The 72,089-nt window shown below is 34.4% G+C and overlaps 2 protein-coding genes, 2 long non-coding RNA genes and 1 other non-coding gene across 11 annotated transcripts; 2 read left to right on the forward strand and 3 right to left on the reverse strand.

Annotated features, from left to right (window-relative positions):
* Window positions 1-18,049: 18,049 nt before the first annotated feature.
* Window positions 18,050-21,372, reverse strand: LOC127266059 (uncharacterized). 4 transcript variants are annotated; one of them, XR_007842071.1, is made up of 5 exons: window positions 21,224-21,372; window positions 20,860-20,956; window positions 19,944-19,996; window positions 19,622-19,762; window positions 18,050-18,371 (listed from the first exon to the last, which is right to left on the reverse strand). It is a non-coding gene; the product is annotated as an uncharacterized LOC127266059 (long non-coding RNA). The 4 variants fall into 4 exon arrangements; XR_007842070.1 differs by having other exon boundaries at window positions 18,054-18,323; XR_007842073.1 differs by lacking the exon at window positions 18,050-18,371 and adding an exon at window positions 18,393-18,751.
* Window positions 21,373-23,568: 2,196 nt separating this feature from the next.
* Window positions 23,569-26,976, reverse strand: LOC127266053 (protein CELLULOSE SYNTHASE INTERACTIVE 1-like). Of its 3 annotated transcripts, none has more exons than XR_007842068.1 (3): window positions 25,147-26,976; window positions 24,959-25,023; window positions 23,569-24,148 (listed from the first exon to the last, which is right to left on the reverse strand). XR_007842068.1 is itself a non-coding variant. In XM_051296146.1 (2 exons), the coding sequence occupies exon 1, from the start codon at window positions 26,905-26,907 to the stop codon at window positions 25,174-25,176; it is 1,734 nt and encodes a 577-aa protein (XP_051152103.1). In that variant the 5' UTR covers window positions 26,908-26,975; the 3' UTR covers window positions 23,569-24,148; window positions 25,147-25,173. The 3 variants fall into 3 exon arrangements, 1 of the variants encoding a protein (XP_051152103.1); XR_007842069.1 differs by having other exon boundaries at window positions 24,959-25,031; XM_051296146.1 differs by lacking the exon at window positions 24,959-25,023 and having other exon boundaries at window positions 25,147-26,975.
* A 6,379-nt stretch (window positions 26,977-33,355) lies between these two features.
* Window positions 33,356-33,462, reverse strand: LOC127266203 (small nucleolar RNA R71). Its single transcript, XR_007842097.1, has one exon. It is a non-coding gene; the product is annotated as a small nucleolar RNA R71 (small nucleolar RNA).
* Window positions 33,463-34,120: 658 nt separating this feature from the next.
* Window positions 34,121-41,478, forward strand: LOC127265992 (uncharacterized). The gene is made up of 3 exons (XM_051296055.1): window positions 34,121-34,495; window positions 35,852-36,386; window positions 41,016-41,478. Exons 1-3 carry the CDS (start codon window positions 34,121-34,123, stop codon window positions 41,078-41,080), a joined length of 975 nt encoding a protein of 324 aa, XP_051152012.1. The 3' UTR covers window positions 41,081-41,478.
* A 7,661-nt stretch (window positions 41,479-49,139) lies between these two features.
* LOC127265849 (uncharacterized) lies at window positions 49,140-54,899 on the forward strand. Of its 2 annotated transcripts, XR_007842042.1 has the most exons (6): window positions 49,140-51,897; window positions 51,970-52,100; window positions 52,164-52,306; window positions 52,376-52,585; window positions 52,669-52,796; window positions 52,870-54,899. It is a non-coding gene; the product is annotated as an uncharacterized LOC127265849 (long non-coding RNA). The 2 variants fall into 2 exon arrangements; XR_007842041.1 differs by having other exon boundaries at window positions 49,140-52,100.
* The last annotated feature ends 17,190 nt before the right edge of the window (window positions 54,900-72,089 follow it).

The raw sequence follows: 72,089 nt of genomic DNA on the forward strand, positions 1-72,089 counted from the left end.
AAATCTCTGTAACGGCTTTATCGGTAACAAAAAGTTGATGGTCAACGGCCCTATCATGCACGTGCTAAATTTATTTGTAACGGTTAGATTCATTTTTTGTAATGAAATAATTCGTTACAAAAAAGCCGATATAATTGCCCTTGTCATGATAATAATTTTTTGTTACGAAAATTTCTATAACAAAAGGGAACACTACAAATACTTCAAACTCGCTAGAAAAAATATTTGTTACAACATTTGGCTGTAACAAGAAAACTATTATAATTTACTAGTGAGCGTAACAAAACTTTTTGTAACAACCTAAAAAAAATGACAAAAATAGTAATATTTGTTACGGAACTAACTTCGTCACAAATGGCATAAGACCTATTTTTTATATATAAATAATACAAAAATCATACAGAAATATACAAAATGACATTTTATGACACAGCAAAAACATAAATACATTGTTGTTCTCCCAACAACCATGTTAATACATCTGAAATACCTAACACACAAAATATTTACAATCCATACGATCTAACATCCAGAAGATATAAAAATAAACATAAGTATGAATTAAAACAGACATGATCATTGTTCTTAAAATTTTCCAACAGGCACTCAAGGAAGGCAAAACAACTGCAGTGAAAAACAAACTTGTTAATGCATTTCATTTCTCAATTAATTAAATTAGATGTCAAAAAGAAAATAAGCATTCGTTGAAAAGATTAGAAGGTTACTTGGGACTATAGAAGATGTGACAAATACCTTCATTAGGGCAGGGTTATCTAAATGCAATTAAAATACTTCTTTTGTTTAAAAAAATAATTGACAATATCACACAAAAAAATTAACAAATAAATATTAATAATGAGTTTACTAATCTAATTGACTCATACAAATTTTCACATGTTGGAGGTGTTTCTCAATCTTGCGAATTCAAAGGATAACCTATGTCCAACCCGTGAACAACAACACAAATAAATTTACCACTCCAAACTAAATACACATAACACATAATATGTAATAAATAAACATAGCACTTAAAAATCAAAACATAACATTGTTAAATCAAACAACTGTACTCAACTCTAATGATTATTGCAATGCATCAGATCAAGCTATAAGTGCAAGTTTTTTATATCAAAAAATGATTGTTGCAATGCATAAGATGAAGCAACTAAGATGATTATAAATATAGCCAACACTATTAGAAATATGTGAACACATTTATATCAAAGTTCATTCAGCCGATGATTTGAACTTATAACAAAAAGTATGATGAGATATCTTGATAGAATAAGATTAGAATGGAGAAAGCTCCCACAAACAAACATCAGATAGTAAAGAAAAAAATAGACTCAATATAAAACAGCAAGACCAGTCGAGGCAGAGTTGTATCCACCATCCCTCTTGACAACAATAAATGGTATATTTTTTCCTTAAAAATACAAGTACCTTCACTTTCTTGAATTAACTTTTTTTTTTTCATCCAATAACTTATGAGTCCCAATAATCCTCTAGGGAACACATGATGCAAAAAATATATCAAAACATATCGAATGTTTTTAGTACGTTCCATAAATCTTAAAAATAAAAAATATGTGATACATCAATAAATCAACAATCACTACAAAAAAAATTACAAATTACTACGGAAAAATTCCGTCACAATTGACAAAATTTCTGTCGCAACTTTTAATTACAACGGAATTTGTGACCAAGTGGAAGTTGTAGTAAATATTATTGTAGTAACCCAATGTAACAATTAAAATTTTCCGTTGCAGAGAATTGCAATAGAATTAGTGACAGTCATTTCTATCGCAATTTTTTGTTACGGAATTTTACTATAGTGGCTAATTCTGTTGCAAGTTTTTGCAATGCAAATTGCGAGAGAATATAACTATTGCTAATTCTGTTGCAAGTTTTTGCAAAGCAAATTGCGAGAGAATATAATTATTGCTAATTCCGTCGCAAGTTTTTAATAGAATAGCAAATTGCGAGAGAATATAACTATTGCTAATTCTGTTGCAAGTTTTTGCAACGCATTTTAAAAAAGAATATATATGTTGCAAGATCCGTTGCAAATAGAATAGCAAATTGCGAGATAATATAACTATTGTTAATTCCGTCGCAATTTTTACAATTTCTTTTGCTCATTTCTTGTCAATTTTGTTTTTTCAAATTTAATAAATTTAATGATTCGATTAATATATCTTCTCAAAGATACAAGAACTAGTTGAAATCATATAAAATTTTCAAATTTAAACACTATCAATATACCAAAAACACAATGTATTTAGTATGAGTACCGCAAGTAGCACATATCAGAAAAATGTATAAATCTAATTCAAGTTATCATAATATCATACAAAAACAACTAAGGTCGTAACTAAAACACTTGTAATGATAAAATATCATGATATCGGAGCACTACCACCATCTGAATCGGGTTCGGACCTATGAATGGATGGTGCTCCCATACGTCGTAATTGCTTCATAATGGTCAAGTTCAAATCGTATATGGCTTGTTGTTGGTTCTCCATATTTGTGACACGTTGTTGCATCACTTCCCATTGACTACGTCCCACGGCAAGATCTGTCCTCAACTCAACCAACTCACACTCCATCTTTGTCAATCGTTCCTCAAGAATAAATATGCCTGGATACGACCATCGCTGCAGAAGGATGATGGTCGAGGAGGAACAGTCGCACCTAATGACCCCAACCCATAAATGCAATTTTTCTTGTCACGGGGTACTACGGTGAGGAACACATTATCCGGATCATATAACGTATTTCTTTGTTGAGTTAGGTGTGCTTCAACGGCATCCACCTCCTCCTGAAAATAATTTAGATGAATACAATGTTAGATTTCCAAAAAAAATCATAAATATATTTGATACAAATGAATAATAATAATAATAATAATAATAATAATAATAACAACAACAACAACTAACAACAACAACAATATAGTGGCAATGCATATGATTTCAACACTAAAATTTACATGCCTCAATAAATGCCCGGAATGAAGCAACCAAATCCAATTAAATTCAATATTTCAATAGGTCTATAATTTTTAGTGCTTTATGTTAATCCTTTAATCATGAGCTCAATCAATCAATACAAAACAAAATTCCTGCTCTTGAAGTATATTAAGATCAATAAACAGTTACTTTTTGTCCAACTTAATTTACAACATCAAAGAAAAGTTAACGTAAAATATACGTCCAATTTAACTAATACCAGAAACTAAGACCAATTGCAAATTTAATTTTTATTTTTCTAAAGGTAAGGTATGCATTCTACTTAGAAAGATTGTAAATTTTTAAAAAGTAAATTTCAAATAAAAAAAAATGTTGGGGTAATGCACTAGGATATGACAACCATTCAAATGCAAACACAAAAGTTTGATCGAAGAGCCAAATAACATTGTTCTAATCCAATGTTCTCATAACGAAAGTAGCCTCTAACAATCAATTTAATTATCATGTGGCAATTGGCGTTCCTCTTAATTCCACATAATACAAGCTTAATTGATACTAAAATTGTACATTTGAAACGTATGTCTTGCGAAACAAGTAAAACTGCTTGACAGCTATAATACAGTCTTTCAAATGTATACGTGTGTTAGAAAAACAGATAAAGCATCTGAAATATATTCAGCAAGAAAACATAATTTCACAAGAATATTTACAGTGAAGGAAAAATGAATTGAGAAGTAAAAAGTGCGTACGCAATGAGTTCCCTTGTAGTAACTCTAGTCAAATCCATTCCTTCATGTGTTTTAGGTTCATTTTCATTGTAGTCTTGGACGTAAATGAAAAATTTGCGGGCACGTCTCTTTTCAAAGATTCCCATGAGAGGTGATTTTAGAGCCTCCATGTCAGTTGCAGGTATTTTGCGAATCTATAAGATTGAATTTACCATCAAACATGGACCAAATCAATGATTCGTGTGAACAAAATCATCAACAGCCATATAAAAAAAATGGCACAAAGAACTAGGCCAAATGCCAAAAACAATGAAATACCTTCCCTTTGTTGAAGACAAAGCTTCCATCAACAGCTTTAAAATATAAGTATTTGGTAACATCTGTATGAATGAGGACTCGAACAAAGGTGCCATTTGCCATAATAAACTGAAATCAATAAACGATGCATTTTGAATGCATATAGTTACAAGAAAAGATATCATTTAAAGGGTAACATGAGAACACGCATAATACACACCTTAGGGATCATGTCGACATTGTAATCTCTACTAGAACCCAAATGCGCCGGAGGTTTATCATTCCCTCTGAATCTCTTCCACAGCTGAGGGTATAGCAGATATCCATAAAAAAATAATAAATGACATGCGGAAGACTGCAGTTATAAGTTCTTTAACAGCAATATTTTCGGGCATTCAAGAGCCAAAGGCTATTTCAATTTAATTCAACCAAACACGTACCTGAATGAGATTGAGTGAAGTCGATCCACCACCATAATAGTCATTGCGATCCATGTGCAGAACCTATTTTCAAAGACAGGACAACAGCGTTAAGAAGTAACAAAGTTCATAAATGGATAAATGAAAAATCAACAAAACTCAACATGTAAATATATATGAGGCAACAAATATTCATAGAGGGTTTGTTTGTTTCTGTTTCGATCTTCTTTTTACATTAAGCAATATTCATCGCATCCAACACCCATTTTCCTTTCAAAACATCACAATCAACACATTTTCCACTCAAGTATCTAATCGGAAACATATTTTCCATCCAAAAAATTCAAATTCAAAGACCTACAGATACAACAACAAAGTACAACATAAGATGGCAACAAACACACCAACAAAATTCATCATTAACATTCCTCATAAATCCAAATCTAACCACTAAAAAAGCTAAAGATTTAAATACTCTACTAAATACAAAAACAATTCACTTCCTATCAACTACAGCTGAAATGAAGCAGCGTCTTCACCTAGAATCACACGCAAATGTTTCAAAAAATCGGTCTCTGTTTCAATATGTTCAATCCAGAAAACAGTTGCCACCGAAAACTTCTTCAAAAAAACAACTAATACTGCAGTTACCAACACCATACGCGATCTCAGAAAAACATGACTTATCACTTCAACTTCAAATAACTCAGATTATTCACATAAATAATGCTTAATAACCGAGAGAGATGTATTTTAATTGCTTAATAAATAATGTTGGTGTAGTAAACTAGAGGGAATGGCTCTAGGGTTCATCGAAGCCATTTGGCTAGCTTGACATATGGAATGGAAGAATATACAATATGTGCAGCAACTAGCTAACCAGCTAGCTTCTCTTTAATTTAATTTGCAGAATGGAAGAATTTGAAGGACCTGCACATGCAGAATAATATAGTAATTCCCAGTAATTGCATATCTGTTACTGAAGAATTAATACAAATTTGAGCTCTACTTTAGTGGAGCTATATTTGTGTGTGTAAAATCTGAAACAGGATATAGACTTTGGAAAAAAGGTCTCAACAACCTTGAATAATATAACGAACCTTTAAGCATTTCCCTTTTCTCAACTAAACATAATGGAAAGATATCAATCTAGTGTAATCAATTTCTCTTAGGTTACAACACAGCTGTATGAAAATTACCTGGTTATTTGAACAATATTTATTTACTCAAAGAAAACCGTTAGTTTAAAAAATAGAATCAATCAGCTATATAACTAGCTAATATTATTTTTGAATTACTGGCTATCTAAGTTAGGGTTCCCACAATCAAATACTCTAAGAACTATGATGTTTTCTAAGAACTATGATGTTTCCTAGAGTTCCTCGATTGAGATTAAATTGCAAGAAAGGCAAATCGACTTAACTGCAATGCTTGGCAAATCAGTTTAACTGCGAGTTCCTTTCACAATCCTTACATATTTCTGCAAAATAAACAAAGATATTTTGAATGTAAAACAAACTACATCATCCAAATAAATAAATACAGAGTCATCCATACCTACCAAACAAACGTCAAGTATGCCTCTTTGAACCACACAAAAAAGGATTTCCAGCCTCAAGTCGATTTTTGTGCTACCTGGAAGGGCAACGTCGGAGCAGATGATAAGGCAACATCAGAGCAGATGATCGGCGGCGGCGAGCAGAGTTCGATTATGAGAAATTAAAATGTCTGTGTGTAATTGTTGTTATTTCTTCTTCAATTCCTTTAATTTCATATCTGGAACTTGGAAAATGAGAAGTACCTGCGTTTGTTTGCGTGGATAAGGAGCGTATGCGATTGAGAAGGTTTGGAAAGAGGAAGAAGGTTGGGGAAGAAGATGGGAGGAAGAACGAGTGTGTCTTATGTGGTTGAGGAGGTTTGGAAAGACGAAGAAGGTTGGGGAAGAAGATGGGAGGAAGAATTTTACCATGGCAGGGGCAGGCAGCCGCGCGGCAGAAGAAGAAGAAAAAAGAAGGAAAGGAGGAGAAAGGAAAGAAATGGGAGGAAGAAGGAAGGAAGAGGAAGAACCTGTGTGTGTGAGGGCGGCTGGAGTGTCCGTGGAGTGGAGATGTGGATGACTACCTATTGATTAGATATTCGGGTTAAATTGTATATACGTTATAATAATATTATTATATTTATAATTATAATTTAAAATATAACAATAATAATATTAATAAATATAAATAATTATTAATAATATTAAAAAATAATAATACTATTAGTATTTTTTTATTTATATTTTATATTTTATAATTTTTTATTATATAATTTAAATTATTTTATTATTTATTACAATATTTTTATAATTTAATTATTTATTATTTTAATTATTTTTATATTGTAACAATTTAATTAATTATTTATATATATAATTTTTATATAATAAATAAATAATAAATATATCTAAATAAAATTAAAATGAAATTTAATTATTTTTAAATAAAATTCAAATTTTTAGAAAAATAGAAAATAAAAAAGAAAATTATTAAAAATGAGTATATATAAACCGACGGTTCAAATCGTAATCGGCGGCTTTTAAACCGAAATCGGCGGTTTATAAACCGTAATCGAAACTGTCAAACCGTAACCGAAACCGTCATTCAGAAGGTTGGGTTTCGGTTTGATATTTTGACAAACTGTAACCGGCGGTTTGTAATCGTAATCGACGGTTTGAACCGTTTGGGCAAGTCTAAGCTTGTTTGCGAGTGAGTAGCGTCGAGTGAGTATCGCGAGTGAGAATTATGGCAGATTTGGTAAAAAATCAAAATTAATAAAAATATATAAAAAAAAAAAAATTAAAAATTAAAAATTAAAAATATTTAATAAATAAATAAAATTAATTATTAAAAATTTTAAAAATAATAATTTGAAAAATTAAATTAAAAATTTAAAAATAATAATTATTAAATTATTTATAAATTTAAAAAGTTAATTTTTTTTTTATTTGAACTCTGCAACATTTTTTAATTTGTTGTTATTTCTGTCGCAATTTTGCAACGGAATATTATATTTGTTGCATAATTTTTAGAAAATCTGCAACAGGTTTAATCTATTGCTATTTCCATCATAATTTTGCAACAAATTTAATATGTTGCTATTTCCGTCGCAATTTTCCAACGGAATATTATATTCCTTGTGTAATTTCAAAATATTTGTGACAAATTTATTCTATTGCAATATTCTCTCACAACATATAGCAATTGAGACTATTTCTTTGTTGCTAGCAAGTTCCGTTGCAATTTTGCAATAGATTGTATTCCGTAACAATATTCCATTGCAATTTTCAATTTTTTTTTGTAGTGAATTCTTACCCCAAAACTAAAACCAGATCGAGCCAAGGAAGAAAGTTGTAGCGGTACAATTTCTCGGGATTGTTGCAATATCATAATTAGGCCTCTTCCATTCTTGACATATAATTTTCTTCAAATATACAAACAATAGTAGAGTTAGTTTTAGACATAAAAGTTATAATGTAGGGATAAAGAGCTACTCATCCACGACTTTTTCAATAATCATTGTCCAATCAATCAATAATCTTGTAGGACTCAAGCATGAAAAGATATCCATTGCACGCAACTCAATCCACCAATGTATAGTGGGTTAGTATGATTGAGAACAATGTCTTATAAAACAAAAACTTAAGTGGCCATAGCCAGATATCCAAGATTGTGACATCAAAAACTATACTGAGAACACACATCAGGGTTCGAGTAATCCTGCTAAGCATACAACCTAACTAAACCAAACTAGCAAGCATAAGGGTATCCAACTTTGGAGAATATCTGCATGATAACTAAAATTTGTTGAAACGTAATTTGTACATTTTCATATGGAGTTTTTATTCGAAAATCTATGAGTGAATGTTTATAGAAAGCGGTCAGATATAGTAAAAATTGTGGTTGTAGATCTTGAATAGTTATCACAATTATTTATACTCTTTTTACTGGTGAGTTTCCAGGTCGAACACAGGGATTTTAAATCATGAATTTCAAATCAGGTGTAGATCTTGAGAAAGCAGCGAAAAATGCAGTAAAGGACTTGCTCTGCAACGGATCCAGATTTCTAGTCTAGAGAAAGCGGTAAAAGTGAGCGGAGGTAAGCGGAGTGGCGGCGAGCGGTAAAGTGCCAGTGGTAACTGAGTGAGCGGGACATGAGCGGATGCGATTATCAAGTGAATGAGACATGAGTGGATGGCGATTACCGAGTGAACGAGACGTGAACAGATGGCACAATGTGTATATATGTATATAAGTAAGCGGTGGAGGTGAGAGAGGTGTTGTGTCTGACTTCTGCGTTACTTAATAGCTAAGTTTTCCTGAATGTAATGAGCGAGCGGTGTAAGTGTGTTAATGGAGATATATGTATAACACAAAAGCGGTGGAAGGAGATAATGTAAATATATAAACTGAATTGTAAATAATTCTTAACACTAGAATTTGATCTTTAAGGGATTTACAACAAGACTTCAATGACACTCATAATCGGAATATTATAAAAAAGAAACTCAACTGTCACTAGGAATTTTTGTGACCTAATAGACCACCGTCTGTGTCCGGTGAATTACCCCAATATTTGCCTCATTAGTGGCTTTACCATTCTGTTCTTTTTTTTTAATCAAAATTGAATTCAAAACAACAGTTAAGTAGGTTGACAGGGCTCCCGCGTACTTAACTACATTGTACTACCTTGAAAACGCTTTTGGCAAAAGACAAAGCTTGGATAATCAATTCTTCTCGTGCTCTAAACCAGTGAAATGAAATTATTTATATTCAAAGTTTATATAAGTGTGAAAAAAATGTGAAAGAAGCGTAGATGAAGAACTGAATGATATTGCATTATTTACTAGAAAAGCTGGAATTGCTAAGACTACAAAGCTATAATTGAAAGCAGTAAACTATTATAAGTAAGTGGCAAAGTCTTGGCCAAGGGAGAAGGGAATTCCTGTGGAGAACTCCCATACAGGGTTGGAGCTCTCGAAGGACAGGAAGACAGCTAGATTGCACAGAAATTAATTGCTAAAATACTCCAAAATCGAAGTATATCTACATAGAGATATATGGCCCTATTTATAGTAGGTGGACAATAATGGTTGCAAGCAGTTCCAACCGCTAGGCAGTTAGGCGGTTGATGGCAGTTATTCTGTTGGAGCGGTTGATGGCCATAACTCTAGGGTGCCGTTTCGCTTGCATAAGACAGTAAGGGCTCAGATTTTTCTCGTTTGCCAGAGTGCTGGAGGGCATTAGCGCAGCTAGGCTTGCTTGGGCTTGCTGGAAAAGGAATAGTTGTACCGCTGCAGGTAGAACACTTAGTCAATATTTGCTGTCAGTCTGCAGCGGTGGGCGTCTGGGCAGTGGTCGCTTGCGGGCGCTAGAAGGCTACCGCTTGTGGAGTCTGCCTTAGCTTTTCTGGCACTAGCTTAAAAAAGGCAAAAAATCATTAATAATCTCAAAAACGAACTCTAGATCATTTTAAGCGATATAGATCAATAATGTATGCCATTAACAAGTTATTGTGATGGTTTTTATACAGAAATTCAAGTGATACACTGTAACACCCCGGCCGGCTCAAACCAGAGCGTCACCGCCACGCCACACCGGAAGGCTCGTTCGTCAACCAACGAGCCCTACGTTGTGGCGCTAAAGATAAAATAATAAATACCAACAACTAATAGGAGCTTAGAATTAAAGCGCACCGGCTCATCAATTGAGTAAATAAAGTTCAATTCAAAAGCATAAATTGGAAATAATTCAAAAGACATTAGTCCTTAAACATGATTAATGAATTTCAAAAGCATCTTAGAAGGTAAAGTAGTTCTAATTCCCCCGATGGATCATATGACGTGAATGCATCACTTACGTATAATGGAAGCATGATCACCTACAAAAAGATTGTAAGAAGAGGGTCAACACAACGGTTGAGTAAGCGCAATTAATCGAAGATAAATTAATACGGTATAATGCCACAAAATCATTTGAAAAAGTAATTGAATAAAATGACACGTATCACATAAGGGGAACTCACACACATGAGTCTTTTAGCGCCTCCCTTATGTCTCCTTTTCATTCTCAAATAATACTGATGAACACATCACGAATAAAACTCCACTAGGCCTTAATCAGGGCCGGCTCAACCCGGTTTTCCAACCTTATTACTTCGTATGACACGTCACATAATTTCACATAACAAACATAGGGTCACAACCCTCAAATGAAACTCCACAATGTGTACATAAGGGTTCGAAGCCCAAAGTACACGTAAATCAATTTATTATTAGTTTGCGATGGGCGTCATGCAGCCCACAACCCTCTAGTCTCCAATATAACATACCAAGAGGGGATTGTACGCAATCCAACCCTCTATCACGGATAACGGTCTAAAGACCTTTTCATTGTGAATGACGGGCACCTCGAAATCACCCAAAAAGGGAACCTGCCATCTCGATCCCTCGACCTAGCCCATTCGGGATCTAGTTCAAGGTTAGCTAGTTATCCTAAAATACCGGTATATCCTCACGTGTTTGCAAGGCACAGAGGTGGAAGGCTATGCCTTATCATCCAAACAATCGATGAGTTGATCGGACTCGACGGGTAGTTTCAATTATCAATTTGACCAAATACTCAACATGCTCTTAAGCAAATTTCAAAAAGAGTGTTTCAAACTCAAGATATTCCGATTGTCAACATTTAATCATCCAAAAGTAGGATATTATACCCAATAAGTTCGTTATAATCTCACTTTATTTCGCCAAATAAACATTCGAAAAATATTTCAATCACAATAGACATGGTCTAACTCCAAAAATCATAATATTTAAATATACTCGTAAATATTTTCCCAAAAACCATAACTAAGTTAGGGCAAAACTAGGGTTTCAAACTCATCCTATAAATTCTACGATTTTCAATTTAAAATTCAATAATAATCTTCACATAAGTCTTAGATGACATTATAATCAACTTTCTAGAAGAAATTGGCAAAATTTAACGCTTTTGGGCAAACCCATTTGATAATAATTTTGAAAAATATTAATATAAGGGGTCTAGGGATTAGAATTTGGAGAAGAAGAACTCCAAGAAGAAGAAGGGTTGGCGGCCGCGTGATGGCTGCTGCTGCTGCTCCTTTTTTTTTTTTTAATTTAATTTAATTTTATTCTTTTATTAAACATAAAATATTTAGCCCTTTATTAATTATTTTATCCTATTTTGGCCCAAACTCAATTTTTTAACTTCTACTTTAAACCCAACTCTTTAATTTATTACACTAAAAGACCAAAATAAATTATGCCCAAAATAAAATTTTTCCGACTCCGGCAAACTTCCGGCGATTATTTTACGGGGTATTACATACACAGTTTTGTCAAACTAAAAATATGGTCATATTTGGAGTCATCACTGCACAACAACTATAAATGTCACCTGAATTTAAAGATATTAGATAGGATTCACTATCTAGCTAATGGTGATTGTTTGAAAATATAGGTCAAGCTGCGTGGATAAGGAAGTCTAAGATGTTTCTTCTTTGTGAAGGTTTCACATCCTAAGTTGGATGGATGAAAATTGGCCAGCTGAATCAACATATGATAATCTGTTCACCAAATAAATCAATTCGAGCAGCACAAAAGCATAAACATTTCAGATTGTAATGATAATATTAATCTATACCAACATCTGTCATTGTTTGCAACAAAATTTCGTAATCATGCGCAATTTTTATTTGAATATAGCTGTCATATAGTTGTTGCAACATATGACCACATTACCCGCAGAATTTTTGCCTTCTGGTTTGATTCTCTTTTCCAGAAAATAAAAATATAAATTGAAGAGTCAAGTATCTGTAATGAGGAATGAGGCAGAAAGCCTAGTCAATTTCTTGGCACAACTTGCTCCGTAGAACATTTAGTTCACCAACTCCTACAGGAAAAGAAACCATAAAAAACAAAGGTACTGATGACTTCTATTGAACACAAAATTCTAATACCTTGGTAAATCATTTATGCTAGAATAACTTTAGTAACTAGCAGTGTATCCTAGAGAAGGAGAAAACTATTAATTATGATTGAAGATCCTGCACATCGAAACCAGTAAAGAAATTTTTAGTGGGAATCTTCATGAGAAAAGGAAGGTGCATGCTCAGAAAAGTAGGCATAAAAGAATTGTTACTGGCAACCATCTTGAATATTGGTAAACTCAAACTCATAATTGAGGAATCCCATCATTGTGACAGTTTCTGATATTAATGTGTTTTCGACTATAAATTTCGGCTAATAATAATATAAAAAACTGCAAACCCAACTATTAGAATAAGAACAACCAGCCACACTTCAGTAATCAAATATTTAAAAAATAATGAAGGCAATTTCAAACATATCAATTGGGTTCGCAAGTCCTTGTTTTGATCCATTTCAGTTATATTTTTCTAAAAATATAAAGGAAGCAATTTGTATGCAAAGTAATGCAAACATACATATTATAGCTAAACAAAGTATCCAGCAACTAAGTCACAGTGGCAAGAGCCGGTGATTACACAAATTTGATTACAAACAACTAGCATGGCTAACCTAAAGATAAAGTGAGCTATCTTAAGCTGATTAAATAAACAACAATTGGCTTACTTACCAAAACTAAAGGTAAGCATACTAGAAATGAAATTAACCAACTAAGCGAAACAACAAATCTAATAATTGAAGGCGCATAGAGGCTAATTAGGTGCTCTGTCACTAGGTTACAAACATTAAAACTAAAGATTGTACACATTATACTAACACTCAATAATGTAAGCACCCTTAAAATAGAGAAAAGAAGTTGAATATATACACTATGAAACTAAATTGATCTAATACAATTTATTTGTTAGGAATCAATAAACATGTTAACATAAATAGCAAGCAAGGGAAAACAAGCAAAATTATCTTGGTTTTATGAGATTTTATGAGTTGCAGCCAATCAAATAGATTTTTCGTGTTATATCTTATATCAAATCAAATATATTTACCATACAAAAAAGCAATAGGAGTCATGACACACTACTTGCACACTCAAATTTCTCAAAATGCATCTAAACAAGCAAAAGTTATATTGATTGTATATTAGAGCCATATAAGTAAGAAGAGGAAATTGAAACTGTATACATTTGGTTCTTACGCTCAGCACTAATAGTCCCTAAGATTCCCATTAGGATAAGTTGGTGCAGATACAATTTGAAACAAAAATTCAGATATGTTTCTTCAAAGCCATCTTTTATCTAAACTTGAGAATCATAAGAAAACAAACTAAAAGCCACATTTTTCCCCTAATTAATGAAATCGCGTTTAGTATCTCAATAGGAACGATGAAATCTACACTACAAACACGGTCCAAGTTCCACGTCTCTAATTACGCAATAGAGTATACAAAAATTCTATTCTTCTAACTTGAAAACCAAGTAACATAACTAAACTTTGAATCAAATCGGGGTGGAACCGTGGAGGAGAAGAAGGCCATCAACAAATCCGTAGCTCCTACAAATCAAAACAATGAAAACGCTTCCTATAACTCTAAAAAATTTCATTTCGTCCAAACCCTAAATTGATGGTAAGGCCTCCAAATTTGTTTGCATACTTTGTGATTCTAGTTTCTGCGCCTCGATTCTCCCTATTTCTTCGGACCGCCGAACTGACAAACACACTTCTCACCGGCAATGATTTGGGATGGTGCGCGGCTGAAGGAAAGAAGATCGGGAAGAAGGGTGAAATCGATTCCGAAATTTTGATAAGTACTGCGATGGTGAAATGATGTTTATGGCTTGGGAGAATTCGTGCCTGGATAAAATGTGATTTATCCTTTTAAATTTTATTTAACTTTTCTTTTTACAAATATTTGTATTATAAAAAAAGTAATTTAAAATAATTATTTTTTTTTTTTGTTACCGACAAGACAAGCTTAACAAATATACTTATGACAATATATCATAATATTTGTATTTATTACGGAAAAATCATCGAAACAAAAAAAAAACATAATATTAACCCTAGTAAAATTTTATTTGTTACTGACAAATTTCGTTACGAGAACTACCAATTGTTCCGGACCTATTGTTACGGATAAAATATCTGTTATAAATAAACCTTTTTTTAGTAGTGACACATTCTACTAAATTTGATATAACAAATAGGTGTAAGTATTCTATCAAATAATCTCATTATTATATGATCAAACAAGCATGTAGTTGTGATAATTTAAAATTTATTTTTTAAAATTATAAAAGTTATTTGCGTTCAAAGAAAATAAAAATTATTACTGTGTTTACATAACTAATTTTTCATTTGTCGACACTATCTACTTTGAATTTTTATTCAACATCCGTCATTCTACTAAAATATTTTCTCATTTGCTGTCGATCATGTGATCAACCATGTACTTCCATCCAAAAATCATATCAAGTTATAATAATATATATAATATAATTATATTTTTATTTTGCTTTGTTCTTTTTAATTTTTTTTACACACAATTTTTTCAAAAATATTTATACATTACATACATTTACTATTTTTATACTTTCTATACAATTTTTTATAATTCACATAAAAAAAATTTTTTCCAACAATCTTATAAAACAAGCACACCTATTTTTGTATGAATTTGTATTAAAGTTAAATTAATATTTTATTTTTATAATTTTTTTTATTATGTAAAATTTTATTTTCTATAAAATAATATTTATATTTATTAAAATTTTATTACCATATTTATATAATTTAATTTAATTTTTATCTAAAATATTAAATCAATATTTAATTTTTATATAACCTATCAACATCAATTATAAATTAGTCATTAAAATTCAAAAATCATCCAAAATTTCTCTCTAAACATATTTCAACATATTTTCAAAATAATAATAAATTTAAATAAAAAATCTTTCAAAACTCCAAAATTGTCTATTTAAACAAAGACATGAAAAGTGGAGATTTACAAGAGATCAGGTAAAAGATCCATTTTTCTTTTTGCACCCAAAATAACTCATTTAGCACAATTTAAATTAATTTTTTGATCGGTCAAATATTTAAAAAACTTTTAGAAAAAATATTTTCTAAACACCCTTGAAGTCTTTTTTCTTAAAAAACCTTTTATTTTAGTGTTTATTCTGGTAACCTTTATTCATGGTTCTTTACATCTTATAGATGATTCTTCTTATTTTCTCATTTGATTTCTTTAGGTTTGAATTCTCGTAAAAAAATATTCATACTTTGCAATTTTTAATTAACCACTTCAATTATTTCCTTGAAGTGTACTTATTCTCTAAATTGCAATATCAGCACATTTTAATTTATAAATTATCTAGAGCACAATAAATATGAGATTCAACCAAAGCTCTAATCATGAAACAGTTCAATTATTTAATAATGACAAAGACAACAATCACATAGACTCACTTTTAAGATTTTTTTAACAAAAATAGAAATTGAATTCTAAGACAAACTATATAAACTTCAAAATTCTAAAACTTCAAACACTTTCCTACATCGTAAAAGAGATACCGATTTTATACGAATTCCACAAGAAATATAACAATTTTTTATCAAATAAAAATGATTATACGGAATTAATAAGTTGTCCAAAATCAATTCTAAAAGTTAGGGAATAAGTAATGAGACCTACAATAGGGTGCAAGGGTTTAGGGTAGACACAAATATGAGCAAACAAAAGAATTCATATCATAATTACAACCAAACATTAGTTTTGAACGAATCTAATTATGCAAGTTTTGTTCACTCATGTTTTAAAAAATTTTAATGAAAATGAATAATAAAAAAAGTTTCAAAAAATTCTCCAAACCAATCAAAACCTACTTTTTCCAAACTTTCCATTTGCATGGCCTTATTTTATTTCACAACTTTAGTCTTTTTGTTGATAGAGTCAAATTAATATTATATTGATTTAATTAAGTGAACACAAACATATAAAGTAGATAATACATGACAGTATACGATGTATATATATATAATATAACACAATATACTATTAATTTTCAACACAATGAGTATATGTATACAATATAGTACAATATATAAACTTAAAGTTCACAGCCCAAACATTTATTTAAAACAACATTATATTGTCAGTCTTATAATTGAATATTGATTGCTTGAAAATGATGTGTTTAATTGATCAAATTATCACATTAACTTGATCAAATTAGTATTGTGTTAACTTGACCAAGTCAGCATCCTAACTAATGTCTTCTTTCTCTTCCAATCCTTAGCCGATAAGACAAGTCATTGTACTATCCTTTATTTACCTTTCTTAATTTCTTTTTCCTTTCTTGTATAGATTTAGTTAGAGATTGATGGATGATATGGTTGTAGTAGTAATTAATTATTTGGAAAAATTTTACAAAAAAATCACATGTGATTTAACAAAATTGTGCAAATTTCTCATATTTCCAAAACTATGTTAGATTTTCTTACGGTTTCATAAATTATGCTTCTAACTTCATCGATTGTCCTTATTTAATGGTGTTTGACTTACACGCGTCCAACTGCGAATGAGTTTCAAAATCTTTATTTCTAAACCCTTGAAATTATAAATATACTCATTCTTCTTATATTTAGCCTCGAAGAACAATAATTTTCTTCAGTTTAAATATAAGAGGAATATATATATTTATAATTTCAGGAATTTAGAAATAAAGATTCTGAAACACATTTACAATTTGGGTGCGTGTAGGGGTATAGAAATAAAGATTTTGAAACACATTCACAATTTGGGTGTATGTAAGTCAAACATCGTAAAATAAGGACGGTCAGGAGATTAAACGCTAGGTTTATGAAACTATGACGAAATTTAACACAATTTTGAAAGTGAACGATTTGAAATAATTTCGTAAAACTAAACTAAGTTTTGTTTGGAAATATAAGTATCACTACCAAAAAACTGACCTTTTGTAGCGGTTAAAAATTTGTAACGAAAACTCAATTTTCGTGCAAAGTAGCCTTTTGTGTCGACTTTGTTACGGATTTTGACAACTTCTAAAAGTCGCGGTACAAAAAGTCGTTGTCGCAACCAAATTCGTAACAAATAAGTGGCGGTCAACCCTCAAAATAAGCACGTTTTAATTGTATTTGTTACGTTTTTTGTACGTAACAAAAAAATCGATCATATTTTTAGAACGACATATATCTGTAACAAATAATACGGCACAAAAGTTAAAATCTTGTCAGAAAACTATTTGTTACGACATATGTCCGTAATAAAAAACACGGTACAAAAGTGGCATGTTGTCATAAAATATTTTGTGACGAAACTTTGTCCCTAACAAAAATTGTGTTACAAAACTAAAGTTCTGTCAGAGAACTATTTGTTACCGAATTTTTCCATAACAAAAATTTGGTACAAAAGTCATGCGACCGTAAAACACCATTTTTACCGATCATTGTCCATAACTAAAAAAATACTCTTTGTATCAAATAAGGGTTTTGAAGCTACAAATAAAATGCAATTGTCTAAAGTAGTATTTTTTACAGACCCAATTGCGTGACAAATAACTTGAAAGCATAATTTTATCATAACTAATCCAGAATCCTTGTCCATACCTACAAAACGACATCAATCCAACGACATTCATAGTCATGCTCAAAATAGAATATTAGGCATCAACAGTGCTTTAAAGCATCCCAAAATACCACCATATCGTACAACATAACAACCAACTAACAATCTCATAACATACCATCCCCAAATCCAATAAATAATAGCTTATAGATAACTTTGGTATCAAATTGGAATACAATCTTAAGGCGTGTGAATAAAGACAACTACGAACTATCAAGCTCGTCGAGTGCAGAATCATTGAGGAAGCAATGAGGGGCGGCAAACCAACTGCAATGAGTATTGGTCGTCATCTTGAGTATAATCATTGGTCGTAATCTTGAGTATAATCATCGTAAAGTAAGACGAGAAGAAAGAAAAACCATATAACACAATAGATGAATGAAAAAAATATATATATATATAAAAACAATAAACAATCCAGATCACGCTTTGCTATACACTAAAACAATAAGTAGTTCTAAAACACACTGGATTAGGTTTGCAGAACTAATTCTAACTATTCCAACAAAGCCACAAACTTTCTAGTAGTATTTTGATCGTCAGTCAAGCAATTATTACAACACAAATTATAGTTGAATGCAAGCAAACCCATACAACTGCTAAAAAGAGAAATTGTGGTCACCATTTTCTGGGAGTTGTGCTTGCAATAGCCATATGTGAATGGGTAATCACCTTGTACATAGCGATCTCTATCCCTATCATATTGGGATGGATATAACAGGTCATCCAACTAGGAAGTTGGAAAGTTAACTCTCAAATATTTAGGATACCATCAGTCATAGAAAATTCATTATTATTTCAATTGAATAAATGATTGATTATAACCAATTATGATATAATGATAAGCTAGGTGATTTTTAGCTCCTAATTAAAAGGTAAATTATAGTATAAGCTATGCAATTACAATAAATAACTAACAACAAAATAGAAAAATACATGCAAGATTAGAGGCTAAGATTCAAAATTTCTTATTGCATATGTTGCATGTATATAACAAAGGATGGAAGATTCTCATGCAATGATGAAATTACTAATTCTAGGTTACAAATAATAAGAAAGGATAATGGTACAAGGTGGAACAAATCATGCTAGCAATCAATATCTGTAGTAAACGATGTTGAGTGAGCTGCATATACAAACCAAACAATATGATTAACCATGAACATCCAAAAAAAATGCATTCATAAAAACATATACCGGGCATTAGGCAGTGTAGCTTAAAGATATGAAGATAGCAGATGTGGTGTATGAAGGATGTACTTTTCCTTGAATATTCATTGTATCTTCCTACCATTCATTTACTTATTCCCAACATTCATGGTTTTCATTAATAATTAAACTAAAGCAAGAAAAGTAGCAAAGGTTTCTCACCAAAGTAATTAACATGCTATAGATTGTGTGATGCATAACCAAAATACACTAACTATGTTGCATTTATAACTTATTTTTGAATTATTTGGATAGGATTTAAATGAATAAAATTACATAATAGTAGTATTAGCGAAGGTGAAGACAAAAGATTGAACATTTACATAAAGCATAAAAATTTGTAGAGCAGAACCTACGTGATGCTTATTACAAAGGCTGCTGCTCGGATCAAAGGTTACTGATCATCGTCGATCCTAGGAGGAAAACTGACAAGTGGTAAGAGAGCCGAATTTCTCAACCGGACGGTGGGGCGCAGCCTGACAGTGCGCTTCTGGATGCTACAAGTGGAGAATTAGAAAACATAAATCATATGCATTACCTCTAATATAAATCGGACTACATATATATATATATTAAATCAATTTGAATAACTTGGTTCATCCTTTTTCCATTTGAACAATCAAATATACCTATGCAAGCAAAAATCAAATAATAAATAAGTATGTATATATTTAATACCTATAGGTTTTGAGCAATCCAAGTTCTCTATAGAGCTCCACAAATGCTCCCCTCTATACAAAATCTATGCATTAATATATCAATCGTATATGTACACAAGCACCAGGAATTGAGAGATTGATTTCTCAATTTTTTAGGTGCACTCATTCATATTTCACAAACATCACAAAAATTACAGGTAAACTAGAATACATTGTAGAATAAACCATCTGCTAGCAAAAAATAAAGAATTAGAATAAGTTGTTCTACAAGAATAAACCACATGCTGGTCATGCCATACATGTTATTAACCAAATAATCGAGTCTAGAATAAGTTGTTCTACAAGAATAACAAAAATTCACTACCAAAACTTTCTTGAAAACTAGCAGCTACTAAGTTGTTCTACAAGAATCTAACTAGCAGCTACTAAGGTCAGGGAAAAATAGAATATGTTCATAATCTAAGATATAAGCCATTATACACAATTACTAAAACAACATAAGAAACCCAAACAATACAGTAAGTTAGTAATATTAGTAATGAACATCATTTGTATGTGTGGATCTGCTTTACTATGCAGTAACTCAAGTAGCTTACTTCTACTCCACCATTATCACGTTATAGAAATATTACCTTACATTCCACATATGATATAACTTCATTAGTTATGTTTATTGAACCTTTACTTATGAGGATATATATCCTCCCATGCTACTAGAGTTCAGAAAATGTAATAAATATCAATTTACCGTTTTAAGATAATCATGTAGCAATTGAAATGATTTTTAAATAACAAATGTTCATCATTCAAATTCTTCAAGTCAAAAGGCCATCTTATTGTTTCATTACCACTGCTCTCATACAAATTGAAGGAATGGAAAACTAATCACTGTGTTCATTGGACTTAAATAAACCCGTAAATGATGAAAACCATACCTAGTGTCAGATACAATGTTCACCAGGCGCCCGAGAAATGGCATACAAACCATACCGTGAATGGTGCTATGATGTCCTCTAAGCTAGATTAACCCTTCTGAAATTGTTAAATGGAGATAAAAAATCAATTTTTTATTTTTTAAAAGAAAAACTAAACCAAAATCTAAAACTTTAAACAAAAACAAAAATTCAACACATACATAGGAATTGAAGCTTGAGTGGCTTAATATGGAGAAGAAACCCAATCCAAATCTATAGCTCGTACAAATCAACACCATTGAAAACGCCTCTTCTAACACAAAAAAAAAAAACGATTTTCTCTAACCCTAAATTAATCTAGAACCACTCCAAATTGTTAACATACCTTGCGATTAAAAATATAAGTCCAGTTGTTATTTCCCTTCCCCCATAGTTAAGATCTCTATTGGGTTACCTCGAAGCGGCGACGACGGAGCAGTGTTCGACGAAGGAGTACGCGAGAGTGGAAATGAATTACGCGAAATCAATTTTTTCTTTAAGTGTAGATGTGAACATATATGTATCTATGTATACCTCATTTGTGAAAGCGTAACAAGGCTTTTACATTTTTTTTAAAAAAAATTATTTAGGTTTTTTTTTATATTTTTATCTATAATTATCATATTTATCCTATGTATGTGGATATTTACGGTAGAAGCGTTAACATGCTTTTTAATTTTTATTTTACTTTATTTTATTTTTGAATTATTTTAAATATGTATAGTTTTTTTTAATTGCAATATTATAAATATAATATTAATTTTTGTTACTACTTGAATTGCGTAACAAATAAATATACAACCATATTTTGTATTATATGTAAATATTATGGATAGTTTACCGAAACAAATAATTTTTAGATTTTGAATTTTATAAAAATTAAATATAAAATGTTCTTCTTTTTAATAATTATAATATTACTCTTTTTGTTACGGGTTGAATTACGTAACAAATATAGTTAGTACGAAATTTTGTCTCATATGTAGTTGTTATAGATAACTAATCGAAACAAATAAAAAAAAAATGTTGACCAATATTAAAACTTTTTGAACTAACAAATTTTGTAACAAAAACATCTTTTTGTAACAAATTTATTGTTACGGTCAGTTTACCTGCTACAAAAAGTCATTTTTTTTGTAATGATATATAGTGCTGAATTTTAAAGATTCAACATCCTAACTCATCTTACAAAAAATATAAGTTTTTCAAGTTAGTCTTAAACCCGAGAGGTTCTGCCAAGCAAAACGGCAAAGTTGAGCCCGATTGGAGCTAATTCTAAAATCTAAAGGATAGTGATTAATATTGATATAATAGAAGTAAGTGGATCGATCAAATAGCCGAATTCTAAACAAAATTTTATGATAGACAACTTATGAGGACCTACAAAATTTATTCCAAACTCGTCTTATCATCCGTACTCAATATTGTCGCGAACTCATCTTATCACCCCACTCAATGCTATCTAAAGTTCCAGTTGAGCTGACGAACAATAGTATAATTCAAAGTAAATAAAAAACAACTTTTGGGCTATATATAAATTTAAAACTCTTAACACAATGTTTGACAATATTGCATGGAGAATATACAGCAAAAGGATTGTGATATAAAAATAAAATACTTACTTGCTACTTTTTTATTTCTTTTTTTAATGTGAACAAAGTTGTTCGTTTTTTATTCCAAATGTGAATATTCCTTTTTCTTCTTTTGTGCTTTTGGGCAATGTAACCATAAAGAGATAAAAAGCACAATACCAAATATATATATATAGGTAAGATATGAAAAGAAATAATAATACAAAATGACATGTATTTCCCACACCCACAAATGTATGACCATTAAAAATAATTATTTATTTCCCATAAATATTGGTTGCCAATAAAACAACTCATTAAAAAGAGTCAATTAAAGCTGAATGTCTCAGGAACCATATGCTTCACTCTTTACAGCTAGCTATGTATGTATACATACATACATATATACATACCTACAGCTGGTTGGGGGTGGGGTGGGCTTCTTCAGTACCTCTGCTTTTATAGATTCTTATAATTAAATAAAGTGTTCATAGATTTCTTATTAAAATTAAAGTCACAAAAATTAAGGTCCTATTTACATATATATACAGTTGTAATCAACACATGTATATACAGCATATAATTTTAATTAACACACCATATTAATTAAAATTGTGTACTGATTGATGGATGGTCATCTTTGTAGAGTGAGTAAGCTGTATTCAGGGACCGATCCACCTTCCTTTCCAAATTTTAATTTTTTTTATTAGTGTCATCTTTTTTCTAGTAATTAAGATCCCCCACTCTTTATAATTAATACTTATTATTTTAATTTATAAATAGTCGTAAGTAATTTAGTACTAATTTGTTCATTTTTTTTTTCATAACCACCCACACTATAGAAATTGAAAAGGTTAGATGACATCAATTTAGTATAAAAATAAATGAACAAGAAAATTCTTATATTATTTTTTTACCCACACAAACTGCCCAATAATGAATTCAAATAGTAACCCCCCAGCGTCAAAGCTGGTTGGCTGTATTGACACATTGTTTTTTTGCTGAAGAATAATAATATGTACAGACCATTGTCAGTTGTTAAGTATATTAACATAAATTGATTATACAATATCTATCTATCTATCATTCACCACCGATGTGCTTGCAATTTGCACCATGCTAAATTATAAATTACTTTAGGCATACAGCATCATCGGTTTAATCGAATAAAAATACATACAAACATTTACACACTTGTAGTATATATATAGTCATAAACATAGCAGTAGAAACAAACCCAGATTTTCTATACAAACCAAAAGGCATTACAAAGAAAATGAATCACATAGACAAACAACCAAACAAGAAGACATACAATCTCTTTCACTCTCAATACATGAATATGTATATATATATATAATCAGACTGTTGTTATATATGAGACCATCTCTCTCTCTCTCTCTCTATATATATATATATATATATATGAATTCTGAAACAGGGATACTCACTAAAATTGCATCCATGTCATGGTCTAATAAATTAGACACAACCCCCCCTACCCTTCTTGGTTTTTCTTTTGTTCTCAAGTCTGATCACAAACCCATTTTTTTTATTTTTCTTTTTTCGCATAAAATGCACAGAAAAAGTAGTATAATACTATGGAATGTTAAGGTTTAAGGTATTATACCGGCTGTCCTGTTTTGTGTCTTCATTTCACTGTGCAGCAGGGTGACTGTTGGATGTTCTTGATCGGTCTCCTGCATCGGAAAACATAAGATCATAACTTATAAGATATATTCTGATCAATGCAACACAGGGATGAGAAAGTTGTGATGTGAATTGCTTCTGGTCCAGTCTGTTAGGAAACGAAAAACATTAATATTATTATATCGTACCTAACACAAAAGACATGTCAATTATTTTATACCAAAGATGGACCAGAGTTAATCCCAACGGAACAGTAGGATTTTGGATTGAATCAAGACATCACATGGCATACATACATACAGATAAAATACAGATATTGCTTGCAACAAATTGGACATCAGCCAGTCCCCATCTTATATATATCATGTGAACTTGTCTTTTGTCTGTGTACATAAATTAATTGTTAATTAAGACCAACCACTTGCTTTTCCGGGTATGAAATGAATGAAATATGATTTGCATTTCAATATCGTAACTAACTCAACCTATATATATATATATATGTGGTACATAGTATAATAACCCTTTAGAGTAACACACCAGCTGTCATTTCCATGAACTTAGAAGTTTCATCGACCATGGATCATATCATAAACAATGCACAGCCAGCCCCAAAACTAGACTATGTTTGAAATATCATAACAACGGGTGTGAAATGCTTTATCCTCCCTGGTGTGCCTATATATATAAAAGATAACTAATTTATGTGAAAATAAATCACATGAAGGTGTCTGTGCGTATGTAATGCTATTCATAGTCTAAATAATTACTACTCTTTCTTTCACATCAATTTCTCACAAAAACTTAGAGGTTTTGAAGGATCACTTCACCTAATTCACATTTCATAAATAAGCACGCACCTCAATCTGCTCGGCTCAGCTCAGCTCAGCTAGTCAACTATTTAACAATTCAGGAAAGTAAATAGCTGCAATGCTTGCAAATAATAATCATTTTTATACTGTGAGCAATGTGTAACGAATGGCAATGATATATAAATAAATCAACAATTCACAGACAATATCCAACTCCAAAAACACTATTTATTTACCTGGCACGGCAGGAATTTGTTGGTTAACTAATAATCCCTCCAAGACCTTGAGAATATGCTCGTAAGCCTATTCCCAGAGAGCCTCTGCAGAGCCTTTTTCGCTCCAGCCACATCCATGTCTACCAATCTTTGCAAATGCCCGTAAGCACCTGCTTCCACAAGCTTCTTCCTACAACTCTGGCTGCCTCCACCCATTATAGCCGCCACCACAGCAACGGGAAACTTCTTTGATACTGCGTCGTTTTTAGGATCCAGCATCTGCACCAACCTCATCACACTCTTCTCATCCCTCACCAATTCTTTCCTGTTAGCTTTAACAGACAGTAATGAAATCAATGCCTTGGCCCCAACCTCTTGAATCCCATCCGGCTTTACTGTCTCCATTAGCTTCATCAAGCAACTCATGCATCCAGCAATGCCCATTTTAGTACCATCACTAATTGGTAACTTAGCAAGCAAAGATGCAGCCATATGCTGCAGCCTAACTAGGTTTCCATGCTTTACAAGCTCCGAAATTCGTAAGACGAATAAATTAGATCTAGATAAATATCGGTAGCTGGCATCCGAGGCAGATACTGAACTAATTGCACCCAATACAGATTCTAAAGTATCCGCCGTCGAGCATTCATGAAATAATTGTAACAACTTTGGCAGGGCCTTTTCCTGCAACAACAAGCTGCGAAAATGCTCACCTGTTGATGCAAGAATTGATATACAGTTGGCTGCTTTTGCTTGCGCAGAGGAGTTCCCAGAATCAAGCAACTGCATCAAAACGGGAACAATTCCTTCTTCAGCCAACGAAATGCGAATATCTTCCACTGTTGAAACGTTTCTTATCGCCCCAACGGCATGTGATTGTGATGGCATAGAGCCAGATTTACACAATTCCATAAGAATCGGGACACCACCATAAGCGGAAATCGCCCAAGCGTTATCTGGATCGGAAGTAATGTATTCCACAGCCATGGCGGCCTTTTCCTTCATAGGCATCGAACTGCAATCGATCATTTTCAGCAAAGGCCCCAAAGCGCCTTCCTCAAATACGCATTTCCGGGGCACATCTCCCGCGGAAACGAGCAAGGAAACAACGTGAACCGCCAATTCTCGGATTGAATCATTAGAATTCAGATCGAGCAGGGAAACCAGAAAACTTACATTCCCTTCCTTCGCTACAACAGCTGCGGACTTATCATCCTCCGTCAGGAGCTCAATCAGCGAATCCAACGCCTTCCGCTTGAAATCCTGTCCACCGATCTGAAGCCTAGTGAATAGGTCCTTGACGAAAAAAGTAAGTTCCTCCTTCGAAGAACTCGGATTGGGGCGCGACAAAACAATGGCGGTGGACTGATGCAGAACGCCGGAGCGAAGCAGCAGCTCGAGGTCATTCATTTGCCTCGATAGCCAACCAGCGGCCATATCAAGGTCGGATTGCATCAAAAGCTTCCCGCGGCTAACTGATCCGCCGGAGCAATACTGAGACAACGTTTCGGTGCGCTGTACGGTAGCCAGCAAGGAAGGCAGCAGCTGCGGAAGGAGAGGATTCTCCGTCCAGTGAGGCGAATCGACGATTTCGTTCAGCACCGATTTCAGAGAAATTAGCTTACCGCGAAGAACTTGCCATCTGGACGCAAAACAGGTGATGGAGAGAGTCGAAGGAAGTAGTCGGTTGATGATTTCCGTGATACTCTCAAGGTTTCCTGAAGCAGAGTGCTGCGGCGCCTCCGCCGGCGACAGCGGTGGCGGGACGGTGGCGGGATTCATTCGTAAAGCTTTTGTGAAGGTTACGAATGTCAAGAAAGTATTATTACCGAAGAAGGGTCAGAAAGAAGAATAAGATGCATGAGAAATAAATAAATAAATAATAAATTAAATAGGAGTAATGGGAATTGGGAAAGCCAGATGGTGGGCCCAATATAATTAATTAAATAAATAAATAATTAATTAATACTCCTATAAGATTTATAATTTGTTTGTCAATCTCTTTTTTAATTGACATAATTTATTTTATTTAAGGTGATAAAATGCAGTAACTTAATGATAATATACTTAGGGTGTGTTTGTTCGAAGGATTTTGGAGGATTTCCACTATTTATCCAATTTTTTCTCCCAAAAACATTAAATCAAACATCTATTTTTTATTTTTTATATTATACTAAAAATCAATTTTACATTCAAAACATCACATCAAGACCTATTTATATCACATCATACAACTATTCAAATTCAAAATTTTTACTATTCAAATCCCAATCCAAAATCCAAACCCCCAAACAAACACACCCTTACTTTATCAGTTTTACATAAAATGCTTATTATTTATTTTTTTAGAAAATATGTTTATATATTTTAAATTCATATTTTATAATTTTATAATTTTAATTAAATTATTTGATTAAATTAATTCTAATTTATAATTATTTTTATTAAAATATATTTTAATTATTTATTAATTATATATTTTTAAAATTTTTGCTATATAAACAATTTAGTCTGCATGGATTGAATATGATATTATTTAATTATTTTTTTATGTAGGTAATGATATTAATATTTAAAATACTAATTAATATATATTTAAATGCTAAATTTTACTATTAAATTTTTTTCTTATTATCAATATAATTTTATAGAAAATAAAATTTTATTGAGTAGGGATTAGATGCTGATCTTTTTATTTCAGCATAGATGCTGATCATATAAAAATTTAATTATCTTAATTATATTAATAATATAATTAAATATGCTAAATCAATGTAACTATTTTTTTAAGCATTCAATTTGGTGCTGAATTAGATATCATACAAATAATAATATATCTATTATTTATAATTAATAATTAATTTTATAAAAAAAATAAAAAATTAAATATAATTTAAAATATTTATTTATTTAAGAGATAAAAATAAAGAGATTATAAATAATCTATACGTAAAATATTATGAATTTAATTGAATTGAATTATACTATTCTTTTCATATTTTTTTAACTCAATTATTCATTGATTTATACAATATATTAATTCATTTTTGTTGGTTATTTGAAAATTTTATGATGGAATAAATGATAGCTATGATAAAAAGAAAAATAAAAAATAATTGCTATAATTGATTATTTATTTCTAAAATAAAATTTAAATTTCCCCACAGATTGTGACAAGCCATGTATTTTTTTTTAAGACTTCACGTGAGTATAAGTCATCCCCCAGCTGTATTTCCAAATTAAATTTATTTTTCCTCTTTTATGCTTTCATAATATAATAATAAAATAATAGATATAGGGTGTTACTTCTTAAGATACAATTATAATTTACAATATTATTTTAATAAATTATATAATTATGATATGAATTAATATTATATATTTTATTAGATTAAATAGAGAATAATATATTTATTCATGCAAATAGTTTTTAGATAAACTAATTAATTTAATCTATTTAGGCTTGGTTAATTATTTTTTTATTAATGTATTTTTATTACGAATTTAATCAATTTCAAGTTTTAATATATTAAAATAAATATATAAATTAAATAATTAAATAATAATATACTTAAAATAAATGCACTATAGAGAATTGAGAAGGTAAATTATTGTTAATCCTTACATAAATTGACATTTCCTTATCAGATCATCTAAACATAACTAAATTACTATTTGACTTTGAGTTACTCTTTTTTCTTTTTATCTAATTTATTTAAATTAACAATACATGCCAAATTGTCCACATAATTGCATGTTTTTAATTTGTATTTATATTTTATGTCTAAATGATAATTTGATGGAATACTTTAAAAGAAATTAATATATTTTATTGAATTATATAAGAAAAAATAGATAAAAAAATATAAAAAGTAAAAATAAAAGATGTAGTTTTATATTGAAAGATTTTTATTTAATTAATACTATTTGATTTATAATATACGCACAGGGGTTAAATCACTCTATCCGTTTATCAATTGTGATTCAGTCTCCGTTGATAAAAGTTTTGTCTGCATTCCCCCTTTTTCATTCTTCATTTTTCTTCCACCCATTTCTTCGATTCTTCTCACTCCTCCGGTTAGGGTTTTTTTTTTTTTTTTTTTTCGCGCCGAAAAATTCTTCCTAATCCGTTGAATCTTCTACCATCAAATCAAATCAGAATCAACCTTCCCTCTGGTCGCCCAGGTTCTAGTAGTGTGAAAAATTCTTTCCTTTTCTCCCCACGGCTGGTTCGAAGTTCTTTATCTCATATTCCAACCGGTTCGTTGTCCCTCCTCTCTGTGTCCGTCCGGTTCGACGTCGTCTGAGGTCACGCGCTTTGTTCGGAGAAGTTTCTCGGACCGTCGTCCGATGTCGTACTTCGGTGTGGGAGAATTTTCGAGGACTATCGTCCGAGGTCGCACATTTCAGTAACATTTGGATTAGTAAGAAAATTGTTATTTTATGGTTTTGGGGAAAGTGTTGATGCTTGTTGAACTAGTAGAAATTTATACATGAAGTATGAGTTTTGTGAAGTGGGTAACTTTTTTGGTGATTTTGATAATAAATTTCATTGATAGCAGATATTTCTGTAGCTATTTTGTGAAATAAGTTGTAAATGTTATATTTGTGAATTGGGTGATTTATTGGTATTTGAGGACCACTATATTACTAGAATTTTACATATGATTTTAGTGTATTTTATGTATGATTGTTGAATCGCCTATATGACCTAACATAGTTTATACATTCGTTGGATTGTTAGGTTCTGATGGACATGGAGCAAAGTAGTATGAAATTATTAATTATTTGTTTGTACGAAGGTGAGCATCATGTAATTGGTTTAGAAGAGGGCACCATGCTGGAGGATTTTTATCGGAATCTATTGAAAAGATGGAATAAGGTGAGTATTGAGGCGGTAAAACTCCAATATATTGCATCTATTCAGAAAAGTTAAGTGACGTTATTGTGTGACGATGATGTCACAAATATGTGGAGAATGCATATCTTGTTAAAGGTAATATTTGTGGATAGGATTTCACGGTATAGGAGCAAGCACCAGAGCGTGCCTCCCCGAAGCATGGTTGGACACAGGTACGTTACTCATCTTTTATAATTAAGTAATCTTTGTTCATCTTTAATCAATTTTTTTGTAGAATGCAATCACAGTTGCGCCTTACGAAAGAATGCAGCTTGTAAGCACTTATGTATTCATGTTCAACACATCTAAAAACATGTTGTTTATATAGAAACTTTTAGTTGGTATGATGCATATATCATTGAATTTCAATATGTAAGACCTTTTTCTTATTGGAATACAACAACTTGGTATTTTATTGTGATGTTATCTGTAGGTAGTAAGTATTCGCCTCTGCGATTTTGTAGTAGCGCGGTGCAGAACAAACCACTGAAGATATTGTAAAGATGTGTAGTGGGGATGTAACATCTTGAAGGTATTTAAGGATGTTCACTCCGTCTTTATACGCCACTGCCAGTATCCTCTAGCAATCCGGTTTAGCTAGGTGTACCATGATCGATGCATTGAAATTCCGTAGTCTGTGGCAGTTACTGCATCATATAGCTTGTTGTGGTGAATAGATGCAGTTGTTCTTTTAAGTACCCTGGATGGCATGATAGGTAACCGTGTACACCATGTACATACTCGGTTCAGTAAGATGGATATCCATGTTTTTATATTAATGAAGAAAAAATTTTATTACCATATAGAATTGGAATTATTTGCATCTAACATAAATTTCGTTCCTATTATTGTATTTGTAATCCAGGGGCGAGAACAAATGTCCGGGATTGAACGAAGATGGAACATGTGGCATCTTTATTCCCGACGAAAATACTAGTCTAATTTCAATGCAGAGATGCATTGTTGGGGAATGTTAGACATTTAAGGGACCACAGGAGTTTAGAAAGTTATTGAAGAATTATTCTATTGCCACTCCGAAACATTTCAAGTACCAAAAGAATGATTCGACCAAAATTATTGCGGTGTGCATTGACAAATGTTGTGGTTGGCGTATTTATGCATGCTTCCATGCTCATGATGCGTCATTCGGAAATCGTAAGTGCAATTTACATCACATATGTACTATGAGTTTATTGCAATCAAGAGATCATCCAACAACCGATGCGAACTGGATTTCTGAAGTCTACAAAGATAAGATACGCTCTATGCCCGTGTATAAGGCATCTGACATCCGGGAGCATATCCAAGCAGATTATGGGATTGATGTTAAATATCATAAAACATGGCGTGGCAAGGAGAATGTGATAAAGGAAATTAATGGTAGAGGTAGAGACAACTTCTCACACATTCCGTGGTACTGTCATGCATTTCGGGAGTCAATCCGGGAAGCATTATAGATTGTGAGGTGGAGCAGGAAACCAAACATTTTGATAACTAGAAATCGCATGTGTTTTATGTTCATATCATATGCGATATTTGATTGATTTTGATTGAGTTCTACCTAATTTATATGCGTATTTTTTATTTGTTGTGTGCAGAGGGAAAATATCAAATTTGGTGTAATTTGCAGAAAAAGTAAAGAAAAATTCAGATTTGCACCACCTAGTTAGTCATGGCCATGACTAACTATACCCTCATGACATGGAAATTTAATTAAAGGCCCAAAATCCCAACTACAAAATAATTAGCGCAAAAATTAAATAAAAAGGAGGAATCACATGCAGAAAGGGAGGAGAGAACAACCAGAGCAGATACGCACAAGAGCAGGAGACTGACAGACTCATAGATCGTACAAGAGCAAATCGACATAGAAGATTTCTCCTCCCACTATGACTTTATCTTTCTCTATTGTTCTTTGTTATTTGATTATGAAGTAGATACTTATTTGGTTTGAGGAATGATAATGTTTTGGTTCTTTTGTTTTGAAGATTCTTAATTTTCTTTATAAAAGTTCTTTTTTATTATCAATATTTGTCTAATTCTGAGAATAACGTTTGTGATTGTTAGATTGATTGAATATTTTGGTACCGATATTTGAATTAGTCTGATAATCTAAAGTTAATTCAGGTAGGATATCCGTAATTGTATTCGCACTTGAATTGGTGACAATCGGGTTGAATAGTTCCTTCCCGGGGGTTAGACAATCAAATCTAATTGCTCATCTTAGGTAGTAATTGTCTTTAAATTGGGTTTTTTTTAGATTAGAATACGATTAGACAATATTTCTTATGGGCACACCTAGGTTTATTTGCTTAATTAGGAGGTTAACAGTCGTACCTTAATTACCTACACTGTAAGAAAAAATTGGTTGTCAGAGCTTGTTGATAACTATAACCAATTTATTGATACTTTAATAAGAACTAACTTTATTGAATTAATGATAATATACAAGTGTCATAACTGCATCATCCCTTGAGCCAAACATCCCCTTAATAGCTAGTTCTCCCTTAATTTAATTGCTTTCTTGTTTTATTTTCATTAGATAATAAAAGAAAATTCTCCCCAATTATTTACTACATTAGAACACGAAAGAGTGAATCACACAATCCCTATGGAGACCATTCCTTCCCATGTATTACATTAAATTATGATCATGGAATATGTGAAATATTTGATTGACCGCGCGACAGGTCAATTTTTGGTGCCGTTGCCAGGGATTGACGCTTTGTTTTACTATTTTGTGTTATTTATTTGTTTTATTTTCATATATCCTCCTGTTTATGCCATGTTCTTCTCGTACAGGTGAATTGATATTTAATCTTGAGATCGAGAAGGTTGAGCGAAAACTGCGAAAGAAAGCCTAACAACAAAAAACTGCTCAAGTTGCAAAGCTGGCAGAATCTTTAAACCATTTCAGAATCTCTAGCTCTAGCGACTCTGAAAGTGATCAAGAGACTGTCATGGCTGAGGTACACTTTAAGGGAGTTAGCTGTTCCCAACTTGACGCAGCAGCCTTAATGCATTAACTTTCCAACTTTGAATAAGACTATTGCTTTTGAATTGAAATTTGGCTTAATTCATTTACTGCCTTCTTTTCATGGACTTACAGGCGAAGAACATCACAAACACTTGCAAGAGTTCGACGTGGTGTGCTCCAGCATGAAACCACCAGGTGTTACTAACGAACAGATCAAACGCAGAGCCTTCCCATTCTCACTCAAAGATGCTGCAAAGGATTGGCTCTACTATCTCTCACCTGGAAGCTTCGACACATGGAATGACATGAAAAAGAAAGTTTTGGAGAAGTACTTTCCAGCTTCCAGAGCTGCGATTCTGAGGAATGCGATATGTGGCATCAAACAAAAATCAGGTGAAACACTCTATGAATATTGAAAGCGATTTAATAAGCTTATCATTAAATGTCTACAGCATCAAATTCCTCCACAATTATTGATTCAATATTTTTATGATGGTTTATCATTGATGGACAGGAACATCATCGACGCTGCAAATAGTGGAGCTCTAGTGAATAAGACGCAAACACAAGCTTGGGATCTTATTGCGAGAATGGCTGAGAACACGCAACAGTTTGGCTCGAGGGATGTTGGACACACGAGTGGAAACAGTAACAACCACTCTATCCAATCGATGCAACAACAACTTTATGAGTTGACGAGCTTTGTTCGCAAGATGGTTGTGGAAAAATTTAACTCGAGTGTCCAGGTCAAAGCGTGTGGAATATACACAAGTGCAGGCCACCTTACGGATGCATGCCCGACCCTCCAAGAAGGCTATGCAGCGGATGTAAATGCTGCAAACTATGGTGTAAATGGACCTCAAGTTTACAACCCATACTCCAACACCTACAATCCAGGTTGGAGATATCATCCGAAATTGCGCTATGGAAACGCACAATAGAGTAATGCTCTTCACCCATTCGGAGCTACGCAACAGATACAACAACCTCGTTTCTATGAGAAACAACCGCCCGAAACACCCATAAGTAACTTCAGTCTATCTTTGGAAGACTTGGTGAAGTTTATGGCTACCACTACCCTGTAGTTCCAACAAGAGACGAAAAATTTTGAACAAGAGATGAGATCGACCGTTGACAAATTACAAGGTCAGATCAATCAAGTGTCAGATGAGGTGAGACAACTACGTGAAAGAGGAAAGTGGCCTGCTCAGCTTGAACCAAATCCAGAAAATGTCAGTGCCATCACTATTTACAGTGACACGATGATTGAATGTTCTTCCCGGCCTAATAAAAAAAATACGAGTATTATAACCCTTCGTAACGGAAAAGAATTGGAAGGTCCACCTCCTATTTCAAAGGAACAAAATGAGGATCAAATTGAGATGAAGATTGAAAAAGAAACTGAACTTCACGAAAAGGTACCTCCTAACTCTGTTCCTCCTACTAAAGCTAAATCAGCTCATTTTCCTGACATGTTGAAGAAACCACATAAGGCAAAAAAAAAAAAAAAAAAAAACGAAAAGAGATGATGGAGATATTTAAGAAGGTGGAAGTTAATATCCAGCTCTTGGAAGCTATCAACCAAATCCCCAAGTATGCAAAAGTTTTTAAAGAACTGTGCACTAATAAGAGAAAATTACGAGGGGATGAGTACATTATAGTGGGTGAGAACGTTTTTGCTGTTTTCAAAAGAAAGGTACCACTTAAAATAGATGATCCAAGTATGTTTTCTATCCCTTGTAAGATTGAAAAACTGAGATAACTAAGACTATGCTAGATCTAGAAACTGCTATTAATGTCATGCCACGATCAATATATGACTCTTTAAATCTAGGGCCTCTAAAAGAAACAAGAATTATTATTCAACTTGTTGATCGAACCAATGCTTATCCTGATTGTATAATAGAAGATGTACTAGTTCAAGTGAATGACTTAATTTTTCCTTTTGACTTTTATATATTGGATATACATGATACACACTGCTTTAACCCACTGCCTCTTTTGTTCAGAAAACCTTTTATGTGCACTGTAGGAACAAAGATAGATGTTAAAAAGGGCACACTCAGCTTGGAGTTTGCTGGAGAAAAATTTCATTTCAATATTTTTAATCCCATCAAATGTCCTGTTGAATCTGAATCGTTATATGCAATTAATGTTATTAATCCTGTGGTGCAGGAAACTTATGAAGTTGGTAATGAGAATAAACGAATGTTGATAAAACATTTAGAGAAAAGACCAACTGACGAGTGACAACGAGTAAAGAAAAAAAGAATTGTCGAAAATTTGAGATGGATTCCCAAGGAATCACCATAGTTGGCCGCGAAAAAGTGTCATAAGAAGAATCAAAATTTTAAGCTAAAGAAAAAGTATGTGGCCAATAGACATCGCTTCAAATTACACCACGAGGGACCCTCACTTGATCCTATAAGGTTGGCACCCGTTGCCGATTTTAATGTTCATAATTGATGCGAGACGATGTCTAACTCAAAGAATACAAAGAAAAACGCTTTTTGGGAGACAATCCAAATCATTTAATTGTTTTCTTTAATTTTATTGTTTAATTACTAATAACACTTTTATTTTTATCGAGAGGTGACTTTTAATCATAATCGTGACTAATTGACACTATGATTAAAAATTACCTCGCATGCTGTTTTTTTTTTTTTTTTCCACCCGACATTTCTTACCAAAATCAATTTCCAAAATAAGAGAGAGTATTTAGTCATGACTGAACACTACCTATCACACTGTCTTTTCCCTTCATGCCTCGATCCAATTTTAACCATGAATTTCCAAAATAAACAAAAAAAAAAAAAAGATTAAAAAAAAAATCCAAAATCATAAGCCAGACCGCCTCTCTCTGCCTCTCTCTGCCCCTCTCTCTCTCCTTCTCTTTTTTTCTTCTTTCCTTCATCTCACCGAACCCATCGTCCTCCTCTTCTTCTTCTCTGATACCCCAGCGACGACAGCCACCAAACCAGAATGCCTCCGTCTCGACTCCGCCGCGATCCTCCCTCTCTTCTTCCTCCCCACCTTTGCCGATCGTCTTCTGCACAGACGACGATCTCCGCCAGTCCGATGCCCAGTCCGCCCCTGCGCCGGAGTTCCATACCAGTCGCCGCTTTCGACGCTGGGATTCCAACCTCCGGCGCGACTCCTCCCCAGTCCAGACCAGTCGCCGTCTCGACTCCGCCGCGATTCCGCCCTTCGGCGCGACTCCTTCCAGAGTCGCCGTTTTTGCCCGAACCAAGATGCCCTCCATCTCCGACGCTGCGATCCAACCGCCAACTGCCTCTGCCGTGGTCACGCCACCAAGCCGCGTGAGTCCAGCCGCCTCCGTCGTCCAACCAGTGCCTCACTCCGCCGCGCAACAATCGCGATTAGGTAACATCATTTCACCCCTGTTATGTCTAACTTTCAATTTCGTAAATGTTGTCTTGGATTATTGCTATTGGTATTTGGACTGCAAATTTGGTATCGAGTTGGTTGAACTTGAAGTTTGGGACTTGTGTGAAGTTTATGTCAATTCTCCTCTGCAGTGATAGCGTCTTGGCATTTGATTTTTTTCATTGCTAGTTCAATTTTGGAGATACTCTGCCTTGGATTAGAGCAATTAATACTCTTGATTTTAAAAGTGCAATCTTATTTGTTCGAATCTCTTTCAATTTTGGATATATTCCTGGATTAGTGAGATTGAATGTTGGACTCTATTTGCTGCATATTTCATACATACATAAAGTAATTTCTATGGCTTGATCAATCATTGTCATTGCATCACTCATTTTTGACATAATTGAGCTGTAACTTGAGTTCTCCTTGCTGTGGTAGTCGGGTGTTGTTCACTTTGTGCTTTGAAAATTTCATGAGAGTCTTGGGTAAATGACACCTCATTCTTTGATGACTAGTTAGATCAAGTATCACTCTGTTTTGGAATAGTTTGTGTTGGTTAGTTATTTGTGCAGGACTCATGAGAATTTCAAGTCTTGTCTTAATGTGGTGCACGATCAAATCCAAATCCAATGGCATTGTCAAGTAAAGTAAAAGCTCGCAATTACTCTACCTCTTACGGAATCCAGGGAAGTTCCTCTCTTGTTTTACTTCTTTTTACATTGAGGACAATGTATGCATTAGGTGTGGGAGAGAGAGTTATGCAAATTTTTGGACAAAATTTTCATTTTGTGCTACTTTTATACCTGATTTGCTATTCTTTCACATGTTTTTTAGATTAGTTTGAAGTGAGTCAAATGTGGTTTGTGTGATAGGTTTGTCTAGCATGACCAATGACACTTGATTGGTGATATGTTGAGTCAAGTCGACGTTTGAACCCCGTAAGATTTGAGCCTATGTTCCAGAAGTTACATAAGAAAATAAATTGCATATATTCAAGCTTTTGGAAATTTCTTTCTTGTGAGATATGTATTGCTCAATTAGATGACCTAGAACTTGAGTGATTATGCATGTTGAACTTGCAACTATCAAATCTTGCGTTTTGAAAATGATAAGGGCATTAGGTAACCCCATTAAACCTTTCTTTATTATCCAGCACAATATATTCTCATAGTTAGCCCATTTGAGCCTTCTTAGCCTATTTTTTCTTTTATATAAACTGTCTTTTAGTCTCATACCCTTCTTTTGATCAAACCTTCTCCGATTTGAACCCTATGTTAGAAAGAATTACTTTAAGTTCATATTGTGACGCACTTTATTTCTTCGGCACTAGTTAGAAACGAAATTTGGGTACGAATAAGTCATAGTATGAAGGAATAATTATAGGTAGTGAAAGTATATATATATATATAGACAAAAGCCAAAAACAAAAATCAAAAAATAAAAAAAAAACAAAAAAAAAAAAAGAAAAAAGAAAAAAAACAAAAAAAAGAAAAGAAGAAAAGAAAAGAAAAGAAAAAGAAACAAGAAAAATAAATAAATAAATAAATAATAAAACAATCATTTTGATGAAGTATTTTCATTTAATGTCATTATTAAAGTTTGGGTAGTGAATAGATTAAGGATTTCATTATTTATGCCGATTTGTTTTTCATATGCTAGCATCGTGTTCTTATTGTATTCTTTTCTGACATTCTTAGCCGTTGTTTATCCTTGTTTCCCTACCCCTGACCATAAGCCCCGCTACAACCCTTATTGAAAGTCCTTTGATTCTTTATGCTAGATTCAAATATTTAAGTAAGAGAGATCTGATTTTTATTTAAGCCTATAGGATAATCTTTTGTTGCACTACCTGAGTGTTGAGCCAATTATACACTCATTCCTTCAAAGAGCATGTGTATACATTTTATCTTGTGAGATTGACTTGATTTGATGTGTTGAATTTCAGATTGAATTGGTTGGTATTGAACCCTTTTGTCATATTGAGTCGCCTGCGATTTCTTTGGCTTATTTCGAATCTATGTTTCAGGGCAAACATGATCTAGGTGTGGGGAGAATTGATAGCTAGAAATCGAATGCGTTTTATATTCATATCATATGCGATATTTGGTTGATTTTGATTGAGTTCTACATAATTTATATGCGTATTGTTTATTTGTTGTGTGGAGAGGGCAAATATCAAATTTGGTGTAATTGGCAGAAAAAGTAAAGAAAAATTCAGATTCGCACCCCCTAGTTAGTCATGGCCATAACTAACTATACCATCCTGACACGAAAATTTAATTAAAGGCCCAAAAGCCCAACAACAAAATAATTAGGGCAAAAATTAAACAAAAAAGGGGAATCACACGCAGAAAGGGAAGAGAGAACAACTAGAGCAGATATGCATAAGAGCAGGAGACTGATAGACTCATAGATCGCGCATGAGCAAATCGACAGAGAAGATTTCCCCTCCCACTATGACTTTATCTTTCTCTACTATTCTTTGTTATTTGATTATGGATAGATACTTTTCTGGTTTGATTGATGATAATGTTTGGGTTCTTTTGTTTTGGAGATTATTAATTTTCTTTATAAAAGTTTTTTTTTTATTATTAATATTTGTCTAATTCTGAGAATAACGTTTGTGATTGTTAGATTGATTGAATATTTTGGTATCGATATTTGAATTAGTGTGATAATCTAAAGTTAATTCAGGTAGGATATCCGTAATTGTATTCGCACTTGAATCAGTGACAACCGGGTTGAATAGTTCCTTCCCGGGGGTTAGACAATCAAATCTAATTGCTTATCTTAGGTAGTAATTATTTTGAATTAGATTTTTCTAGATTAGAATGCGATTAGGCAATATTTCTTATTGGCACACCTAGGTTTATTTGCTTAATTAGGGGTAGTCAGAGCTTGTTGATAACTATAACCAATTTATTGATACTTTAATAAGAACTAACTTTATTGAATTAATAATAAAACACAAGTGCCATAACTGCATCATCCCTCGAGCCAAACATCCCCTTAATAGCTAGTTCTCATTTAATTTAATTGCTTTCTTGTTTTATTTTTATTAAATAATAAAAGAAAATCCCCCCAATTATCTACTGCATTAGAACACGAAAGAGTGAATCACACAATACCTGTGGAGACGATCCCTTCCCCTGTATTACAGTAAATTGTGATCATGGAATAGGTGAAATATTTGATTGACCGCACGACAGGTCACATTTCCAGTGCATTTTTGTTTGTTTAGGTGCCTGCCGGCTAGGTTTTTTGAGGGGTTGCAGGCCCCTACTTTTTCTTAATGAGACGCATATAAAAAACAAACTCAAAGGATGTTTGCTAAGTGCAATAACAGTGGATGGGGATGATGGGATGTTTACTTTAGCATTTTATGGTACGTAATTTGATCTACGGTTGTCATTTTGTTAGAATGTTGGGTGTAGCTTTTATGGTGTAGTTGTTCTTCGGAGCCGTAGGTTGTATATTAGGTTATTATTTACCCTTAGACAACTTTGGGTGTAGTACTTCATATTAGTTGTTTGTGATTGTTGTTTTCCATGTGATCTATTTTTTGTTAAATATATACCTGCAATGTTGTTTCGAATACCCTTAGAGCATTGCGGTATGCTTTCCTTAGGCATAGATGTACCCTCATACGCTGGAAATATTTGTAGTTATTTGTGTTCTTATTTGCTGACTTGCAGCGGTGTCCGCGGAAAATGATGAAAATTGAGAGTGGTTTTGCTGGAAGCTGTGATCTGTTTTAGAATATGAGGGTCATGCGGATTGGAAACAATACACTTTCTTCTCGGATAGGCACTCGGGTTTACTAACAATCCCATGCGTTTTTCCTAGAGCACATCATGCATACTGTCTCGGACACTTAGTGGACAATTTCCGTACTTAGGTATATGTATGTTAATATTAATTTATAATGAACATCAGTAGGTATGATTAGTCAAAAAATGGATACCCAGTGCATAATAAGAAACGATAGTCCGTTGTCTTCAACAAGGCCATCTATGCTCCATTGAGGAAAGATTTTGAGAACCACATTACTTTTGTGGTCGAATCGATGTCATTGGCTTGAGATTTCATTACCCAATCAGACCTAGAATATTGGGCAAATTCACTATTCAGAGGCACTCGTTGGGGAATAATAAATAATAACATTGCTGAGTCATGGAATTGTTGGGTGAGATCCGCGAGGTCAATGCCATTTGTTGGGATATTGGATACCATCAGAATGCAAGTGATGATAATGATGAATGAACGCCGCAAAAAGTCGAAGGTAATGCATGGGAGGCTCTGTCCGAAACAAGAGAGCAAGTTGGCACTATCATACATGGCCTTACGACGGCTACAGTGCAACTCATCCTCTAGAACCGTATTCGAGTTAACAGATTCTAATGAAAGATACGCAGTCGATTTGGAGGCTCGAAAATGCTCATGTCGGGAATGGAAAATGTTCTGACTACCCTGTAAGCATGCATGTGCTTGCATTGAAAAATATAATATGCTGATTTATTATTTTTGTGATTCTTACTATAGCATTGAATCCTACAGAAAATCGTAGCAGAAACTAGTAAATCCCGTTCTGATGACGATATGGATGTGATTGTTGAAATTCAGGCGGACCGAATTCACCCTTCTTCCTCGTCCTTCCAACCAGGCCGGCCAAAAAAACGACAATTTGAGTCCCAACAACTAAAGCATCCCTGAAAATGTAGTCGTTATGGACTTCTCAGACATATAGAAGAAGTTGTAAGCAACGAATAGATTAGTGAACCTTTCTTACATTGTATATCTTTTTGGCATCCAAAAGTATATATTAAGACAATAGGTATGTATTCAATAGGTATTTTGTAATTTTTTTTTTGTCTCTATGATGTAATCGGTTGGATCCACCGACTTATTTGCAGTAGTAAATGGTTTGTAGCTCGCTCACGCAGGTATATAATGAAGTTATGGAGGTTCGTAGATATATTTTGCAGGTATATTTTCCATGTACTGAGGCATTTGATGATGCAGCTCTGTATTGATGAATGGTTAATATAATATCCAATTGTTTCCAAGGTATTTAAATTCTAATTTTGGGTAATTACTTGGAATTATGGTAGTTGATTAAATCTCATTGTTGTTGCTATGTGCAACTACTTCTTACACATCATAACTACGTATCGGAAATGGATTGAGGCATGTATAAAATGGTCTGGCTTGTATTAAACTCGCCATACTAACCAATTGCATATATCATACCACTTAAGTACTTGTTGATGACTTGTTTAACCATCAGTAGTAAATACATGCTATTTCAAGTAAAAGAAAAAAATCGTTTCCCCAGCCATAGGTTACCAAGGCATATATAATTGCAACTGAAGTACAATGCCACAGTTATTGTAAGTACGCAATTGCTTATAGAAGGTATATACATTAATGATTCCAATATATAAGGTTTTGGTCCGAGTACAAATTAGGTCTTATGTTGTTTTTACGGTATTTAAATTGTATTACCGTGTAATAACCTGGAGTTGCAATATTGATTAAAATTCGGCACACAACTAAATACTAGACTTCCATGTGCCACACAACTATATTGTGGTTATATTATCATGTCTACTCCATAGTGTTTTAACTCAATTAACTGGTAAACGCTTTAAGTTTTATCTGTAGCCTAAAACAAGCCATACACGTTGGGGTTGCCGAGAAACACTACTATGGTTGAGCTAATACATGGTTGGCATCATTCGGTGAATATTTCAAGAGAAAAGGCCAAGTCCCCATCCACAGGTTACTAGAGCATTTTAAATTGTAACGGAAGTATAATAGTTATTGCATACGTACATAATAAATAATATAGGGTATTTATATTTATGACTCCAGTATGTATGCATGTGAGCCGAGTACCAGACTCGCTTAACGAGGTACACATAATAAGTTCGTCGGCATTAGTGGTGTAATTGTAGGTATCCTCAAGTGTAGTTTATTTCAGTCAATTCTAAGCGGCGGGTCCCATGCGCAAATTGGGTGCGATCATTGCCTCTCGTTGACTCGGTAGACACCATGTTATTTTGTGTGTTGCGCAGTGTACCAGAGGGGCTGATACGTCCCAATAAGTAGTCTCTCGATGGGAGGAGTGGTATAGAAGTAGCACACCATAGTAAACACGTGTTGTTTAGCACTCCGTACTAAATAGTTGATTATAATATGGAGTTATAATAGTTGATTAGAAGTTGACACACAAGCAACTACTAGACACCCACATGTCGCACAACTATTTTGTTTTTATCCTATGATGTTGTTTTCATAGTGTTTGATTTCAATTAACGAGCAAACACTTGCAGTTCTACCAGTCAATTAAAACATGGTGTACACTTGGGTTTCACGGAAAAGCTGAAACGGTTGAACTGATTCAGAGTGAACGCCATTTCTGTGATCAGTTCAAGAGAAAAGGCCGGTCCTACAAACGTAGGTTACTGGAGCATATAATATATAAACGAAAGTACATACTAGTTTATCGTAGGCACATAAAAACTATCAATGAGTATTTACGTTTGTGGTTTGAGTATAAAAGCATGTGACAGAGCACCAAACGCGGCATAAACGGTATATGAAATTATTTTCGGGGCATCAGCAATGTAGTTCCAAGTATCTTCGAATGTTTATTACAATCATGTGTTGGTGAGTTAAGGCAATCCATGGGAACATTCCCTTTGACAGTTAGCCAAACTCATGTAGCAGATAATTTAATCCGAAAGTAAGACATTAACCAATTTCAGCACCTCGCCACACAACGCAAGCACTTGCCAAATCAATCCAAATTCATTACATATGTTAACCTGCTATGTTTTTTCCATAAGAGTCTACGAATCAGAGGGGGGTCCTTTCAATATCCTTGCCGCAATCGTGCCTTGGTAGCTCTTTGCATCGCCAAAGTCCTCGCCTAGGACGCCCACGAGATTGACATCCAGATCGCCCGGGCGTAACACTCTGCGAACATGCAGACTAAAGGTCCACAGTCCAGCGTGTCACCCTGATGTCGGCTTCTAACGTATTCGAGCATGTCGCTCAGCATAGGCCATAGTTGTGCAGCGTTCATGTACAACGATAAAAATTGCGTCTGCACAAATAATGCAAAAATTTGTTAAGGAATTCATTCTACCCAAAGACACTTAATTATATTTATTCCATAGAAGCGCCAATTTCTTTGCATTCCCTTGGCTGAAGGGAACGGGCAACGGATTACACTCCAGCACAACGCGATTGACGATATCCAATATGCAGAGATGCCAGTGGAACAGGGTGTGCACCAGTAGAAATATGTACCGGCACCCAGTTTGGATTTTGTCAATGATTGCAGCGATCTCCTGGCATACGGTCACTTGAAGCGATTTGGCAAACGTGAGCACATTACCTTTATAAATGGTCGGTCTTTTCGTTCTTCTGCTTGGGGGTGATAGTGCATCGTTCACGGCTTTCTGAAAATCAAACAAAACAATCAAAACAATAATAACATTGTGATTTCTAATACTAACAGTAAAAATTCCAAATAAGATACTCACCGATAGAAATCATGGCACACAACCACAACGCACCGGTGGGTTGTGCTGAAGCTGGTATTTAATGTTGCATAAATAATGTAGGTACACGTCAATCACCTCGCCTTTGATAGCTTGGTCGAACAACAGTTCTAGCACCAAATCGGATGAGACGAACACGACGCCCTTTTGTCATACATTGTTCCCATAAAATGATAGCCGCAAACATAAAAAACATCAATTGAGAAAAATATAAAATACCGTAATAGTGAATAGCAATACCGGATGCGAACAACGCGAGAAATTGTTTGATGGTATTCGTCTCATCCTCAGATAGGGTCCCCTTTCCACAATAGTTGTCATTTTATTGCGACATATCTTTCACTTATTTACTTCATCGTATGTTCCAGCGGTAGCATCCGACTCCCCATCGTCGCCAACAACAAAAGGTTCATGAACCAATAATGGAGATAATCATGTTTCCGTAGGTATCTGTATTTATTGTAGAAGTATGAACTTAGAAAACTTGGGTATTTATGAATCTATCCAAAGTATTTTAAGCCAGACAATTGATATTTATATCAAACTACTTACCTGCTCATCTACGACGTTGGCCACTGACTTTTCTTTAGCCCTCCCAGTTTTTCTGGTTTTCCTTATTCGCGGTGTTGATACGGGTGTCACAAATTCAGGCTTTTTCTTTCTCTTCCAATCATTATGTGCCATTACAACACGTACAATCAAAGAATCCGTGGCCTTGCTACAAGTCTCACTGCTAGACTCATCCGTCGGCTACAATTTCAATAGGGCAAATAATCATTCAATAGATGGACAACTACGACAAACAAAATGTACTTACTATATTAATTAACTGACCTTGACATCCGGAGGCGCGATATACAGTAAAATGGCCATTAGTTGGTTAAACTCTTGTAGGCTTCCACTGCCTCGTCGAGGTCCTCCTCAGCCTGACTCTCCTCCTCCTCACCCTGCTTCTCCTTCTCGTCAGCTTGCTTTTCTTCCTCCTCACCCTACTTTTCCTCTTCCGGGGCCTCATCTTTCTGATCTTTCTCATCCTCCTCTAGTTGTTTCTCCTCTGTCTCTATATCCACCCGCTTTGTTGTCTTCTCCTTATACTCCGCGTCACCCTCCTCGTCACCATCACCCTCATCGTCACACTCACTTCGTTGTCCTCCTCGACAACCTGATATCTAGTTCTTTGCAACTTACGAGTAAGTTTCGCAATTGCAACATAATTTTTCCGTAACTCCACCTTCAACACTGCATTTTGTTGAGCTGATTCCCGCAACATATGTTAATAATGTCATATAAGAAATTATTGTATCCATTTAAAATGTAACAACATTGAATAATGCACTTACCTCCGAAGTATGGCAGATTGTTCGAACAAACTTCTCTTCAATGCCTATTCGATAGAAGTCCTGAATATCTGTCCCTTTCAAGGATGATAATTCAGTCACTACAGAAACCCTGGAGATCGGACCTAGGTTGTTCAGCCACCGAAAAAGAGTCGCGGTACATTCGGTAGACACCTTGCCTTCTTCAGGGTTGGGACTCATTTGTTAAAAAAAGCCTACAAATAATAATGATCTCATTACTTCCAACAATAATAGTAACAAACATTGTGCAATATACAAAAATAAGATAACAAATCCGATATTACATTGCTTGTTAACAAACCGACAGTGCAGTCTGTCAAATATTTCTTTCCGGGCTTAAAATTGCTTATAGACTTCAAGAGATATCGGTGACTTGCAGGTCCCCATGCATAGTCACCAATCACAGTCAGGTCATCCACATACGATAACAAAAAAAAGGGGTACAAAATAATTCGCAGAACAAAATAAAATATTTGCAAAAACAAGAAAAATTAAGAGACGGGCAACATCAGCAATAGATAAAGGCTCCAACCCCTGCAATAGAGCCTCACGCAGCTTCTGCAACACCTCAGCACGGGTTACATGATGCAGCTTGCCCCCAAATATCCGAACAAACCATTCACTTTCAACTAATGTGTTATCCGTCATGTAAAATCCCTTCGCATGTAGTCCCAAGACTACAGAATATTCCTCACCTTCAAATGGCAGCTCAATGTTAGCTCCGATCTTGAATGACGTAGACTCCGAACTAAAGTTCTCAACAAGGGCAAGAAGGCGGTGCCACAAAAACTTCATCTTCGGGCAGTCCTAAAAATGCCCGAACGGAGTCATTTTGATGGCTTTGATGTGTTCGCCCAACATGTGTTGCTTGAGTTTCTCCACCGCGTTGTGGAAAAAGGGTAATGCAAAGCGGCTGATTACCGATTTGTATTCCTTCCCCGGTCTGTAAGTAAATACCATTAGTCCACATTATCCAAATCTTCAATTTAGTTAAAAGTTTATCACAATTTATCAGGAGTACGTAACAGCACATTCCGAGTATACAATAGTCCATTACAAGTATATTACTTAGCAAATTATACCAAACAAATAAAACTCGTGGTACCTAATAATACCGTATTTGCGAATCCACAAATATGACTAATTAGCGAACAATCAAACGAAAAAACTAAAATATGCAACTTCGAGTAACTAAAAAAAATGTACATCTCCAAAATTAACAAAAATCAAAGATAAAACAAATAAAATTACCCAAAATCGGTGTCAAAATAAAATACTGAACTGGGTAATTTGACCAAAAATTTGAACAATTTCAAACCCGGTGAACAAACACAACACCGACCACCCAGTGCTCCTTATCATCGAACCGAGGCTTACAAACACGGGACCAAGGCTTCCACCCCAAACAATTGAATAAACTACAGTATAAAATTCGAATGTCAACAAAATAAAAAATCGAAAAAGGCTTTGACCAGACACTTACTTCTTTGAACTCGTCTTAGGGGATCGAGGCGGGTTGGTTGTTCTCCTCACCGTTTTGATGGATGGATCCGTTACTTCTTGATCGTTGGGAGGTTCGCGAGCGTCGATTTGCCTGAATATGAAAGAACTACGGTTTAAAAGGGGAGTGAGGGGAGTCCTGCCTCAACTCTTAAACTGTCGGTAGTTTTCTTTCTTTTTTTTTTTTTTTAAAAAAAATCACAAAAGAAGTACGCGGTATTTAAATGGAATTATCTAAGCTTATAATGGGTGTAGAGCGAGAGGTAATGTACATATATATTTAAAATTGAAAGTATTTATTAAACAATCGTAAGTACACGTTACATATACAACGGCGATTGAGTGAAAAATACAAAAAATGAAGCTATAACATACATAATCAATAAAGTAGAGAACTACATTTCTTTGACAGAAATTTTAATCCAACTCTCGCTATAATATAATACAGTATATATGATTAAATCTTTTAAATGTTTGAAATTATAGTTTAATATGATGTATACAATATAGATATTATTTTATGAAGAATAATTTTTTTATAATACAAAATAAAAATATATAAATAATATTTATTTATAATTAATATAAATTAATTTTATTAAAATAAAAAAACCTCAATTTATATAAATATATTTATTTGTTTATTGAAAAAAGATGAAAATTAAAATTTTAAATGAGTTACATAGTGTAATATTTGAAAAAAAAAAAGTATAATATCAAAGTAAGTACACTTGAGCAACCAAACATACCCAAAGTCTTTAATACTTCGTCTGTCCCGGATAAATGTACCTTTCTAGAATTTTGTAGTTGATTAAAAAATAATAATAATTTTATTAGTTAGTGGAAGTGTGTAAAAAGTTTGATAATTTTGTATGTATAAATTAATTATATGTGTAATGATATTTTGTAATATAAATAAAAGTTAAATAGTATATTTTAATATTAGTGTAAGATTAGTTTTACTAAAATAAAAAGAAATTTTTTAGTGAGAGATACGAAAATAATAAAAACTATACTTTAAATTGAAACTAAGGGAGTAATATTTTGTAATACTTTTACACTCTTCAATTCCAATGGAATGTACTCTTTATATATATATATATATATATATATATAGTAGACTAACAAATAATATTCTCTCCGTCTCGGATAAATTGTCCGTGTTATCATAAATACGATAATTTAGATAAACTATAATTAGCAAGTAATTAAAAAATATATTAGTAAAAATAATTATATATTAAAATTAAGATATTTTAATAATTTAATTAAAATTAAGAAAGATTATAAATTATGAAATTTAAAATTTGATTTAAATGTATAATTATATATAAAAAAATAACAAATTATATGGGACAGATGTACCTAGAAAATGTGGACAATTTATATGAGACGGATGGAGTGTAATTTTAGTAATTATTGAAAGTATAATATAATTGAGTATTTTGTAAAAATTAAAGCTATTTTGATATCTATATATTAATTATCTTCACTGTAATAAAAAGAGATATTCTCTCCACTTTGCCACAGATGATCCATTTTTTTCCCTAATCCCATGACAAATAATCTATTTTTATTTTTATTAAATCTATTCATTTTAAACTATAAATTAATTTAATTAAATAGGATCATCCAAAACTACTTTATTTCTACCTCCATCCACAATAAACAAATATATTTATATCTATTTAAAATTTCTTCTTTTTATAAAATTAGTTTAAGTTACTTATAAATAAATAAATATTTTTATTTCATTTGTGTTATAGTAAAATTTTATTATCTACAAAATGGTATTTATATATTTTATTAAAATATAATGTTAAAAATATTTATATACATATTTTAAATTTTTTTAATCATATGTATTAATTTATATTTTAAAAAATATCAATAACATTATTCATATAAAAAATAAGAAAATAATATTATAATTTATTATTAATAATTTAATAATTTATCCGACCTTTTATTTGTTAGCTAATATTGATGAAGTTGTTGGAAAAGTACAATAAGGAAATAATCGAGTTAAACCTGTAGCAATGAGTGCTAGAGATTGTCTAATGAGAGAAATGAAAACAATTGATATGGAAGCTCCTCTAAGTATTCCACAGCCCCCTTTTTTTTTTTTTTTTTTTAGTAAAGTAGATAGTACCTGAGCTACAAATATATACTCCTTTCGTCCTCTAAAATTACCCTAATTTTTTTGTATTGTTGCTAAGAAAGTGAACAAATTTGGCGGACGGAAAAAGTACTATTTAAATAACTGTGCCTAAGACAAAATGATCATCTACCGACATAGGAAGTATTTTTGAGTGGGACAAAGGAAAATAATAAAAACAATACATTCAATTGGGAGGAAGTTAATATACAGTATAATTGTTCAAAAATATTAAAATTTGAAAGATACATAAATAAAATGAATTTGAACTTGTTGATGTTGTTTTCAACCAACAATAAAAAGTAAAATTCAAAAATAAATTCGAACTTGACTGCAATAATACTTGGAATCGAAGATTCCTAAATATTGTACGAAATGTAAGAAGAATAAAAGCAAACTAATACTGAAAAGAAAATAAAGATGATCCCCAAAGCGAATTTTCACTGAAATTGATGCTGATTGAAAATGCCTTCTACCGGATGCAAATCGCCTGTTATATGTTCTCTAAATCAGTTATCAGATCTTATGTGAAGTCGGTTGTAACTGGCTGAACACCCCCCCTCGTGGTTGCAACCGCCTGAAGAACCGTCTTCGGTTATGTTTCGTGCTACCAACTGACCAACCGACTAGACCAGGCGACTGATCAACCGACCAATCTAGCAACTGATTAACCGACCAACCATGCTCATGGCCAACCGACCAATCAAACGACTGATCGACCGACCAATCAAGCGACTGATCAACCGACCTGTCAAGTGACCGATCAACTGACCTGTTTCTTTAATGGGCGTCCGAAAGCCCACTTTCTTTTTGGGTTTATCTATGGGCCCAAACGTTAGAATCCAGCTATAGGCCCAATAAAAACCCTAAAATATTATAATATATAACAATTTGTCTCCCCCCGCCCGACTCCCTATCGTCACTTCTCGATCAGTGTTAGATGTGACGTTGTTAGGGAGTTTGTTCATCATGGCGCTGTCTAATCACGGGGTTTTGTAAAAACCCCACTTAAAATCCTTCCACTTCCATCTTCTTCCTTATGCCTTCTCATTTCCACATACATTTTTCTCTCTCGCTGAACCTACTTCTTCTTTTCTCATTCGAGCTTCACCATTCTACTACCATGGCCAACCAGTATGTTCCAGCTTTGCCCTTCGATGGCTTTGATCCGAAAATCCCTTTTGTTTCCTCTGTTGTGCTTACCCAACTCTTCGCCCCTACTGTACTTCTTCTGAGGATGCTTCTCGCATGAGGAGCATCATTTCTTCAGTTACCCTCTAGCCATTAACAACCTTGACTTCAAACCCGAACGCGTTAATGACCACATCAAAACCCACCTTACCGATCCGAAAGATGCCTTTCGTTCCTGGTATTCCAGGTTATCCCCCATTTTTGGCGAACAATGGAGACGACAGGGGATGGACAAGGCCATTTTTCTCTCAACTCAACCCCTTTACCTCAACGATAAAGTCCTTCTAGCCATGGCGGCCTTTTGGAATGCCCAACTGGGCATTTTCCTTCTCCCAATTGGCCCGATTGGCCCGACCTTGATGGATGTGGCTATGATTGCCCATCTCTCTGTCGTCGGCGACGATCCGGTGTTAGGTTCGCTGGATGGTCAGGAGCCGGCTTCTGACCACGAGGGCTGGTCGTTCGCCCGTACCTTTGAGAAAGATCGGGGCTGGACAAATTTTGTTGTCCGACATCAGGGTGCGGACGGTGCCCCAACAACCGCCCTGGAACACACCGCCTTCCTCATATTCTGGTTGTGCAGGTATGTGGGTTTCTTTGTTTCGGTCAATTTTATATATATTTATTCGAAATTTGAATTATCCCTGTATCCTTTACAGATACATAATTCTCTGCCCCTTCAAATCAGTTTTGACCTCGCAATTAAATTTAGCCATTCATCTTGCCAATGGCCAATTATTTTAATTGGGAACCCTCTTTTTGGCCAATTTATATGAGGGTTTGTCCAGAGTCAGTGTCCACCTTCTGGACACTAAAAGGGCGGACACGGCCACCTCTGGCCCTTTTTTGTTCCTTGAGCTCTGGCTACGGCTGTATTTTCCAACAGTCTTTTTTGGTCGGCTACCCATATCCCCGAACCCTCAGAGGTCGCTAGGGTTAGCCCTTGCCCAGCTTACCCCAAACTATTCCACTCCATCCTTCCGACCCTGTAATTACGGCCATTTTTTCAGACGACCGTAGCAATTCCAAATTTTTTGTTTATAAGACTTACGTCCAGTACGCCACCGAGCTGTTCTGGCCTTATTCGGATACCACTTACTCCCATCCATATCCTGATCCTTTACCTCATCCGACCTATCCCCATTCTTGGGACTCGGCTCTCAAACCCCAATCCCTTTTTTTTTTCTAGTCCTAGGTTTGATAAGAAAACTCACAAGTCTTTTTACACTTTTAATTATCAGCCGCAATTTTTGTCCCGACAGTTCGGCTGCTGTCAAGGTCTGCCGGGTCCACTCGCCCGACCTTAGCTAATAACCCAAAGTCCCGACGGGTGAGTGATCCTTACTCTAATTTTGCCCTATCTTTCCCAACTTTTTTCTTATCTTACGTCCAATTCTTGTCTTCCTTTCCGCCGAGGCCCCAAGTCGGTTGAAGCTTTTCCTCCTGGTGGTCGGCCACCTGGGCTGTGGTGGCCCTTCCTTCTAACCAACTGTTGGAGAAATTTATTCCCCCTCCAGCCCTTGCCTTAGGCTAACCACCCCCTGCGGCCGTTCCTAAGAAGTGGTGGGCGGCTGCTGCTGAAGGCCCTAGTGCTCCGAAGACAAATAGAGCCGCCCGCACCAAGGTCACCACGGAGCCGGCGTATGATCGGCAGGCGGTAGAAGACTACTTGGTGTCCTTACCTATGGACCCCGCCTGGTTGCCCGCCAATGTGTGCCGACACCTCGGTAAGGACTAACCTAACTCAACCTTCATTTTTGTCTTTATCTTATGCGCTTCTGACAATTCTTGTTTCCAAGTCGCTTCCCCCAACTACTGAGCAACCAACCGACCAGCTTGCTGATCCACCAGCCGACCGACCAGCCGACCAACCACCAACCAACGAGCAGACTCACCAGCCGACCAACCAGCCGACCCACCAACCGAAGCGGTAATTTCCAAACTCTTCTACCTTCTAAATTTTTTTTCTAACTTCACCTTTCCTTGAACACAGACAATTCCTTCTTCGCCAGCTACGGTGGTTGCTCCGCAGCAGGTCGAACCACCAGTGGAACTGCCGTGATTCGTCAGGAGAAGGACCTGACATTGAGGCAGATTCACTCTTCATCCTCTACCTCTTCCCGACCAAATGTTATGGTGAGTATGAAACGATTACAAATTATGTTCTCTTTTCACCCATAGCTCACGTCGCTTTCTTTGCTTTAGGTACCTGCGGCGGTTGCTTCTATAGATGAACCAGTTGCCGCCGTCCAACATCTATCGGTGGCTCATGAATTGGTTCAACCGAACCCTGAACCAACCCCTCCGGCCCCTGAACCAGTCCAAAATCCCGGGCCAGTCCAACACCCCGAACCAGTCGAGGTCTCTTCCTTGGAGTCGGGCGATGCTTCCGTCAATTAGAGTCATGAATATGTGGTTAGCATTTCCTCCTTCTGCATTTCCTTCGTTTCTAATTCCAACCCTTCTTAATCTGACCCTTTTCCTTTTTCACGGTTCAGAACTGGGCTTCATAGGTCCCCATCTTGCAGCCGCCGAATCGGTCGCCGGGATGAGGATCCGACCTGGTGCTCCGCCCCTGACCCCGGCTCTCCTGGCCCCTTCCGACGCCACGGCCGTCCTCACTCAGGTAGCTTCGACATTAATCTACTAATTTTCCTCTAAGTTAGTTTTCTAATCACTCTGGTTGGTTTTTTAATCAGGCTACTCGTGAGATCAACTTTCTCCCCAAAGTGCCTTTACTAGCCCCTGCCAGACCGGTGGTAGTGCGCTGTGCCGACTTATCGTTTGCCGACTTGAGTCCTGGAGACCTTGATTCTCTGGCTCAAGTGGCTATCGACTTGTTGGTGAAGACTCCTGCTGAGTCTGTGGCAGCCCCAATCCTCGATCGGATGATGGTGAGGATCACCGAGCTTCAGGCCGACCTTCCCTAGACTCTAGACGAAAGCATCCAAGAGGAAAGTCGCCTGGTAACAGAACAACACCCGACTCAAGCAAGCCTCCATGGCCAACTACAAGCGGGCATTCAGTCGAGACTTGTACAAGAACACCAGACGGCTTTTCAGCAATGGAGGACAGCCCGGTCTGCACAAAAATGGGCAAACCTACAAACCGCCCTGAGAGCCCTCCTTTTGTAGATATAGACAATGTCATCCCTTGTATAAATATAAATTTTCACCTTAATTTTATCCTATTTTTTTTTATCACTGATCCACGAATTTGCACCATAAAATTACAACACAACTCGCCTATTTAAATCAAACTTCGAAAGAACAATTCACAGCTAACCTTCAAACCCTCCAACACATGGCTTCTCCCCGAATCCGTATTCCTGCCACCAACTCGGAAAGTTCCCTGCAACCATTTTTTGTAGGCAAACACCCTATAGGACACCATGCTGAAGACCTGATACAAGTGCTTAAACAACTCGACTTTAAATTCAAGTTTTCTGGTAGGAGTAGGAAAATCATACACCGCACGATTTGTTTGATGGAACATGTATCCACTGGCTATGAACCTCTTACCGAAATTCTCACTCGCATATCCGACCTTGATCATCACATGGACATGATAGATCATCATGTCATGGCCGTTCTCCCCGACCTCACCTAGAACAATATCTTATATCAACAAAGATCAACACTCTCCAGATTGCGCGTTCTTATTGAGCGAGAACGTCACTCTTTACAAGATGTGAAAGTTTGCACCGAACAAGACCTTCAAGAAATGCAAGACCAATGGGATCGTTATCGCCCCGACATAGAAGATCTCCTTGATGAGGAACCTGAAATGGTTACTGCAAATTGGGACGGAGATTTGGAGCCAGAAGATGATCACGTTTGTGTCACCCTTTCGGATGACGAATAAAAACCCTTCATATGGGTTCAAACCCTTAAAGGGTTCTTATATTTCTTGCAATAAAATTAATGACAACGCTCTGAAAAGGCAGGAAAATACCTTTTCAAATACTTGGCATTAATATTTTCATGTAGTAACTTCCCTTCCTGATTCACAATAATAAAAGCTCCGTTCCCGATTTTCCTGTGAATGATGAAAGGCCCCTCCCAATTTGGATCCTTCCGATGATTCGGCCGGACCTCAACCGTATGAAATTTTCGTCTGACGTAGGATCAGCAATCTTGCCTTTCTCCCACTGTGGTCGCCAAATTGTTGATGTTGTTTTCAACCAATAATAAAAAGTAAAATTTGAAAATAAATTCAAACTTGACTGCATTTATACCTGGAATCGAGGATTCCTAAATATTGTACGAAATGTAAGAAGAATAAAAGCAAACTAATACTGAAAAGAAAATAAAGATGATCCCCAAAGTGAATTTTCACTTAAATTGATGCTGATTGAAGATATCTTCTACCAGATGCAAATCGTCTGTTATATGTTCTCTAAAGCAGTTATCAGATCGTGTGCGCAGTCGGTTGTAACCGGCTGAACACCCCCCCTCGTGGTTGCAACCGCCTGAAGAACCGTCTTTGGTTATGTTTCGTGCTACCAACCGGCCAACCGACTAGACCAGGCGACTGATCAACCAACCAATCTAGCGACTGATTAACCGACCGACTATGCTCCTGGCCAACCGACCAATCAAGCGACTGATCGACCGACCAATCAAGCGACCGATCAACCGACCTGTTTCTTTAATGAGCGTCCGAAGGCCCACTTTCGTTTTGAGTTTATCTGTGAGCTTAAACGTTAAGAATCCAGTTATAGACCCAATAAAGCCTCTAAAATATTTTAATATATAACATAACTAATTGTTTTTTTTTTTAAATCAATACATCAATTTTATTGAGCATTCCAACCAAGAACAGACCCACCAAATTTTAATCTGCAATCCTCCCGGTGCTTCAGTACACATTTACAGCCAGTAATATCAAAAAAACCAAGAGCCTAGGCCATAATATTATGATACAATCCATACAAGTTTGCAGATCTTAAAACTCGACGGATACAATTTGCACGACATTCCCAAGCAATTAAAACAGCAACCTTATCATATCTTTAACTACGACTACGAGCCTCGCCCTCAACCCAAAACTAAAGACGACGACATCTCCAACTTTGCTGCTCACCTTTCCAAACTCCATCCTAAATTTGGCTTCCCCGCAACTAAACCAGCAGATTAGTAATTGTAATTGTGAAACCTAACTAACTGCACATCACTATCACTATCACTGTATTTAATAATTTTAAATATATACTTAATAAATACAATTTAATTTAATTAAATTAAATTTTAAACCTCATGAGATCAAAGTTTCGTTTTACTTTTAATTTCTTTCGTCAATAAATAAATATTTTTATGTAGTATTAGATAATCGCCAAATTATACCTCTATTTTTGTCAGACTATTCCAAATTTCTCCATTTTTGCAGGAGGTGACAGAGTTAATCATCTGCAACCATATCCTCTATTCTTGCAAATTACAATCATAAACTCTATTTTTGCAATGTCAAATAATATTTTCTCTGTATTTTACTCACTTTGTCCACTTTTTGAAAGTTTACATTTGATTTTTGGGTGTTGATTTTCAATATTAATTATTATATCAAAATTAGTACACAAAAATACTTATTTGGTGTCCTGTAACACTAATATAATGAGGTTTAAATTATACAAATATAAATATATTTATAATGTTAAATACAATGACTCAAAATGTAAAGTGAATGTAAACTTATTAAGTGAATGGATGGAGTATTATATATATTATAATTTTTTAAATTTATAAATAACATCAAATATTTTATTACTTTTATATATTAAATTTTAAAAGTATTTTAAATATTATATTAATAAAATAAATTAAGTTTTATTATTATTTGATCTTAAAAATAATAAATATTTTTAAATTAAATAAATTAAAATTTTAATGTTATTAAATAATATTTATGCAAAATAAAAAAATATAATATTATTTAATTAAATATAATAAATAATAAATAAAAAATAAAAAATAATATTAATTATAAAATTAATACATAAATATAAAAAAATAATTTACTTTATATAAACAATAAAATAAAAAGCAAAAAAGATAAAATAGATAAATTAAAATACAATTTTAAAATAATTTTTACTTAATTTTTAAATTAAAATAAAATTAAAAAAATCCCATTTTACAATTGGATTTAAATACCCATCCTATTTTTTACATTTAAATTCAGTCCACATTTATAATATTAGCACACTGCACTCCATCCTTTATGAAAATGATTGAAATTTGCTCCTTACCTTTCACTCATTTCCATTTATACCCTTATATAACCCTAAATCCCTAATTCCTTTTATACCCTTCTTTCAACTTTACAATTGATTGGAATTGATTCGGTTTCTTTCTGCGTAAAAGAAAGACTTTACATCATCGTATTTCTGGTGATCCAAACTGGTAATAGGCTATTGATTTCGATAAAATTTTGGTGGCGACCCATGGTAGTGAATGGAGTGGTGAAGTCGAGTCCTCCATCATTGGCGAGCGTTTGCTTACGGTAAGTATTTGTATTTGGAAAAATTCGAAAAACAAATATAAAGGATGTGTATCTATTGCTGTAGAAATTGATGGCAACGAGGGTGCGTTTGCTTTAGCATCTTCCGGTAAGTATTTTCTTAATGCTTTGAAGATCGTTGTAACGTTACGAGATTTTGATTGCAATAGTTGCTAATTTTACATTCAATGTGATTATTTTGTAGAAAATTATGTATAAGGGAAAATCTTAATGGGTGTTGTTGTGATTTTATGCTAGTATCAACAGAAATTCCTATGAAATATTTTTTCTGGGGTAGTATCCTTACATTTATAAATTCTATACTCGTGTTATCTAATATTGTATGCTATTTTTGTTTGCAAATACCTTGGTATTGTTGAAGTATACTATGACCAATCATCGATGTATTTTACTATTTTTTTCATGTACTTTATATTTGATAATATTAAAATCTTATTACTACAAACGGTTTCCACTTAAAATAATAAAAATTAGTAATATGTTTGCTAGAAGTTGGGGTATGTCATGTTGACAGTCGTATTGATTGGAAATAGTATATATATATATTTTTTTCGAATAGGCACTTGGGACTCCTAAAGTCCATTTCTACCATATTTTCCAGAGCCCACCGGCCACCACACATACTATTTTTGGCACTTAATTGACAACTTTCACACCCAAGTGTGTGTATAATATATTTGTACTTTCTTACCATGCGTATCTTATTTTAGCCTTTAATCTTTGATATATACTTTTAGATTAATTTCACTTTTGTCTCAATTCAATATTAATTTGGGTTTTATTCAAATTTTCTTTTGCTAATTACTTTCTATTTTATTTTACCAGGTTTTTTCCATAAAGTTTATCGATTCATGATAAAAGAATGAACAAGATGGAATGGTCATCTCTAGGTGGACTAAACCCGTGGCAGTGGAATAAAACAACAAAACATTTATCGATAATGGCACAAGCACTTTATTTTTGATATAGTATCCTTGTAATCATATACCCATGTTATATGATATTATAATTCCTTTTGTTTGCAAATACCTTGGTATTGTTGAAGTATATTATGACCAATCATCGATGAACCCTCGTATTTTTTTCATATACCTGTATATTTGATAGTATTAAAATCTTATTGCCGCACGACGTTGTTTGTCCAAAATGATGAGAATTAAAAATAATTTTGCTGAAAATGGGAGGAAAATTATTCTTAAAACAAGAAAGAAAATTGACAGTCATTTTATTTTTCATAAATTGTATACTAAACACAAATCTTTGTACAAATTCACTATTTAATGATTTTAAAATTATACAATATTTACTTGTATTTTTACCAGGTATATACAACTCTTTTACATGAGTATATTTGTGGTAAATTGTGGGATATTGATATATTTACAAGATATTTTACAGTCCAAAATAAAATTTCCATATTGCAAAAAAATAAAACGTATGTGAAATAATCACTGCAATATATTAAAAGTTATTATGGGTATATGAAATATAATCATGACTATATTTCATTTTACATGGATATTTGATTATAAAATCCAAATGGCGTTTGGTATCCTTTTTGTCCCTCATGTAATCGTATTGGTATTTCATGACCAATAGAAAACTCCACTCGTTTACCTGAATTAACATTAACATAAAATGTATTGATGAGTATTTAAACATTTAAATGAAGTTATGACAATGGTTTTAAGAGTATGAATTTACATACTTAGGGTATATTAAATATGATCAGAGGTGTGCTTGTCTAATAAACAGACATTGTCGTTGCGTATAAAAGTATTTATATTCCCACGTGGGTATTAACTTGATAAACACGGGTATTTAAGTGTCTATCGAAAATATTTTATTAATTTTAGCTAGATTAGATGGACGACTATGAGTTGAATATATCATTGTCATTTCGTTGAATATTGATGTCTATCAACCAATACTATTGAAACAATCTGAAACGACCTATGGGATTACCTAACTATGTATTCAAGGATGAATGAGAATATCACTTAAGATAAGTATGACACAACATATCATGTAGTGAACTATAGTAAGAGATATTTTGGAGTTAATATATAACTGATGATGTATGATATTATTTATATTATGATTGTCTGTGCAAGCATTTTTGAAAGTGGGAAGAAACTTTCAACAAGAAGAAATATGTTAAAAGATATATGAAGTAATCTTACGCATGTGACATATTGTACCTTCTCAAAATATGAAGAACATATTAGTTATTAATGTATACATTGAATGTGTCTACTAGTGTTTTCAAAACAAATTTGTGAGTACATATATTCTCATAATACTTAGAATATGTATAAAGTTATTTATAAAGATTATTTTTCAGTATGAGTACATTCAATCAATTCAGAAGTATGTAATTTAGTAAGATAAAAGAACATATATCATCATTGAAGGTATGTTACTTAAACTTAAGGGTTTCTCGACACTCAACAATGAAATTTTGCAAATCAAACTATATTAATTACTTATGTAGGTACATATTTTCTTCTTGTATATATGCTCACGTGATCCGTATGTACAACTTATGAACATGAGTACATATTAGAAATTTTGGAATACTATTATGTATACCGACGTATACATTACCAAAATGCAATTACAAATCTAGGATGATCAAACGGCCAAGTATCCCAATTTGGTAATCACTGCTACAAATCTCAGCTATTCCCTAATTCATAACAAATAACATACAAATCATACGAAATTCTTGCTTTTACTTTCTAGTTTCTATTCAAGATACGAAGTTCTTGCCTTTACTTTCTAGTTTCTATTCAAGATTGATGTACTACCGAAAATTTTTGTTTATACTATGTAGAGGGGTACATAAAAAAATTAATTAATATAATAAAAATATTATAATACAATTACTACGTACAATGATGCACTATCCACAATTATATATAATCTAAGTACTTTAGAGAATTCTTCAAGAGAAAGTTTAATTCAATTCCTTTCCGATTCTAAATGATCGGGATTCAATGTAAAACATATTGACGATTCCCCACAACCGATGACAAAATAGCTTCATTTTTGGACAATCAAGAAAATATCCAAACGGGATGCATTGCACAACTTTCAATTGTTTCTTGTTCATCTCAACTTCTAAGTTTTGCCCTTTCTGTATAGAAAAAAGGTAGAACAAATATGGAGGTAAGTCCTTCGTATTCCTTTTTGGGTATGCAATCATTTAAAACAAATAGATGTTTTCATGAGTATACATAACACTGATTCAAGTTAATGACATAACTGCGAAGGTAAGTAATATTCTTAAAGAAGCATGTCAATTAAAGCTCAGGGTACACCGAATGCAATTGAAGGTATACACAAACAATATAAAACAACAAACAAAGTTTTCACTAATTGACAAAATAAATACATATACAACCAATACCATGATAGAGATATCGTCAAACACTTTTGGTACTTACAAAATCACTCTGCAAGAGAAAATTATGCCTACAATATTTGAAGAAAATAACGAACTCCGCCCACCTCACACCCCAATCATTTTACTAAAAATGTAAATTTATAAAAATATAAATGAAGGTACTTCAAATATCAAAAAAATAATTCATATTAGATCCGATGGTGCAATACAATGCAAAAATAAAATTTCTCAACATGAAGGCTTGTACAAACCCAACTGAGACACAAAAAGAACATATTACAGCACACCACGAACTAAAAAATCCAAAATTAAAATATTGATTCTTCTAAAAATATAAAATTCAACTTAATTTTTCGAACTCCATTTTTGGGAAACCTTTTCGACATTTTGAGTAGAATTTGAGATTTTGACGGTGAGTGATACTGCCAGTGCTGTGCATAAAATATTTTGAGCAGGATTTGAGATTTTCGACATTTCAAGGACGATTTTGAAATCCAATTGTTTTTGTGAGAGGTTCGACGGAGATGATTTCTGCAGAGTGCTTCGGCAGCAACAGATTGAGTGGAAAGAGAAAAGTATAGAAGAAATTAAGTCATTTACAATGTAAGATCGTTAGTTATATCTAGGTTTTGTTTTGTTTTTTATTTATATTTTCCGTACTTGGTCTCGGTATATAAATAAAAACTTCAAGCACATTATTTTGAAATCTTATTTGTACATCGGGATAGCTTTGGAGTACGTAAATAGGTATTGTAGGTTTATATAAAATTAACAGAAGTATATAAAATATTTGTTGCATGATTTTGTGATTTTAGGGGTAAAATGGGTAGTAGGGAGTGAAGTGTAAATGAAATTGAAAAGTAGGGAGTGCAGTGCTTTGTCTTAATGCAGAGGAACTGAATTTAAATTTATTTTACGTTAGAGTGATTTTAATCCAAGTTGCCCTTATTAATAATGATAATAATAATAATAACAATCTAATTTTGTAATTAGCTTATAATTTATTCAATAAATTACACAAATAATAAAAAAATATACTCCATATTATTACTAAATATGTAATAGAAATTTTTAGAAAAATAAAAGTAATATTAATAACAACATCGGATTTAAAACACAAGAAACATAATACTCCCCCCGTCATCCAAATGTACGCCCATTTGATCGGGCACTTTTTTAAGAAAAATAGATAAAAAGAAAATAGAAATATTTTCTTTTTAGGGTAAAGAAAAAGTAAAAAAAAAAAAATTGTATTTTTTTACTAAAAAATGAAACGGAAATAAATTTAAATGACAACAAAAAAATAAAAGTAAAAATAAATTTGAATGACAGAGAGGGTAATATTGATAATGCTATATTAAAATCGACAAACATAAAACCATAGAAAATAGAAAACTAAAACCAATAAACATAACAACCTACATAACTTAGAAAATAGAATACTCCCTCCGTCCCATAAATAAGTATCCATTTCCTTTTGGGACGGAGTTTAAGGTATATTAGTATTATATTGATATGTAGTAAGAATAAAGTATAAATGACTAACATAACCTTATTAGTATTGTGTGATATAAAGGTAATGTCATTTGTGTAATATATTGTAAGTGGCAAGGGTATTTATAATATTAGGTAGATAGTACAGTTACTAAAAAAAAAATGGATACTTTATTATAAGACGAACCAAAATAGAAAAATGAATAGTTAGTTAAGGAATGGAGGGAGTATTAAAAACAATTAACATAACAACGGAGGATGGTGGAATGGGAGGTACCTGCGTCTTAGTCTGGAGAGAGCTGGGAGCAAAGAAGGGTTTAGGAGCTTTTCAAAAAGAATCGACAGTACAAGGTTTAGAGATGAGAGAAGTTATCAAGGTAGCCAAAGGTCAAGCCGTCGGGGACAATCGGAGCGTAAATGAAGTTTCTTCGCTAGTAGGTGATCGGTCGGAGTGTGGGGAGCTGCAGTCAAATCCAAAAATATTGGAGTTTCTAAATTTCTCAACGATGGTGGGGATTCGAGATTTGCTTTCTATTCAAACTCTTTCTCGATTAATATTCGAAAGCTTCGAGCAATGTATTAGGCTTTCATATATGAAATGAAGGTTGTTATTGGAGAGATTTGAATATTTAGAAGCTAGAGATAATTTCATCATGAGCCTTATATCCACGTGCCGAATACTAATTTTGTGAAAAAAGAAATGGGAACCAAAGTTTATTTGGGTGCACGTAGGTCAAATAACGTTAAATAAGAAGTGAAATTTGTGCAGATTTTTCTTTATATTTTTATTGAGATATAATGCTAAAAAAATTTAAACACATACTAATTTTTTTAATCATATGTTACTTCTTATTTTTAAAATATCAATAATATTATTCGTATAAAAAAAATAAAAAATATAATATCATAATTTATTATTAATAACTTAAGAATCTACCGTACTTAAAATATTGTATCCTTAATCAAATATGTCATGCTATCTGGGACTGAGGGAGTATTATACTACTATTTTTTTATATTATTAATATTAATATTATTTTTGTTATTATAAAAAATACTCTCTCTCTCTCCTAATTAAAAGTACCATTTTTATTATTTTCGTCTTTTTTATTTCAAAGTATCTATTTTAAAAGTAATCATACATTAATATTAAAAATACCTTTAATTTTTACTTAAAACATACCATTACATATAAAATTACTTTTATACGTAAAGTAAAGGACAAAAATATCAAACTCTTACCCACTTTCACTGATTAATAAAATATTATTATTTTTTAATTTATTATAGTAAAAAAGGCTCATTTATTTGGGACGGATGGAGTATAATAATATAAGTGTTGTCGTTAAAAAATTGAAATTGCCATCGACGGCTTAATCGTAAAATAGCTTGTTGGAATTGATTTGTTCAAAGGGTTCTCCGGCCTTCTCAAGAAATGATCCGGGCTAATGTAACAAGAAGGAAAATTAAGACTAATAAAACAAGAAAGAAACTGGAAATTAAATTGGAATTATTGGAAAAAAAAACTGTAAAAATTTGGAAAAAATTACATAAATGAAAAAATCTGCAAAGAAAAATACGAAGAAGAAGATGACTGATGGAATGTGTGTGCGTTGTATCTGATCTAATCGTATTGCTCTCTTTTGAATGTTGTTTGGGTAAGATTTTATCCATTTTTATTTCCAGCAACCTTAACTTCACCTTCACCACATTTTGATCATGTATTTCCATCTCCGATGGGTTGCTTGCATTTATGGTTGAGCTCTCCTATGCAATAGGCCAGACGTGCCGTTGGGCCCGCTATCAATTTGAGCCGATGAATTTGACTGGATGCTGGGCCGTGGACTGAAAATCCTTTCCATTGGGCTGCACTGATATTGGGCCGACCTTATTATTTATTTTGGTGGGTACAATAACTAATATTTTAATTATAAGTATATTAGTTTTATAAAGTTTACTATTCGTAACTTTAGCCATAATCAAAACATCCCTAGCCAAAGCCTGCACTACACAAGGTTCTTCCTCTCTTCTTCTTCTTATTCTTCCTCATTCCTTCTTTTCTTTCTTTTCCTTTTTTCCTTTTCCTTCTTATTCTTTATCACCCTGCTGCTCCGCCCGGTGATTGCTGGTGCCCGACCGGTGAGCTTAATATAATATAGATAGCACTATATATTCTTAAAAAACACGCTCAACCTCCGGTTTGAACCGGAGGTTTACAGTTCAGCTGAACGAGGAACCGTGTGAAATCCGTTCCGCTTCGGTCCGATGGTGGTCGAACCGCCGGTTCGAAACCATTGGCATGTCTACCATGGTTCGCCGTCGCGGCATATCGGTCGCGGCGTATCGGTCAAATATCGGCCTATATGATTTTTTTAAATAAAATTTATATTTTTTAAAAAATAATAAATAAATAAATAATTAAAATACATCAAATTATAAATATAATTAATTTAAAAATATATATTATTGAAAAAATATATTATAATTTATAGTAGATTAAAATTTAAGATAAATAATATTTCAACTCAATTAGCGCATATATATATAAATGTAAATGCTAAATTTTATGTGTTGCATATTGACATTATACTAATAAATTTATTTTAATAACAAAATGATGTACCTTATGTCCGTCAATGTCAAGATTTCATCTTTATCATTTGTATTACATATAAATAAAAATAATTAGAAAAAAATACCAATAAAATTTTATAAAATGTTCAAACTATGTTTATACTAAATATTTATACTTACCATTCAATACCATGTGGAATGTCGTGGAGGCTCAAAATCATTTTCATCTGCCGATCGATTATAGTATGAATATCCTTGTTCTGGATTCATATTGCGTGGATAAGGGGAGATGTTTGAACCATATTGATTTTCTCTAAATGAATCCCTTCCATATACATCAAAACCTCGATATTCCCTAGTATCATTGTTTCTGCTTGATGAACCATAATTTTGTCTACAATCATCAATACTACCCGAACCAGATGTAATCCCTCCGTAATATGTTCCAACTGGTTGGTTGGATCCAAATATAGGAAGATTGGATGAATCCTGAAGATGTCTGAGTAGATTAGATAAACCGTATCCTGGGTAATAGGGATTATGATATGCATTTGGTTGGTTCCACTCTTGTCTCCCCAATCTATTACTCGAGTTGTGAGAAGAATCTCCATATGAATAACCTATATTCAAGTCTTGCATATGTTCGTGAACTCCAGAATATCTCCTACTATCTGAAAAATTTGAAGCATCGGCTTCACTTGAAAATTCTGTTAAACTATTTAGAAAATCTCTTTGAGCTTCTATACCAGGACGATATCCATGATCAGTGTCTTGGGCAATATAATAATTTTCATTTCCTTGAGCTCATCGCATATCACTTGAGTATCGGCTATCCCTGTAGCTCCCACTACCACCACCACCACCACCATCATCATCATCATCATCATTGTTATTATTCTTATCTTCACCATTAGTTGATGAAGATGGAGATTCCAATATGATTACTTTTTTTTTCTTGGCCGTATTTTTGTTTTCTGATTTTTTCTCTTTCGCCTTCTTTTTTCCGTCAGTTGTAAATTAAGATAAAAACATATCGCTATCATGATCATTATGCTCACTTTGACCCCCATCTCCACTTTCTTCAATAGCCTCATCCAACCAATTCAAATCACTATCACGAATAAGTGGAGATTCATTTTCTCTGACCTATTCATCTAAAATATCATTTTCATCAAAAATATGATTCAAATCAATTTGGTCATAAAAATCGTCTGTGTCTGTCCTTTGCATAAAATTTTTTACCCGAAGACACATGTTGTAGTGGACATAGACTAGATTATGCAATTTCTCAATATCTAATTTATTCCGAAGTTTAGTATGGATCAAAGACCACGTACTCCAATTCTACTCACAACCTAATGATGTGCAAGTTTGACTCAAATTTTTAATGCAATTTTCCTTAAATTAGGGGCTTCATCACCGTACATATTCCACAAGTCAGCTATTAAAAATAAATAAAAAATTATTAATAATGCAACATTTTATAACAAGTATGTTTAAAAATATAATTAAATGATAAATTTTATAATACATACCTGTTAAAGATGTAGATATAGCTCTAATAGCAAGTGCACTTCCAAACTCTCCAATTTTGTTAACAAACGTGTTTATCTATAGACAATATAATGGTAAAATTATTAGAAATTAACATATATATATATATTATTTATAAATTTCACACAATTTACCTCATTCATAGCCTTTACTTGTATATCCAAATCTGGCTCGAGTCTTTTGATAACTTCTTTTACTCATTTTCGAACCTCCGATGAATCAAATTCACAAGTGCCGTAGTATTGAAGACCGGGATTTAAAAAATAAGCTGCATGAAATGTATATTAAATTAAAAAAATAAAACAAACGATTAGCACAGTATAAAAATAAAAAAGTAACAACAATAATTACTTGTTGTATGCAAATCTTGATGCAATTGATTATACCATCTTTCATCGATGATATCCCAATATTGTTGAAAATTTTTCATCGCGGTTTTTATTGTCATTTTTGCCCTATCCATTGCTTCATAAATGATAGGTAGTGTAGGTTTTTTATCTTTTCTTCTTCTGTGCGCCTGCCTGCCCCTGCAATGGTGAGAGATAAAAGAAAAAAAAAAAAAAAAAAAGCTAAACTACCGGTTCAAACCGCAAACCGCCTGTTTGCGGTTTGAGAAAATCCCAAACCGAAACCGAACCGTCGAAACGACGGTTTCGGTTCGATTTGTGTCCGGTTTCGGTTCGAACCGTAACCGTCGGTTCATAAACAGTCGAACCGGCGGTTCGAAACCGAATGGGCAAGTCTATCTACGTTCAATCCACCATACGAATTCCATTTCCATCATCATGTCGCCATTTGATCCTCTATTGAAATGCAAATCTCTCCAACTCTTCTCTGCTCTCCTCTACGTTCATATATATATATATATTCTCCCCCTTATTTCAATTTCTTATCTATGTTTCCTGCCTTCCATTCTTGCCATTGATTTAGGAATCGCGCGCTGGCTCTGCATTAATTGTCTTCTACGTTGACGTGTTTAATTTCGGCGGATTTGTTATGAAATGAAGCTCGTCGGCGGTGTCTCAATGTTTTGATCATTCGCAATTCTCGGATTCTCCTGCATCACCTGGGGATTTTGCTGATTTATTGCTTTGACGGGCAATTATGAATCTAGCTAGAACATCTATATTTTAGTTTTTTTGCTCCAAACCTTTGAAATGTTAGTGAATGAATGAGGCAGTGTTGGATGGAACGATTTCGAGGAAGAAGAATTTGACTCCAACCAAGGAGAGTAGTAAAGTGGTGATGGCTAAATGCGGACACGAACGATGGATTTTCCCCTTAACGAGTCTGCAGATATGGTAAGAACTACTGAACATTTCGTACGGATTTGGTATTAATTTGCTTTGCATCGTTCGATTACTTTGAATTTTCTGTACGATTTCATAATTCATGTCATGAATGATTTGACTGTTCATCATCACCATGCTCTCAAATTTGATTACCTTAATGATATGCAGGGATATGCAATTCTACTTCACACATCTCAACTTATTTCTTGCTTTTGAAAGTGGAAAATTCTACATATTAGTCGAGAACAGACCACGTTCGAAAAAGCATATGTCAGATCCTACGCATTGGTGGCAGTTGATGGTCACTAAGGTTGTTTTTTTCCCCTTCCAAAGCTAATCTAGGGCTTAGATATGAGTCAGGCTTCAATGATTAGTGCTTCAAATTATGCATAGTTTATTTCCATGAACGAGAGTCAATAAACCTGAATGATTAGTGCTCAAGTCATGCTCATCTCAGATTCTAAGTGTTGATGTATTTTTTCAACAAACAAAAAGTAAAATTCAAAGATATGGAAAATATCCTTAAATTTGATTAATTAGCGTCTGAAATTAGGAATCTCTAAACACTGTACGGTACATAAGAAAATTAACTGGAAATTAAAATGCTGAAAATTTAAAGTGGTGATCCCCGAATCTGGCTTTGCTTTGTTGAAGTTGATTGAATCTTTCCAGAAAAATCAAAATCCTTAAATATCCCTTGAGAAACAGTACTGGAAACCGTCGCCCGAACGGTTACAACGTCTTTTTTTTCAACCGTCTGCTAACCCTTCTCCTGCTGACACGTGCCCTCAACCGACCACAGTATCATTCTCACTTACTCTCAATAGTATCTGACTCCCTGGACCGACCGCAGACCTTCCGCCCCTTTGGCCCGACCATAAATCTTCTGCCTTGCAGACCACCCGACTTATTTGGTCCAGTCACAAACCTCCCGACCTACAGACCATCCGACTTGTTAGTCCAGCCGCAGACCTCCCGACCTACAGACCATCTGACTTGTTAGTCCAGCCGCAAACCTCCCTACTTAAAGACCATCCGACTTATTGGTCCAGCCGCAGACCTTCCGACTTAAAGACCATCCGACTTATTGGTCCAGCGGCAGACCTCCCGACCTACAGACTATCCGACTTATTGGTCCAGCCGCAGACCTCCCGACCTATAGACCATCCGACTTATTGGTCCAGCCGCAGACCTCCCGACTTAAAGACCATCCGTCCTGAGGACTTTCTGACCTGCGGACCTTCCGACCTGAGGACCTTCCGAACTACAGACTTTCCGACCTGCGGACCACCCGACCTGAGGACCTTCCGACCTGCGGACTTTCCATCCTGAGGACTTTCTGACCTGCGGACCTCCCGACCTGAGGACCTTCCGACCTACGGACCTCCCGACCTGAGGACCTTCCGACCTGCGGACCTTCGGACCCGCTATTTCCTTATAAATATATCTATTTTACTTGAGTTTCCCATGGTGCCCCTCGGCCAGTTCGATCAACTCGATTGCTAGGCCCATTTTTCTTTTTACCTTGGGCTTTTTAACCTAATTCTAAATTTCATACGTAACAACTTGCCCGCCGCCAAGGGACTTTCAAACGCCATTTCTCAATCGCCGTTTGGAAGTTCATAAATCACAACCCTACTGAGAAATTACCTCTGCAACTGCAATCAGTTTTTGGCAACACTCCCCCTTTCTGCAAAACTACTCCTGTCAATTGTAATTTCTGCAACTCCAAACCATGGAAAATAAATACATCCCTGCACTCCCCGTCGACGGATCAATCCCTGAAACCACTCTCGTATCGACGAAAATGTTTACTCCAACCATTCACCCTTACTGCACTACTCCTGAAGACTCCAACCGAATGTGAAAAGTCTTGGAGGCAAGAAATCTGCTGGCGATCAACAACCCCAACTACAACGCAACCCGCCTCCATGACAACATCAAAACACATTTGACGGACCCCAAAGATCCATACCGCACCTAGTACCAAAGAGTAGCATAAGACTACCAAGGTCAATGGAAAATTCAACAAATCGACCAGGCCATACGTCTGTCAACTCTCCCATGTCATTTACATGAGAAAGTCCTTCTGGCCATGGCGGCGTTTTTGGCACCCTGAGGTTTGTACCTTCCTTCTTCCAACAGCCCCTATCGGCCCCACCCTCATGGATGTGGCCATGATCGCTTATCTGCCAATCGTAGGGGAAGACCTTGTAATGGGTGCCCTAGATGGGCAAGAGCCCAATGCAGACCATTTGGGCTGGTCTCTGACAGACGTGAAAGAATGGGGTTGGACTAAATTTCTAACCGACCAGCAAGGAGCATACGGGACCCCTGTAACCGACCGAGAACACACAGCCTTCTTGCTTTTTTGGCTCTGTAAGTATGTTGTAGCTTGCCCTTCGAAATGTGTCCTCCCTTCTCACCTTGATCTTGCTATACACATAGCCTTGGGTCGGTTCTTCTCATTAGGCACCCTTTTTCTTGCCAATCTCTTTGAAGGGCTATCTAGGGTTAGCACCCGTCTTACAGAAAAGGATGGTAGAAAATTAGACACTGTTGCGTCGGGTCCTTTTTGGTTCCTGGAACTATGGTTTTGTTTTTTATTTTCCCGATGCTTTCCAAATTGGTCATCCTCTCATTGTCCCCACATTTGAGAAGTCTCTAGGAGTAGCCCTTAACCGACTTTGCTTAAATCGTAATAAACTCTAAGCGTCTGATCCAATCATAACCACCATTCTTACTGACAATCGAACTGATACCCATTTCTATATACATAAAAGGTATATTGGTTATGCATCTGGCCTGTTTTGGCCATTCCCTGTTCCGTCACCTTTATCTAGACCAGACCCACTTCCACATCCGACTTACCCCTTCTCCTGGGATGTTGCTCTTAAACCCAGGTCTTTATTCACTAGCAAGAAAATTGATAAAAGGGGTCCCAAAGTTTTTTATACATTCAGCTATCAACCTCAATTCTTGGCCCGTCAATTCGAATGCCAACAAGGCTTACCCGGCCCCATTGCTCATCCCCATTTAACAATTCAAAGTCCGGATGGGAGAGCTATTCCTGATGCGATCGCCCCGTACATATCCCAAACTCACAAATTACATAACTTTCAACTCTTACATTCCTTACAAATCTTCTCCAACTTCAGTTGAATCCTTTCGCGAGTAGTGGTCGGTTACTTGGGCCTTGATTGCTCCTGATAAGGATCGCCTGCTGGGCATCCTTCTTCCCCACCTGCAATAACATTAGGGGCGACCCCTCTAACCGACACTCGAAGGAACTTGACTACTCAAGGCACTGAGTCGGGTACTCCACAGAGGAAGAGAAGAGCTTCTCAAAGTCAAACTATTCCCCCATCTAAGGACAATCAACCATCCTTAACCAACCGTCCATCAGGTATAGTCTCATACTCTCAACTTAACTTGATCCTTTCCTTACCATAATATTAATCCTTATTTTTATACTCAGGTGTGGCTTCGGCCCGGGCGACTGCCCAACCTGCTTTCAGACCGACTAAAGCAGCAAAGCCACCAACCGACCAACCACCAGAACCTGAGCCCCCGACCAAGCGCCGGGCCTTAAATAAAATGCATTCATTTGCCGAGCAGGCAACAACCAGGGTCTCATTTCCCAGTGAGGCGACTGCTTCAGAGATGGGCAGGTTACCTTATGTCGCTTCAGACCCATCTCGGCCTACTATGACACCGATGGCCACACCTACGCCTGCTTCTACTGCCTCTGATGCAACCGCCCCAGACGCATCAAACCAAAGAGCAGCCGACTTGGTGGTAGCCGACCCAGGGGCAGCATACTTAGAAGCTGCAGACCCAGAGGCAGTAGCTCTAGAAGTAGCAGACCCAAGGGTAGCCAACTTGGAGGTGGCCGACCCAGTGGCAGCAGACCCTCTTCCAGAGGCAGACAGGCAGGAAGTCGAACCTGCACCTGTGCCACCAAGAGGTCTCTTACTGGAATTACCAGAAATCCCCTCCTCTGACTCAGAGACCTCTGTCAACCTGGTATACACTCAAACTCTCCATTCCAAATTAAAAATTGATGTTCACATGACATTAAATATATCTCATTCCCATCATTCAGGGACCCAGATCCAAACCTCAACGTCCATTGGAAGCAGCCGACGAGTCGGCTATTGAAATACCAGCCGACCAGCCTTCCAAGTTCATGGCTATTTTGGCACCTTCAGTGACCACCATTCGTCCAGAGGTAAGAACAATTTCCAACAACCAATTTTCGATATTCATGCTCCATTTAGTCTGAAATAAACATCCTTTCCTCCAGGGATGTTCCGACCTGGCCCACCTGTCGGCCGTCCCCATTCCGACGGATGTCAGAACTATAATTGCACAGGCTTTTGATCAACCTTTCCCCGACCTGGGGCCAGACTTGCTTGACAGCCTTCTTCAAGCCATTGGTGGTATGTTGTTCCAAAAGTCTTCAGAATCGGCTGCTATCCCCCTTCTTCACCAATTAATGGAGCGACTATCCGAACTCAGAAATGAAGTTTTGTTTGCTCAACTTTTGACGGCTGAGACACCCTTGCCTGATTTGGATTGAATAAGTCTGGAGGCTTCCTTGACCAAAACCAAGGAATCCATTCAACAGGCAGTTGGCAGACTAGAAGGCCTGAATAATGCCAAGGCACAAATAGAGGGATCCATCCAACAAAAGGAAACCGAACTGATGGCGCTTCAAAAAGAGAAGTCAGTCCTGGAAGGCCATATAAATGATGAGCAGCGCCTGATTGAGCGATACCAAAATAATGCAGCCGACCTGGACCAGGAGTTAAAGATTCATGCCCGATCCTAACTCATAAACAGTACCAGTCGGCTGCCAATAACAGGCGACTCTCCAGGACAAAGGATAAATGGTCCCAAATAAAACTTGTTTTAGGGTCTCTTTTGTAAATTTTGACTTGGCAAATAAAATTTCTCTCCTTTTATTAGGGATCACCTTCCAAGATTCCAACCTTCCGGGGAACCGATCCATTCATCATCCTTATAAATATTTGCAGTCCTTACAAATCAGCAGATAAACATTTACTCACAAATC

Source organism: Andrographis paniculata, unplaced genomic scaffold (genome assembly GCF_009805555.1).
Source record: "Andrographis paniculata isolate CXL003 unplaced genomic scaffold, ASM980555v1 Contig74END, whole genome shotgun sequence".
In the NCBI taxonomy this organism is placed as follows: domain Eukaryota; kingdom Viridiplantae; phylum Streptophyta; class Magnoliopsida; order Lamiales; family Acanthaceae; genus Andrographis; species Andrographis paniculata.

Bases quoted from the DNA above. Each gene is read 5' to 3' on its own strand.
- LOC127266053 (XM_051296146.1), bottom strand. From the start codon at position 26,907: ATGAATCCCGCCACCGTCCCGCCACCGCTGTCGCCGGCGGAGGCGCCG.
- LOC127265992 (XM_051296055.1), top strand. From the start codon at position 34,121: ATGAGATCGACCGTTGACAAATTACAAGGTCAGATCAATCAAGTGTCA. The intron at 34,496-35,851 runs GCAAAAAAAAAA...ATCATAAGCCAG, and splicing joins TGTTGAAGAAACCACATAAG to ACCGCCTCTCTCTGCCTCTC. The intron at 36,387-41,015 runs GTAACATCATTT...GTTGAAATTCAG, and splicing joins CGCGCAACAATCGCGATTAG to GCGGACCGAATTCACCCTTC.